The sequence below is a fragment of the Tachypleus tridentatus genome, chromosome 10, assembly GCF_004210375.1.
Source record: "Tachypleus tridentatus isolate NWPU-2018 chromosome 10, ASM421037v1, whole genome shotgun sequence".
NCBI classification, from domain to species: domain Eukaryota; kingdom Metazoa; phylum Arthropoda; class Merostomata; order Xiphosura; family Limulidae; genus Tachypleus; species Tachypleus tridentatus.
Window position 1 is genome coordinate 104741225 of NC_134834.1, and position 60948 is coordinate 104802172.

The following is a 60948-nucleotide window of genomic DNA, read 5'->3' on the forward strand; positions in this document are numbered from 1 at the left end:
TTGGGATCACAGATTGGCAAGCTTAAACTGTTGGAATACTGATCTTTTTACAAACTACAATTTTACAGATTGTACATAATATACAGGACATCACACTTTATTCAATACATTTATTAAATTTCACTTTTTTATCTGTGGAAATACTCCATTTGTAGTTATCTTTGACTTATCCTCGTTTTTTATTCCCAGAATTTGGATCTCATCATGAGTGTCAGAAAAGAGGGTACTGTGATTCATATATTCAACATGGATTCATATCCATCATCATCAATGGAGAAGAAAGGCCTTAATGTATTATTTGTAGCAAAGCTTTGTCAAATGATTGTGTGAAACCAACAAAGTTGAAGCAACATTTGCAGAATGTTCATCCTTAACATAAGGACAAGGACAAAAGCTTTTTTGAACGTCATGAGAATGTTCTCAAAAAGATGAAGCTGGGTTCAACAGGAGCATTCCAAGAAATGATCAAAAAGGTTATTGAAGCTTCTTATGGCGTAGCACTGGAGATAGCAAAGTAGAAAAAACATACAATTGGGGAAACTTTGATCAAACCTTGCACTCTCAAAATGGTAGAAATTGCCTTGGGAAATGGATTGGAGAAAAAATTACAGCAGTTTCACTATCAAACAGTACTGTTCAAAGGAGGATCAGCGACGTGGCCATTGACATCAAAGATCAAGTTGTGCAGGATAACATGTATGCAACATTTGGCTTATTTTCAATTTAACTTGATGAATCGACTGATGTAGCATCGTGTTCCTAGTTGCTGATATTTGCAAGATATGTTCACTCAGGTTCATTTAAAGAGGAGTTTCTTTTTAGTTCTCCTCTTGAAACAACTACCAAGGCCTCAGATATTTTGGAAAAGGTTTCATCTTTCTTTGAATTAGAAAATCTTTTGTGGGATAATGTCTGTAGGTGCTGTACTGATGGAGCACCAGTTATGTTAGGAACAAAAACTGGATTTCAAGTGTGTGAAAAAGCTAGCTCCAAAAGTAAAAGGCATTCATTGTATGATCTGCCGTCAGGCACTGGCCTCAAAACCACTCCCAGCTCTACTAGAGAAGGTTTTAGATCAAACAATTCAAATTGTGAATTTTGTAAAAAGAGGAGCTCTCAACTCATGACTTTTCAAGTAGTTATGTACTGACATGCTTCTTTTCTGCACAAATGTTCGATGGTTTCAAGAAGAAATATAACTGAGCGAGTACTTGAGCTTAGAGATGAGTTCAAGTTATTTTTTGAGGTTCAGAATAAGATGGAATTTTTTGCCTAGCAGGATGATGAGGAATGGATCGTGCACCTTGCCTATTTAGTTGACATTTTTGAGCAGCTGAATAAATTGAATCTTCAAATACAAGGAAGGAATACAAACATCATGAAATTCATGGATTCCTTGAAAGCTTTCATAAGCAAGCTGGGAAATTGGAAGAGAAAGGTCAAGATAAATATATTGCAGTGTTTGAGAATCTGCCATCAATTCTTATTCCTGGTGGTGAAGAGCAAGTTCTTCCAGAATTTTGCAAAATTTGACAGAACTAGATAATGAATTCAGCCGATATTTTCCTGAACTCAGTGATGAAGAGCTGGATTTCGTGCGAAACCCATTTAAATTGTCAGTTGAAAAGTTCCTAATGATTGTCAAGATGCATTTCTTGACAATAAAGACTGATTCGGAAGCAAGAGATATGTTCAATGAGAAATCAGTCACAGAATTTTGGTCCTTGATATGCGATTCCTATCCAAAAGTGGCAGAAAGCTATCCATGCATTGCTTCCACTTGTGTCGAGATATGTTTATGAGTCAGGCTTTTTAACTCTGTTGCGAATGAAAACTAAGCAACGAAATAGATTGGAGGCTGAAAATTACTTGAATTGTGCCCCTTCAAGCACTCCTCCACGCATCCAAGAATTGGCGAATAAAAAAAAAATACAGGTTTCTCATTGACTGTGATCTTCATCAGAAAAAAAAATGAATTACAATACCCTAGCATTCTATTGAACTCTTTATTAAAGTATGCTTCAGTAACTTTAGTCTGTTAAGTTATTAGTTATGAATATTAAATAAAAAACTATTTGTATTCACGCCCGGCATGACCAAGCGCCTTAAGGCGTTCGACTTGTAATCTGAGGGTCGCGGGTTTGCATCCCGGTCGCGCCAAACATGCTCGCCCTCCCAGCTGTGGGGGCGTTATAATGTGACGGTCAATCCCACTATTCGTTGGTAAAAGAGTAGCCCAAGAGTTGGCGGTGGGTGGTGATGACTAGCTGCCTTCCCTCTAGTCTTACACTGCTAAATTAGGGACGGCTAGCGCAGATAGCCCCCGAGTAGCTTTGTGCGAAATTCAAAAACAAGACAAACAAACTTGTATTCAAGTTTTAAAATCCATCACCATTTTCTGTCGCTATTAAATTTGTAAAACTACATTATAAAAATAATCCGAGTAAATATATATGTACTAATATAGAACAAAATAAAAGATTCTAATAATATATGCATATTATTTGAAATGCACCTTTTGAGTCAGACAATCTTGGAAAGAGGGGAATAACATTCTGACATATGGTGAAAAGAGTGCATGTGGTGAAAAAGGGTGAGAACCACTGTGCTAGGATGTTATTCATCTTATGTTATAGTTTTGGGCTTATCTTACAAATGTCAAAGAAGAAAAACGCAAATGAAAAATTTATATTTCACAGAGAGAATTGACGCCAACAAATTATATTTAAAGAAAGGAAGTACAAGGAAATAAGACCTGAGCATGTTGATGAAAAATGAAACAAGAGCAGTTCTACAACTACGTATTATCTCGCTTTCTCGGAAGTGTAAATAATAAATATAGATTCAGATGGACTCGAGGCTTGACGGATCACATGAATAATGTGTATACTTGGCAAAACTGGGCATGGTACAGGTTCTCAAGCGGTTTCAATTTTCATTTTTTCATAGGATGCGAAACTGGTCGTTGTGCTACCCTTACGTTTCTCATGAAATTGAATTTGAATTTCTTGTTTGAAAGCAGCAGTGTCAATAGTAAATACCTAAAGTCAGAGATAGACATTAAAACTGTGGTAAAGGTAGAGGGAAGAAGACCCTTAAGACACCCGACATATTGAAACTGAGATATTTGTTTCGAGTTTCGCGTAAAGCTGCACGAGCGCTATGTACGCTAGTCGTCCCTAATTTTGCAATATATGACTAGAGGAAAGGCAGCTAGTCATCACCATCCACGGCCAAGTCTTGGGCTACTCTTTAACCAACGAATAGTAAGATTGACCATCACATTATAATCTCCCCGTTTGAAAAAGCGAACATGTTTGGTGTGATGGGGATTTGAACCTGCGACCCTTAGATTACTAGACGAGTGCCATGCCGGGCCTCCTTAATGTAAGTCTCTTTTTTGATTGGAATTGCATTTCGAACACACTGTTGGAGGCATTGCTTCATACGAAAGGAGTTTCTATAGAGTTGGTTATGTGTCTTAACGTATTATATTTTATAGAACGTTGACAGAAGAATACTGTCGGAGAGTATAGCTTATATCATTGAAATACTGAGATTATATATATATATATATATGTAAATATTATTTTATGTTCATCTTTAACTTTTTTTTTAATATCACTTTTCATCACTGAAACAGAAAAAGTGTATTTTTACTTTGTGCGAAAAATCACATGGCGTTAAAAATCAATCTATAAAAACAGTCAATATTTCCAACATGTTTCACAACGTCGCATGCCATCCACTTGTCATAGGGTGGTCACGTGCCCTCTGGTCTCGAAAATCTCGCCCAATTACTGACCGGAAATGGTTGCTAAGCAACAACATAATTGACGTTATGTAAGAAAACGTGACCTTTTTGTCGTGTTGTGAGAATTGGACCTGTTGATAATTTCAATAGAAACTGCTATTTATCCAATACCGAAAGGTCTCATTGTTACACTTGGAAGAAATTAAATTAACAATGGTTTTACATTACGGTAAAAAAAAAATGCTGTATCTACGAGTGGATTAAGAAATGTATTTTTCATTGTTTGTTAAGATTTTTCAAAAGGAAATGTTAAAAACATAATATTTATTTGTTTCTCTTTTTATGAGGCCTTATTTTTATTTCGTTTTTTACCCATAATACGGTAGATATTTTATGTTCGCGTCATCTTCTTCACATAAATAACATATTTGATTGTAAAAGAACAAGAGAGATGTACAATGAAATGATTTGGACATTATTTACACGATGCTAGTATCTTTTAATGAAAAAAATCGTCATCGAAAACAAATAAGCATTCACTGTATATATAAATGACATTGTATTATTGGTATTAATTGTAATAATAATATCATTACGTCAACAACAAATAAAGTAAATACTAGCTATTTGTCACTACTATATAATTAAAGATAAAAGGTACGGGAGATAAGACAGCTAATTTAATAGAAGAGTGGCTGGGTAGAAGAAAGAAGAGGATACTGTGAAGAGGATGCTGCTGATTTACAAAAGGATTTGGATCATTTAGTGATTTGAGCAAATAAATGGTTGATAGGTTTTGATTGTGATAAAGACAAGATATCACATGTGGGTTATAATAACTTGAATTATAAGTATAATTTGGATGTGAATTACCTGAACAGAGTCATGAAATAAAAAGATCTTGGCGTAATGGTTCATCAGTCTTTAAAACAATCCAAGCAGTGTGCTGTTGCTAGTGGTAGAGCAAATAGGATGTCAGGTTGTATCTACAGAAATATTGAATACAAGTATTCTGTGATTTCTAGCTTGTTAAAATACAAATATACCCAGAGATCATTTCTTTTCTCACAGTCTTGGAGACTCATTCAGTTGTATACGCTTCTCTTTTTCCCCCCATCTTATCCAGACTTACATCTGTTTGGTGACCTCCAAGGCACAGAAGTAAGACTTTGAGATCTGTTTACTTACAAAAGTGAACTTCCACATCTGGTGTGAATGCAATATAGATTATACATTGAGTTACTCTGTACTTTACAAAAAATAATCCTTTCCACCAACGTCTCTGTTCAAGTGGTGTGAAGGTAGAAATGCCAAATTCATTTCTGGTATTTGGTCTTCTGAAGAATGATTTCTCTATCTCTATTACATCCTCAAGATGATGGCTGTTTCACAGGCTTACTATTATCTTTTGTCTCATATCTCTGGTCTTGTTATCAGGATTGATTCAAACATTTCCTCTATTTCTTCTATTCCTCATCAGGGAGGCACTCGTTCCTAGGATCCCTGAAATCTTGGCTTTAAACTTTCTCTTTTGGACCCATGACTGCCACATTCAGTTGTGTATTTATTTTGTCATGAAAGCTCAGGCCCTGATGACATATTCACCATCTTCCCTGTATCTGTACCCTTTTCACAAAGTGATTTCTCCATACTTTGGTGTTTTCAGTGGATATGATCCTGCTATGAAAGTCTTGTAATCACTGCCTTTACAAGTCCCCATCTATTTCTCACCCCTCTTCTGTGGTTCCATCCCCTGATTCTACAGTTCTGGAAGAAGGTACTTTATGACTGGTATGTTTCAACCTCCTTTTACATGCTGCAGGCATTTTTATTCCCTCTTCTTGCTGATTGAAGCTGGTGTTCTGAATTTTGTCTTAGCCTCATCTCACGATACTTACCATCAGGATGGGTTCGTCTTTTTTCCTTGACTCCTCGTTTCTCTGGAATTTAAATAGATTAGAAGAGTGTTTAGATGTTTTCTCTATTCACCACTCTTTTCCTTCCTCCCTGTATCACCATTCTGACCAAGATTATCTCCTTTGTTCTGTATGGACTATTAATTTGTATTGTCCCTTTTCAGGACATTTTCTAAATTTTTGTTGGTGGGATGGAAATTCCTCCTCACCTAATTACTCATATCTTTTAACATTACCCAGTTGGGTTATATACTCCATCTGACTATATTTCTAGGGGTGTAAAATCTTTTCATACTTTCCATGTCTTGACCCTTCATTTTTGCCATCATATGGATTTTATTGCCTCTGGTCCTCAGTTTCTCATATATAAAATCATACACATTGGGATACGAGTAATTCCACAGATCAATATCACATTCCTTATGTCACTAGGAAGTTTCACCTGCTTTGGGTCTCATTCTCTTCCATTCACTGTTCATGGTGACTTTCTGATAGGTTGTTTTTTTTCAGGTTTTGCAACATATTCATCTAATTATGTATACATATATCTGTGTGTGTGCACGTGTGTAATGACATAAATGAAGAAATGGTCAATCACTCACTTAAATGTTCAGATTATATGAAGGTGTTGGATATTGCTGTGAAGAGGATGCTGCTGCTTTACAAAAGGATTTGGATCATTTAGTAAGTTTTGGGAAGTAAATGACAGATGGGTTTTAATTATGTTAAAAGTAAGATATTACATGTGGGTTATCATACTTTGAATTACAAGTATGCTTTGGATGGGAATAAATCTAAACGTATCGTACATGAAAGAAAATGATCTGGGTACAATGGTTGATCAGACCAGACTCTTATGTCATACAAGCAGTTAGTCACCACCACCCACCGCCAACTCTTGTGCTACTCTTTTATCAACGAATAGTGGGATTGACTGATACATTATAACGCCCCCATGGCTGAAAGGGCGAGCATGTTTGGTGTGACGGGGATTTAAGAAACCCTTAGATTACAAGTCGAGCGTTGTAACCACCTGGCCATGCCGAGCCGTATATTAGAATATAAGAACTAACTTTTATTTCTTATATTTACATTAATTTGATGTGATTTGAAATTTAGTTTGGCTTCAAGAGCCAACATTATTTTTCGAGTGAAAATAAAAATGTCTAGTGCAGACATCGAATACACATATTAATATGTTTTCAATTACTGTACACGTCTGAGAACGTTTTATCACTTAACATCTACGGTCAAAATTAAATCTTCAAAACAGTACTAAATATTAGGCTTTAAACAATTTGCAAAACTTGGTAACTTGATCGAGATTTCGTCTTGTCGTTGTGCAGGATCTGGAAGGTTTCTTCTTCTTTGACAGTAACTGCCGATAGTCGGCGTACTAGTGAAAACCAATAGGCCTAATAATTACTATAACAGTTAACTACACATTCTTTTTCCGTTAAATACGAATATTTCTATTTACGTGTGTGCATTACACTTTACTTGTTTCCTTTATTTCTCTTCACAGTTTTGGTGTGCCTTCTGTCCGTAGAAATTGTTTAAATTATATCTTTAAATTAAACATGAAGCAATGATTCATCTAGGATTTTAAAACAATGTGAAGATTCATCATTCGTTATTTGTCTGTGGTTGTTTTTATAAAGTTTTAAATTGAAAAAGGTAGAAAAAGAAACTGAGAGAGAGAAAGAGAATGCAATAATATGCAACGTTCTAAACCTCGAATTTTCAATTTTACGTGTTCGCATGCAGAACTCTGATACATTATCCACTTGGTGGTCGTCTTTATAAGTCTTTTATAAACTAGTTATTTAAAAACTTCTATACGAATTAAACTCTGAGCTGTAGTAACCGCAAGTGGTTAGGTGACATTTCCTAGCAAGGGCTTACAAATAATAGTGTTTACATACCCTGGATATTCTAACAACTTTAATCTGTCTTTGTAGACAATGGTTACAAGAATATTTTAAGTTTATCGGTTTGTAACTCCATACTTTTTCAGTATAATGTCTTCCCTTGAAGTGGAACAGCGGACTTTTAACGCTAGAAACCGGGTTTCGATACCCGAGGTGGACAGAACACGGATAGCCATTATGTAGCTTTGTCTTTAACTTCAAACAAACAAACCTTTGAAGTGGAATATAATACATTCGGTTACTTTGGAAGCTTCGTTCGTAACTTGTTTCAGAATTTTCTCATAGTGTTACATAAGGTCTTCCGATGCATAGCTGCCCTAGTTTTCAACTGATGAACTGGAGGGAGGCCAGCTAGAAAAGTCCACTCGCTACCAATATTTGGGCTGTAATTCTTTGCTCGAATAATGAGATTTGACCGTTACTCTTGTAGCGCACCCATGGTCCCAAAATATGGAGCATGTTTTTACAGAAAAAGGCGTGAACTATGAATCTTCGGCCCTAAACTAGAAAAAGATGTGTATATATATATATATGTTATCATGGTTTCATAGTCCAGGCACACTAACAATAACGCTACGACCGGTTGCTGAAAGTATTGAATGTGCAGCTTAAAATAGAATCATGATTTCACAACTGTGTCAAGCTAGATATAGACAGATATCCGATCTATGTATAAGTTTAGACACTATCAGCAAATGTGTCTTTTACTTCTAACTTTGTTATTTCATTGAAAATAATATTGTACGTAACGTTTCTGTCCTATTATTAACAAGCTGGCTGTATTTACTGAAATCTATTAAGTGTTTTTTTTATTATTATTAGATAAGAATTAATTATTAACAATATGGTTATCGGATGATCATGGAATAAAATAATATTTCGTAATAAATGTTTTGAAAAAGTTACTAAAGACTCCTATGTAAGAACTGTTCAACTCTGGGCTATGGTGGTTCACGCGTTAGTTATTGCTTGTTTTTTGTTTGTTTTTTTAATTTCGCACAAAGCTACTCAAGGGCTATCTGTGCTAGCCGTCCCTAATTTAGCAGTGTAAGACTAGAGGGAAGGCAGCTAGTCATCACCATCCACCGCCAACTCTTGGGCTACTCTTTTACCAACGAATAGTGGGATTGACCGTACCATTACAACGCCCCCACGGCTGAAAAGGTGAGCATGTTTGATGTGACGGGGAATCGAAACTGCAACCCTCAGATTATGAGTCGAGCTCTCTAACCGCAGGTTTTATAGAATTAAACACCAGACTAATACAGTAATAAGCAAAGAACATTTAGCAACTAAGCCTAAAGCTCCAAGGAGCTAAAACAGACCCCATTTTCAGCTTTGGTTTGAACTGATTTATTTATAGTTTTGTCTTGATGGTTAGCTGGCTGCACGTAACTTACCGGCTAGCATTTATAATAGATTTTTAGCAACAGTTCGTAATATACGCTTTTTATATATAAGATGATGATATATAATAATGTGTCAAGGTACCCAGAAACCCAAAACTAACCTGTGACATAAAATGTCGTTGTTCAGTAATGATGGGAGATATTTGATAGTCTATAAAATTACAGGGTTTGCCTTTTTCTGTTATTGAGAAACGTCATCGTAAATAAATACCCACATCGAGGGTGATCTTCTAAATGGTGTCGAATTATTAAAATAAAGGCTTAAATATAGAATGTAATTGTTTTTGTCACATAAAAGAACGATAATATTATTGTGCTTTGAAAAAAGAAGAGATGTACAAAAATTAAGTGTTAGACAAAAAAAAACAGATCTGAACAACAATTTTTACATTTCTCTGATTTGAAATCTGTAACGAAAATAAGAAAAAAGTGACAAGCAAAAATACAGTTCTGAAATGCTCTTTTTAAGTGTTCTGCATTTTCAAACTTGTCATTAATCGGTCACGAAAACTAGGCCTAATATGATGTCGAGAAAACCCACTTGCAGAGAAATATATATGTAAAAACGGCTCGTTTGGGTTGAGAAAACGAGCCGTTTTTACATATATAGGCCTAATATGACTTTTATTATGAACGTCAGGCTTGTAGAATGCTACAATATTAAAGAATATTGGTGTATCTGTTGTCATAACACAAATAAATAATATTGTGTTATTAATCATTGCACTAAAAATGTGATTTGTAAGTAACTTACATGAAAATAGTGATAATTACAGTTCACTTACTTAATCTAGTTCACGGTCGTTGTTCATTAAAACTGATAGTGATATCTGTCGTGTCCCAACGCTCGAGTTCTGGTAACAACAAAAGACCTAGATGGCACTGTATATGCGAGATGTGTTGTGACTGATATATGAAAATATATTCTCCTTCGTTTTACTCATAATTTCTTGAAAAAAAAAAGGTGTTGATTAATATCTAGGCCCTCTCTTACGTATTTAATTGGGCCCGGTATGGCCTAGCGCGTTAAGGCGTGCGCTTCGTAATTTGAGGGTCGCGGAGTCGCGCCAAACATGCTCGCCCTTCCAGCCGTGGGGGCGTTATAAAGTAACACTCAATCTCACTATTCGTTGGTAAAAGAGTAGCCCAAGAGTTGGCGGTGGGTGATGATAACTAGCTTCCTTCCCTCTAGTCTTACACTGCTAAATTAGGGACGGCTAGCACAGATAATCCTCGAGTAGCTTTGTGCGAAATTCCAAAACAAACGTATTTAATTAATTTTACACTAAATTATAAAAACGGCTAGACCAGGGTTTATATTCGTTTCTCTCAGCAAATTAACCTAGATTATTTTAAACAAGTTGACCGTATAAACGGTGAACATATTTTTGTTGTTGAATGGTAGTTTTATTATCGTTGGATTTGTCGGAATTTTCTAATTCTATCATCAGAAAGAATTACTGGTGTACAACAAATTAATTATCACATTGACTTAGATATAATAGCGTATCGAACAAAGGACTATCGAATATTTTTATGCTTTTGGTTCCATGACTCAAAAGTTTAAATACGCCATGTTTGATAAAATAGTTTGGAGCAGACACATTTGAATTTTACTCTGTACGTCAATCGCGATGCTCGTATACTTTTGTCTCTGCAAGATAAGGGCTCTTTCAACAAGGATTTTTTTTTTTTTTTTTGAAGACTGGTTTCTTCAGTTTGGTAAACGGCTTCTGTTCAATAGTACTGGAACAGTAAGAGATGCTGTTCCACCATTCAGGATATATATATATATATACACTGTTCTTTCAAATGATTAGGTAGCTCTACAGCTGTTGCCAAACGTCGAATGAAAACGTTCACCCTTATATAGCGCGTGCCACGTGCACGGGGTGCAGTGAAATCGATCTGACATGCCGTTGCTTAGCAAGTGGGAATTGTAGTAGAATTCTAACTAGTAAAGGCTTTGGTAAATAATAATGCATGTTCTTTTTCCCTTAGACTGGTTTCTTTTTCCGATAAGGAAAAACTGCTCGAATAAACTACAGTTAACGGGGAAGAAAACTGGAGTTTTTTCTGAGACTGGGGCATTGTGATCTCTCTTTAGTCCCTTTGTTTTGAAACTATATGTAATAAACTGAATCATCTTCAAGTTTAGGAAGTATTTCAAGGACTTTGTAAAGGGAATCTTTTCAATGAATTAATGTAGATATTGATTTGTTCCTTATAAATCTTTTCACTTGTGAAAATTTAGAAACCACCCAAAATTTAATACTCAGCCATTATGGCTGTCACTGATATATAGTAATTAGAAGTTGACTCTGTTTAAAGATCGAACATCAGGTAACGATCTCAAATGGCATTTTTAATGTTGTTTTTTTTTTGTGTGTGTGAGGGAAAAATAGCGCGAACTTCGTTCCTGATTATAATCTAGTCCAATGTTTTAGCAGATACCGAAACCAACTCTTCTTCTGAGATGAAGTACAGTGCATGCTCAATTATGCAAACGAAACCCATCACCGACAGCAATGAATCGCATTTTTACACTGGAATTAAACGTAGGTTACTATTGTGTTGAAGTTAACAAAGAAATAGAGATGTATATATTACGGTTGTTATGACCTATTATTATCGCGAAATGATAAGCAAAAACAACAACAACAATTAAATCCTCTAAATATTTGAAATAAACAAATTTATTATCGCTCCAGTTAACTGAGCCCCCTAGTGGACCAACGATAAATTTGTGGACGTACATGATGGTAAAAATCGGCTTTCGAAGCCCGAAGTAGATAGAAAACAAATAGTCCATTGTGTAGCTTTGGGTTTAACAAAACATAGGTTGAGAAATACAGATGATACAAACAACTATGCTTGTATTCTCACTGTTGTTTTCGTGATTTATGGAACTGACCTAAATCTTATTTCAGTAGGAGCAAGAAACGTGATATGTTTTAACTGATTATAAATATTTATTTCATGAAGTTAGGTGGAAAGGAACATGGTTGACGTTAACAGAGGTGAGAGATCGGCTTGCCTTTGGTTAGTCTCTAAGGAATTATGAGATTATAGTACTCTAAATCATTAAAAAATGAACCCGGCACGGCCAGATGGTTAAGACACTCGACTTGTATTCTGAGTTTTTTAACAAGGTGGTATCTTGCAATGTTTTCTTTCCATATGCTAATTATTTAACTAGTGTTTTATTTCATGCTTATACTCCTCTTTGAGGTGGGGTGAATAAAGAGAAAAAAAAAAACTCGACTTGTAATATGAGGGTCGCGTCATACCAAACAGGAGTTCAGTAGAAGAAAGAAAAAACGAGAAATGTGAGAGAAAACGAATAAACTGAGAGAGGAGAATGAAGACAACAATGCTTCCGGTGAGAACCGCAAATGTTTTTATTATATGTACTATTGATTTCCAGTAGTAAGCAGCAATTGTTATGTAGGGGCGTTATAATGTTACAGTCAATCCCACATTATTCGTTAGTAAAATAATAGCTCAAGAGTTGATGGTAGGTGGTGATGACTAGCTGCCCTCCCTCTAGTCTTACACTACTTAATTGGGATAACTAGCACAGATAGCCCTCGTGTTGCTTTGCGCGAAATTCAAAACAAACCATAGCACTATAATATGATTTGAGTGAGCTGGTAGCGGCTGTCTTTCTAGCTCCAATTATTATGGACAATAAAAATCCCCTATGATTATGAGACGTTATAATCCAGCATACAGGAAACAGGTGCGAGATCAGAAACAAATGGATCAGTTCGATGTGGGGGGTGGAGAAAGAAATATAAAAAAGGAATTGAGCAGAAGAAAACGGAAGATGTGAGAGAGAACGAATAAACCGTGAGAGAAGAATGAAGAAAACAATGCTTCCAGTGAGAACCGAAACCTATTTCTATTATATATACTATTGATTTCCAGTAGTAAGCAGCAACTTGTTATGTCTACGTTGCTATGAGTTCCTGATAGGAATAAGTACAACCTAAACGAAACCGGTAAAAAGTTGAAGAGTGTGTGTTTTCTTATAGCAAAGCCACACCAAAGAAAATCGAACCGCTGATTTTAGCGTTGTAAGTCGGTAGACTTACCGCTGTACTAGTGCGGGCCAAGTTAAAGAGAAGTACGAGTATAGTACGGCTGTAACAGTTTTCGCTACTCATTCCCAAAATTAGGAATACGTAGATTTGTTAAGCCTAAAATTTCGGATGAAAACTATTGGCTTTAAAACGAATTTTTCTTAACTATTTATCGATGAAAATAGTTAATAATAAATTAGTCATATAAAAAAGATCAACAAGGATCACATAAACGTTTATTATTCTTAACGTCTGTTCACGTATTTTACATAAAAATAGTGATTTCGCCAAATGTTTTTGTCGGCACTTTATGAGTACTGTAAGAGGTAAAATATGTAAGATTACTCTGTTTCATGCAGTTTGAAGTTGATACTAGAAGTGGCTGATCTAAAGAGAAGTTAATAATTTAGAAAATTATATATTCATTATGATGAGAAACCCACTTAAATTAAAATGTATTCTCAAGACGGCTGTTATGGGTATTAAAACTTTAATTAAAATAAAGTACAGAACAATGTTTCGACCTTCTTAGGTCATCTTCAGGTTAAAGTTGAAACGTTGTTCTGTACTTTATTTTAATTAAAGTTTCAATACCCATACTAGCCGTCTTTAGAATGCAAAATTATATATTGTAGTGTAGAAGTGGTACCCCTAGGTAGCGCCACCATATTACGTCAAAATACTTTGAAAATGATATACATTTGGAGAATATAACATCCGTGAATACGTCACACAGAAAACGAAGTTGAAGTTGGAAACGTTTAGAGAACTACGACTTTCAACTGAGTCACCACGAGGGGAATCGTCACGTGAGCATCCAAAAGCGAGAAAAAAAGACTCTTCGTTTATATTAATTCCGCTATACACGTACTAAGGAACATTTGCTCAATGTAAATATTATAGAAAAATACTCTTTCTACAAAACTACCAGGCTCGTCAAACACTAGCGTTGTACCATAATACAAGGGACTATCTTGCCATAAAGATGGCACAGACATTGTGAAATTGTAACCCCAAACTGAACATACACATATGTTTGTAGTAGATTCGTCTTTTCCGTGTTTTATAAAGGTTCGTGTCTAGAGGAGCTATGTATATCACTTAAGTTGAAATAATATTGGTATTTCAAGCATTACCGCGGCCCGACATAGCCAGGTGGTTAAGGCACTCGACTGAGGGTCGAAGGTTCGAATCCCCGTTACACCAAACATGCTCGCCCTTTCAGCCGTGGGGGCGTTATAAAGTTATGGTCAGTCCCGCTATTCGTTAGTAAAAGAGTAGCCCAAGAGGTGATGGTGGGTGGCGATGTCTAGCTGCCTTCTCTCTAGTCTTACCCTGCTAAACTTGAGGCGGCTAGCGCAGATTGCCCTCGTGTAGCTCTGCGCGAAACTCAAAACTCAGACATGCCCACTATTTAGGAAGTGATCATATTAATGTGTCACGGCGCTGTATATACGTAATATAAACCAACAAACGCCCCTTTGAAAATATAATGATAGCGAAAAGAACTGATGGGTAGATAGTGTGTTATATGAAACACAAAAACAAATCAGTTAAAACATTAATGCACGGGCATCTTTTTTTAAAGGTTTTACAGCTAAATCAAATTATATTCAAATGTCATGACATGGTATTTTCATACTGTCATACAACTAATTCAAGTTTATTAATATGTCACATATTCATATGTCATGACATTGTATTTTCATACTGTCGTACAGCTAATTCAAACTGTATGCATATGGCAGGTATCCATGTTCATATGTCATGACATTGTATTTTCATACTGTCGTACAGCTAATTCAAACTGTATGCATATGGCAGGTATCCATGTTCATATGTCATGACATTGTATTTTCATACTGTCGTACAGCTAATTCAAACTGTATGCATATGACAGGTATCCATGTTCATATGTCATGACATTGTATTTTCATACTATCGTACAGCTAATTCAAACTGTTTGCATATGACAGGTATCCATGTTCATATGTCATGACATTGTATTTTCATACTGTCGTACAGCTAATTCAAACTGTTTGCACATGGCAGGTATCCATGTTCATATGTCATGACATTGTATTTACTTACTGTTTTAAACTGCAGTTCCGAAATATTAAGTTCTCCACTTGCGTACATTTATTTAATTGTTCCTGATTTTAAAGTACCGTCAACTCATGTTGAATTTAGGTTCATTTAAGAAAGTTTTTTCTTCTAACTATAAGAGGAATGTTTAGTACACAGTGATATAATTGTTACACGAGTATTATACCATATCAAAGTTTAGAAGAAAATATTGTGTTAACACAAAACACGCTTATTAAATCTCTTGTTATGAAAGTTAACAACGAAACGTGATTGTTAAATAACCACAGTAAGTGAGAATGATCTATTTATAAAAGAACCGCACTAATTTTTTTGATAAAGCCTAAAGCATGATATCTGTGATTAGACTAAAGTTATTATTTTAAGAAATCTTGAAAGTGTTTGTAAATCCAAAAACTTACCGCTAGACCAAGATGGAACTAACTAGGCATGTACTAATATAAGTCCCCGTCGCGCCAAACATGCTCGTCCTTTCAGCCATGGGGGCATTATAATGTGACGGTCAATCCCACTATTCGTTGGTAAAAGAGTAGCCCAAGAGTTGGCGGTGGGTGGTGATGACTAGCTGCCTTCCCTCTAGTCCTACACTGCTAAATTAGGGACGGCTAGCACAGATAGCCCTCGAGTGGCTTTGTGCGAAATTCAAAAACAAACAAACAAACTAATATAAGTGCATTTTTAAATAGCAGTGGAGTCATTTTGGTTTCATAACTGTGGGGTCAGTTTGTGCAGTTGGGGTATGCATGATTATACCTGTATAAAAAAAATGCATTGAAAAAGTGTGGAGGATATGCCCCCCTCCAAAGGAATTGCATTTATGTCAAAGAAAAAGAAGGCAAGCTCAGAATATTCACATGTTGTAGTTTAGGTCCATTACCTAAAACATAAATAGAGTATTTTGTTACAAGCTTTAAATAGAGTAACCATGATTTTTAAAAACAGAACAGAGGTTTCTGATGACAAACATATACCCTTGAATAAATATGATAAATTAGTTTGAACGAAAATAATAATAATAATTTGTTACAAATTTGAAATATATAATCACTGTGGTCTATGGATCTTAATGAAAAAATGAACATTTCAATGGAAACCAAAATTAATTGTCACTGTCCCTAATTTTAAACTTATCGTCTTTTTATTTATAGTTACGTGTCACTGTCCCTAATTTTAAACTTATCGTTTTTTTATTTATAGTTACGTGTCACTGTCCCTAATTTTAAACTTATCGTCTTTTTATTTATGGTTACGTGCCACTGTCCCTAATTTTAAACTTATCGTCATTTTATTTATGGTTATTTGCCACTGTCCCTAATTTTAAATTTATCGTCTTTTTATTTATGGTTATTTGCCACTGTCCCTAATTTTAAACTTATCGTCTTTTTATTTATGGCTATTTGCCACTGTCCCTAATTTTAAACTTATCGTCTTTTTATTTATAGTTACGTGTCACTGTCCCTAATTTTAAACTTATCGTCTTTTTATTTATGGCTATTTGCCACTGTCCCTAATTTTAAACTTATCGTCTTTTTATTTATGGTTACGTGCCACTGTCCCTAATTTTAAACTTATCGTCTTTTTATTTATGGTTATTTGCCACTGTCCCTAATTTTAAATTTATCGTCTTTTATTTATTTATTTGCCACTGTCCCTAATTTTAAACTTATCGTCTTTTTATTTATGGTTACGTGCCACTGTCCCTAATTTTAAACTTATCGTCTTTTTATTTATGGCTATTTGCCACTGTCCCTAATTTTAAACTTATCGTCTTTTTATTTATGGTTACGTGTCACTGTCCCTAATTTTAAACTTATCGTCTTTTTATTTATGGTTACGTGTCACTGTCCCTAATTTTAAACTTATCGTCTTTTTATTTATGGTTATTTGCCACTGTCCCTAATTTTAAATTTTCGTCTTTTTATTTATGGCTATTTGCCACTGTCCCTAATTTTAAACTTATCGTCTTATGCCACTGTCCCTAATTTTTATCGTCTTTTTTATTTATAGTTACGTGTCACTGTCCCTAATTTTAAACTTATCGTCTTTTTATTTATGGTTACGTGTCACTGTCCCTAATTTTAAACTTATCGTCTTTTTATTTATAGTTACGTGTCACTGTCCCTAATTTTAAACTTATCGTCTTTTTATTTATGGTTACGTGCCACTGTCCCTAATTTTAAACTTATCGTCTTTTTATTTATGGTTACGTGCCACTGTCCCTAATTTTAAACTTATCGTCTTTTTATTTATGGTTACGTGCCACTGTCCCTAATTTTAAACTTATCGTCTTTTTATTTATAGTTACGTGTCACTGTCCCTAATTTTAAACTTATCGTCTTTTTATTTATGGTTACGTGCCACTGTCCCTAATTTTAAACTTATCGTCTTTTTATTTATGGTTATTTGCCACTGTCCCTAATTTTAAACTTATCGTCGTTTTATTTATGGCTATTTGCCACTGTCCCTAATTTTAAACTTTTTTATTTATGGCTATTTGCCACTGTCCCTAATTTTAAACTTATCGTCTTTTTATTTATGGTTACGTGCCACTGTCCCTAATTTTAAACTTATCGTCTTTTTATTTATGGCTATTTGCCACTGTCCCTAATTTTAAACTTATCGTCTTTTTATTTATGGTTACGTGTCACTGTCCCTAATTTTAAACTTATCGTCTTTTTATTTATGGTTACGTGCCACTGTCCCTAATTTTAAACTTATCGTCTTTTTATTTATGGTTATTTGCCACTGTCCCTAATTTTAAACTTATCGTCTTTTTATTTATGGTTATTTGCCACTGTCCCTAATTTTAAACTTATCGTCTTTTTATTTATGGTTACGTGCCACTGTCCCTAATTTTAAACTTATCGTCTTTTTATTTATGGTTACGTGTCACTGTCCCTAATTTTAAACTTATCGTCTTTTTATTTATGGTTAAGTGTCACTGTCCCTAATTTTAAACTTATCGTCTTTTTATTTATAGTTACGTGTCACTGTCCCTAATTTTAAACTTATCGTCTTTTTATTTATAGTTACGTGTCACTGTCCCTAATTTTAAACTTATCGTTTTTTATTTATAGTTACGTGTCACTGTCCCTAATTTTAAACTTATCATCTTTTTATTTATGGTTACGTGTCACCGTCCCTAATTTTAAACTTATCATCTTTTTATTTATGGCTATTTGCCACTGTCCCTAATTTTAAACTTATCGTCTTTTTTATTTATGGTTACGTGTCACTGTCCCTAATTTTAAACTTATCGTCTTTTTTATTTATGGTTACGTGTCACTGTCCCTAATTTTAAACTTATCGTCTTTTTATTTATGGTTACGTGCCACTGTCCCTAATTTTAAACTTATCGTCTTTTTATTTATGGTTACGTGTCACTGTCCCTAATTTTAAACTTATCGTCTTTTTATTTATGGTTATTTGCCACTGTCCCTAATTTTAAACTTATCATCTTTTTATTTATGGTTATTTGCCACTGTCCCTAATTTTAAACTTATCGTCTTTTTATTTATGGTTACGTGTCACTGTCCCTAATTTTAAACTTATCGTCTTTTTATTTATGGTTACGTGTCACTGTCCCTAATTTTAAACTTATCGTCTTTTTATTTATGGTTATTTGCCACTGTCCCTAATTTTAAACTTATCGTCTTTTTATTTATGGCTATTTGCCACTGTCCCTAATTTTAAACTTATCGTCTTTTTATTTATGGTTACGTGCCACTGTCCCTAATTTTAAACTTATCGTCTAATTTTTTATTTTATGGTTACGTGTCACTGTCCCTAATTTTAAACTTATCGTCTTTTTTATTTATGGTTACGTGTCACTGTCCCTAATTTTAAACTTATCGTCTTTTTTATTTTAGTTACGTGTCACTGTCCCTAATTACTTATCGTCTTTTTTATTTATAGTTACGTGTCACTGTCCCTAATTTTAAACTTATCGTCTTTTTATTTATGGTTACGTGTCACTGTCCCTAATTTTAAACTTATCGTCTTTTTATTTATGGTTACGTGTCACTGTCCCTAATTTTAAACTTATCGTCTTTTTATTTATGGTTACGTGTCACTGTCCCTAATTTTAAACTTATCGTCTTTTTATTTATAGTTACGTGTCACTGTCCCTAATTTTAAACTTATCGTCTTTTTATTTATGGTTACGTGTCACTGTCCCTAATTTTAAACTTATCGTCTTTTTATTTATGGTTACGTGCCACTGTCCCTAATTTTAAACTTATCGTCTTTTTATTTATGGTTACGTGTCACTGTCCCTAATTTTAAACTTATCGTCTTTTTATTTATGGTTACGTGTCACTGTCCCTAATTTTAAACTTATCGTCTTTTTTATTTATGGTTACGTGTCACTGTCCCTAATTTTAAACTTATCGTCTTTTTTATTTATGGTTACGTGCCACTGTCCCTAATTTTAAACTTATCGTCTTTTTATTTATAGTTACGTGTCACTGTCCCTAATTTTAAACTTATCGTCTTTTTATTTATAGTTACGTGTCACTGTCCCTAATTTTAAACTTATCATCTTTTTATTTATGGTTACGTGTCACCGTCCCTAATTTTAAACTTATCATCTTTTTATTTATGGCTATTTGCCACTGTCCCTAATTTTAAACTTATCGTCTTTTTATTTATGGTTACGTGTCACTGTCCCTAATTTTAAACTTATCGTCTTTTTATTTATGGTTACGTGTCACTGTCCCTAATTTTAAACTTATCGTCTTTTTATTTATAGTTACGTGTCACTGTCCCTAATTTTAAACTTATCGTCTTTTTTATTTATGGTTATTTGCCACTGTCCCTAATTTTAAACTTATCATCTTTTTATTTATGGCTATTTGCCACTGTCCCTAATTTTAAACTTATCGTCTTTTTATTTATGGTTACGTGTCACTGTCCCTAATTTTAAACTTATCGTCTTGTATTTATAGCTGTGCGCCACTGTCCCTAATTTTGAACTACTGATTAGGGGAAGGCGGTCAGTCAGTAGCAACTTACTATCCATTACAAATGCTCAGTAATTGACTGTCATTCTTTTCGTGCGAAGAATATTTTGTATAATGGCATATATTCGAAGTGGTTCGCCAGTTCACAAAGAGAAAGTATTACTGTACGGTCATTTCTCACCTTCAAAGTATCAGAAATCGCAATGTTATATATATATTAAGCGTAGAACATATTGATTACAATAAAATGTGGTTAGTAAAGACTGTTTGTTTGCTTATTGTTACGCACAGAATTGCACGGTGGCTTATCTGTTCAACACGCACAGCGGGTATCGAAATCTGATTTTTAGCGCTACGAGCCCCCAGAGGGGGGGGCTAATAACTAAATACAATCATCTTGAGAATGAAACGTATTTGTTAAAAACACAAAATGTAATAATGTTATCTTAAAAAAAGATTAAAAGAATTAAAAGTATAATAATTGAAATCCGTTGTTTTAAATAAAAACACAAAACTGGTAAAAAAAACCTAAAAATAGTAACAGAGATCGTTACGTTTGTTAAGTGAACATAAAACAGCGTTTTGGTTCAAACAGAGAAGTATACAATTAAACGTGACTTAGTTCAACTTATTACATCAGGGGTTATTTTATTGTTTGAATGTGTATTTCACGACTTTATTGGTAGTTTCCCTCTACAGAACATGTAGTTTACGCCAAGAAAAGTAAATGTTTGTTCCAATAGCTTTGTTTTTTTCATTTTAACCATCGATTTTCAATGTAGCTGGTTTTTCTTTTAACGTAGTTAACCCTTTTCATTCTATGAGATGCATGTCATATATATGTATATATACAGTGCATGGGTACTGCTTTTGTTGGGTTTTTTTTACAATGTTAAACTGACGCCTCCTAAACAATGAGTACATTATAAAACAAATAGAGTAAAACTAGATCTATTGAAACAGAAATTTTTAACGAAATAAAAAAAGACGTTTACGTAACGTTCGCCCATAACACATCGACCAATCTGGAGAGATAAAAACACATTAAAAATAAAAGAAAGAAAGAATAGAATAAAAGTTACGTGATGCGACGAGACTTCCAGAGAGGGAAAACAATTCTGCCAATTCGGTAAGATTTGGCAGACATTTCAATGGAAGCAGCCAATCGGAAGGGAATTATTATTGTGCCAGGTTTACAGTTCGCTGCTACTACTTTCAAGTAATATTATCTGTACTTCCAAATAGCTCTAACTTACTTCTGGTTGCAGTTAACTTTATTTCGAAGTAAAATTCTCAGATGTTTTAAGAAAAGGGGATACTTGCCCTGAAAACAACAAAATACGTTTTATCTTTCTTACATATACTGAGTTTTTCCTGGCAGGATTATTTTCAGCACTAACTATAAGATAAGAGCTGTGACGTACTTTATTTAGGTTTGTTTGTTTGTAGTTAAGCAGGTATTAAAACGCGATTTTAAACGTCGTAAGCCCACTGACTTTCCGCTGAGCCACATACTCAGCTTTGTTATATACGGTGTTATAAATTGGAAAATAATTGAGATAATTCAAAATATAGTATTTTACGAATTACGCGCACAAAAAAAAATATACAATTTTATCTTTTCGTTTGTTTGTACTCAGTCATAAAGCTACAGGATAGACTATCTGTGTTCTGTCCACCACAGGTATCGGAACAGTCTACTATGTCACTGGGGAGATTCATGTTTTCGATTAACTCATAACTTCTGCTTGATTATATTATGAATATACACTCTTTGTTTCAGAGCATATATGAATATACACTCTTTGTTTGTGCACTTAGTTGGTTTTATAATAATTTAATTTTATCAAATGGTTCCCTTGAAATTAATTATTATTGATTTTATTTTAAGATATCATCAGTATATTTGTAGTTTTGTATGTCATGTTTTAAAATAAAGTTCATGTTATTTCTCATTTCAAAGTATATTTTCATAAGCTTCATAATTGAAAACTTTCGAATTTGTCGCTATCAGAATTGCCATAGTTATAATCAAACCAGAAATGTTATAACAAAAATTTTGCGCTGTTGTAACATTCTAAACACACGCCTCAGGAGTTTAGCATCTGTCAAAACACGGGTTCTTTACTCTCGTGTTGTGAACTTCTGTCGCAAAGGTTTGTCGGTATGAATCCCCTGTAGCCAGTAGCAAGCTTTCTGACTTTATAATTTCTTATTATTAACTAACTAACCTTCTCATACACATGGGAAAGACATGGGAGCTTCTCAGAACTGTGCGTGTTTTTACAGCAAAGCCACATGGGACTCTCTGCTGTGTCCACTGAAAGGAATCGAATTTATGATTTTAACATTGTAAATCCGAAGAATTACCACTGTTCCACCGGGGAACCCTCAGAAGTGCAATAGGAAGATCAGTTCCAAGTGCAATCCCTTATATGATTCCTCTTAGGGTACATGTAGGACCATTTAGAGGGGAGGGGTAGGAGGACCATTTGGCCCGGATCTCCAACTCAAAGGGAGCCTCAGACTTAAATACTTGTTGTTTCTTATTGTTATTTTGCATTTGTTAAGTTTCGTGACTTTTTCTATGCATAGAAAATGGCCACAAAAGCATTTCTAAAATGTTAAATAGTGTTAATAAGTGTGTTAAATAACAAATATTCAAATTACGTTTCACTTGCCTTTTGGGCTAATGATTGTCTTATTTAGTTTTCATGTGTCATCATTTTTTTAACTTTTTTATCGCCAGGGCCCTCGAAAGATAGAAGTGGCCCGGGTCTTTCTTACCTCTGAGAGGGCTTGAGTACGTACGAGAAAGATGTAAGGGCCCGGGAAATTAATTAATATTAATTATTAATATTAACTTCTAAGCAAAACAAGCTACTATATACATAAGATCGAAACAAGTATATACTGTAAAGGGCGAAACTCATTTAAAAAAGTTCAAACTATCTTACTTGTGATGATTAGAAACGTTGTGGCATCGAATAGGTATTCTTGCTACTAGCGACATTTTCGGCCATAAACCCAATACTAGCTCTCGAGGTTTTACCAGCACAAGAGACATAGGTTTTCTTGAATCTATATGCTTGGCTAATATTGTAGAAACATCATTACGATAAAATAATAAACAAAAACCAAATTACAAATAATATGAATAAATATGATATTTTATGCAGCGTAGCCAGCGATGTCTCTCCACACTGTGGTAAAACTTTCATTTGTTAGGTTTCGTGACAATTGGCCAGTGGTTTGCTAGTTATAAGCGGACAACATACACATGCATACAATTATTAAAATTATCACATATTATATTTTGTTAACACCAAGCACTCGGTGTAAATAAGATATTTATTTTACGCCTAAGGATTTTGAGACAGGAGAGGTTCTCTTTCATCCAACCTCTCTTTAAGGCTCTTATAGTGATAATGTCTAGTTCAGTTGGATTTATTTATAATTCTGCCCTTTTTGCATACTTTCGCTTTCGTTCTACACCCATTCTTGGATGGTAGTCAACATCTGACGATCTCTTTATTTATACAGATTTCATTAAAATGAACCAAACTGACCATCTTTCGCTTCAAACAGTTTACATACACTTTTCGTGTGATTATTTCTTTGTGCTTGATAAATCTATTCTATAGGCATCCTACCATTATATTTTTTTCTTCAAGGACCTCACTCGTGTCAATGCAATATTCGAGTAATTTTTTAAAATTTAACTTACAGGTATATATATTCTGATTGAGAAAGCTCAACTGAATGCTTTGCTTGTTTTTGTTTGCATGTTGTGATTAAGCAGAAATCTAGCAATGTATTACCTATACTCTGTCCTTGCGGGTATAGAATTCCAATTTTTAGTTATATGCTCTCAGACTTATCACTGAGCCAATGGGGGAAGGGGTTACTAAATGGCATAAAACATTGAAGTAAATTGTACTGAATTTTTATTTATTAAAATAATGAGCTTAGAAATTCTTCAAAAGCAATTTACTTGGTTAAAATTTATATTTGAAGTTGCTTTATACTGAAATCTTTGTTGGGTCGCAACGTTTCAGTCCTGTTGTTTAAATATTATTGTCTAATTGTAACATTTAAATATTTTTGTTGAGGCCTTTGTTTGGTTTCCGATTGAACTTTAGGCCTTCTTGTTGAGGCCTTTGTTTGATTTCTGATCGAAATTTTAGGTGTCCTTGTCGAAACCTTCATCTGATTTCTGATTGAACTTTTAGGCCATTTTGTTGAAATAGGCCCGGCATGGCCAAGTGTGTTAAGGCATTCGACTCGTAATCCGAGGGTCACGTGTTCGAATCCCGCTCGCACCAAACATGCTCGCCCTTTCAGCCGTGGGGACGTTATAATGTGACGGTCAATCCCGTCACTAGCTGCCTTCCCTCTAGTCTTACATTGCTAAATTAGGGACGGCTAGCTCAGATAGCCCTCGAGTAGCTTTGCGCGAAATTTAAAAAAACAAAAAAAACTTGTTGAAATACTTATTTAGTCGCAAGGTTTTAATCTTGTTATTGAGAAAATAATAATTTTAGTAATTTTCTTAAAACTCTTGTGTAATTTTCATAGTCTTTTGATTGACAAGTCTGACCAAGAATTACGACACCATTGTCCACCTACTTTATGTGACAGCTTTGAATAAAGCATTCCAAATGTAGTTCTTTTTAATCAAATTCCACAATATTTTACCAAATTTTATTGGAGAAAACCAATAACGAAGACTTTTGTAGGTCTCACTTTTCATTACAATCTAATTAAAATATCACATGTAAAACAATAATTTCAGTGTATATTTCAGAATATTAAATGCTATATTCTCTTACTGCTTTTTTCAGAGATAAATCTTTTACGATTTGTGGTACGTGTTTAAGTAGATTTTTTAATTTTTTTTTCTTTGCTATACAACATGTAATTTAACTGCAAGGTTACGGAACCCTTAATTCGTGACTACTCATCAAAGGGAAGATGATTGTCCATCAGCACTTATCGCCATAAGGGTTTTGCCGACAAGAAAATATAAAAAAAAAAAACAGTTTTAACAACATAATTTAAATATTATTATGACAAAATTTTCTTAAGGAGCAAAATTTCGCGAAAACATAAGAAAATAAAGAAATTTTGTGTAGAGTACGAGAACTTGGCAATTCAGTAAAACTGTTGTATTAGAGTGTACTACGAACTTAGCCTCTTCAGAGAACATTAGTTAAGTTGTAGAACTGGAGTCAGAGAAATAAAACCTTTTCATTAACATTAACTGAAGTGGATTTTTTTTTTTTACATTACTGTATTTTATTCGATTTTGCAGAACACTCCAAAAGATCCTGACCAATGATAGAAGTCGTTACAAAACTGATGTTAACAGTGGAATTATTTTGGAGAAAAAAAATCAAGGTCCAAATTGAAAATGGTAACACGTGCTCGAACGGAGGTCGAAAATCTGCTAGAAATAGAAAATGGTGGGAGTAAAATCAAAAAGAAATAAATGAGAAGTTAAGAAAGGGTGGTATAAAATGTTCGGAAGCAGAACTGACAGAATAATCTGATCAGCGTAGTAAGTATGACTCCGCAGCCGCTGTAATTTCGAAAGGGGGGAGGCGAATCAGCCAGAATCATAGCTATAATTAGAGGGAAATAAATGTACCAGCTCAGTTTTTTATAAAGGGTGGTGGAGGGCGTCTTCTGTGATTAAACTACTGAGTCTGATTGAATGTGAGGTTGAAAGAGATATAGAAAATGCACAGAATGAAGTTGAAAAAAACACACCAATAAAAGATGTGCAGAAAGACTATAAAGAACAATATAAAGAAAGGGCATCAATACTAGAATAAAACATCTGGAAACTGAATTTGCAAATGCAGAGACCAAACCAGTCACATCTTTCTCTCTGCATCTGCTTAAGAGTTCCGACCTGCAACGTTATCAATCATACAGTATGGAATGCAGGAACCTCATCAGGCCTCTATCTGTTACCACATAGGCCCGGCATGGCCAAGCGCGTTAAGGCTTGCGCTTCGTAATCTGAGGGTCGCGGGTTCGCATCCCCGTCGCGCCAAACATGCTCGCCCTTTCAGCCGTGGGGGCGTTATAATGTGACGGTCAATCCCACTATTCGTTGGTAAAAGAGTAGCCCAAGAGTTGGCGATGGGTGGTGATGACTAGCTGCCTTCCCTCTAGTCTTACACTGCTAAATTAGGGAAACGGCTAGCGCAGATAGCCCTCGAGTAGCTTTGTGCGAAATTCAAAAACAAACAAATCTGTTACCACTGTTGTTGTGTCAGCTATAAGTTCAAAACTTTTCTGCACTACTCCATCTAAGAAGTTTAAAAGGGCAGTTGAGCAACTAATCATAGGCAGATTTAATATTTTGTGGGCCTTATATCCCATGTAATTTTATATAATATGTAACATAATATAATTATATAATATATATAATATAAAATTACCAATGGGCCCCCATTAAGACCAAATTTAGGTAGCTCCTACCTAAATATGCCACTGTATGTAAAAAACCAAAACACTAAAGATACCCTGGGTTGCATATCGGATTCAGTTTAAAGTAATTTCACTTTATTGAACTGATATGTATTCAAAGTACTAGTATTAACAACATTAACCAACCTTCTAGCAGAAAACCATATGAACTACAGCCATTAGTGGCCACTTTACGAAAGTCTAGGAGAATGTAAGACGAAGAATAGGCCTCAACCAAACATCCTGAATGTTTAAAAAAGATTTGGCCGATTATCTCATCAATATGTTCCACGTAAAGTGATGGATTTATTTGCGCACGACCAATTTATAGCTGTCATAATGGATGAGAATATGTAAGTCACGTTACAGCAAGATAAGTGTAATCTCAAGGGTGTAAGGGTAATCTCAAGGTCACTGGTTCGAATCGCCAAACATGCTCGCCCTTTCAGCCGTGGGAGCGTTATAAGGTGATGGTCAATCCCACTGTTCGTTGGTAAAAGAGTAGCTCAAGAGTTGGCGGTGGGTGGTGATGACTAGCTGCCTTCCCTCTAGTCTTACACTGCTAAATTAGGGACGGCTAGCACAGATAGCCCTCGAGCAGCTTTGCGCAAAATTCACAAAAACAAAAACAAACATTATATATGCAAAAACGGCTCGTTTGAGTTGAGAAAATGTTTTACGTAGAAGAGCGAACAACCCAAACTTTCTCAACCCAAACGAGCCGTTTTTGCATATATATTTCTCTGCAAGTGGGTTTTCTCGACATCACTGATAAACAAACATTTTTAAAGTAAGCTGATCAGTTGTAAATGAAACTTGAATCAATTCGACTCGCACGTAAAATAACTACTGTTTGTTTGTTTGTTTTTAATTTCGTGCAAAGATACACGAGGGTTATCTGCGCTAGGCGTCCCTAATTTAGCAGTGTAAGACTAGAGGGAAGACAGCTAGTCATCACCACCAACCACCAATATTAGGCTACTCTTTTAGCAACGAATAGTGGGATTGACCACACATTATAACGCCTCCCCAAATGAAAGGACGAACATGTTTGGTACGATGAGGATTCGAAACCACGACCCTCAAATTATGATTTTAGCGCCCTAACCACCTGACAATGTAAAACAACAAAAAATAGTAACTAAGATTTGCGAATTTACCAGATCAGCTAGTGTCGAAACATTAACTCTGACTGAGCTCGATAAGAACTCAAACGGTTAGTTTCAAAAGTGTTTACTGAAAATGGAAAGCATAAACCACAAGATATAAAGCGTTTCAACTGCAGTTAAAAACGATATATTACCAAGAAACGCTGACAAACGTCTCTAGAAAACAGAAATTCACCCAAAAGACACCCTTTTTGAGGGTGTAGTATAGTCATCCATTGACAATAGACAAAGGATATGATAATCTGAAAATTAAACTAGTTTTTCGACTCCAAATTAGATAGAAATGCATTATTTACAGAATCCATTTACGAGTAAGTGGCTTCATTACTGGGAAACCTTGTATCATATGGATTAAAAATTATGTCTGATTTTATAACAACACATAATCGACCTGACTTGGACTGATGGCGTGAAAAGTAAGTGGTCATAAAGTTCCAGCAGTAGAAATATTAGAAGTCATCCACGTTGTGGGAGCCTTCTTTGCACAACTTGATATATGGATAATTGACTTTGAAGAATAGTGCATACTAGAAATAAAATTCGCACATAAGAAAAGACATGAAGTTTAATTTACTCCAAATACTTTCACAGTCTATGACCACGAAATCCCCGCGCACTACATGGCAATTACAAAACCAAGTGATAAACTTTCCCTGAATAAACAAGTGTTTATGTTTTTTTGTATAGCAAAGCCACAAAGGGCTATCTGCTCAGCCCACCGAGGGGAATCGAACCCCTGATTTTAGTGTTGTAAATCCGGAGACATACCGCTGTACTAGCGGGGGGGCCATTGAATAAACAAGAATGAAACAACAATGAAAGTACAAGATAATAAAAACAATAAACCTAAAGTACAATGGAGAAGAATAAAAACAAAGCAAGTAATTCACACGAAAGTTCACCCACCGTCATTATTTTTGGAGGTACGTTAGCACAATAATGAGAAAGCTTCAAAGAATACATCGCCATGAATAAATACGTCAACATGCTTTGGATCTCGAATTTTCCGTCGAGACCACTTCCAGAATATTTCCAAAGATGGGATTATCAGTGTATTTTCTTGACCATCTACCTGAAAAGAACTTAGACTTGTGAAAAGTAGTAAGTACTGATAAACGACAAAATGTAACTCCATTTCTATACTGTAATTCACAGAAAAGAAACCAGAAAAAAAACAACAGATGTTTGAATAATTTAGGGATGTTAATTCAAAAAAATTATATTTTGTTGTTGTTTTCTTCAATTTTTAGTGTGGTTTTACACATTCAGTAATGTATTTTTATTGCCATTTATATATTTATAAGAATGGTTCAATTAACTATCAAAAGTTAATTTATTCATAGTTACTAAATTTTACGTTTAATGTAGTATTGTTTTGTTTATGAAAAAGATTTGTTAAAAGGACTGTATAATTATAATCAAGGGACGAGCAGTGTTGTAGGCTATATTTCTAACTTAGATGTTTGTATTGTTATTTGGCCATGGGTAAGTTTGATGTCACGTGATGAGTACATGGTCTAATGTTTGAAATTTTGTCCCTAATCGTAAACGTGAGTTGAAGTAGAGTAGATTATTATTGATTTTTAAGTTTGTAAGTTACTTTAATTCTAAGAAAGTAGCGAGTTATTATTTTATTGAGTTTGTTAATCAGTTAGTTAGTTCGGTTTGGGAATATTAAAGTTGTGTTCTCAATTAAATGAAAAGATATTAGTCGTAACGTTGTGCACAGCGCTAAAAGTTAACAAATGAGTGAAACTGTTGTATTGGTGATTACATACTCTGAACTTAACCTTATCAGTAAACATTTCCTCTTGTGTTTGTTTGTTTTTTGAATTTCGCACAAAGCTACTCGAGGGCTATCTGTGCTAGCCGTCCCTAATTTAGCAGTGTGAGACTGGAGGGAAAGCAGCTAGTCATCACCACCAACTCTTGGGCTACTCTTTTACCAACGAATAGTGGGATTGACCGTCACATTATAACGCCCCCACGGCTGAAAGGGCGAGCATGTTTGGCGCGACAGGGATGCGAACCCGCGACCCTCAAATTACGAGTCGCACGCCTTAACACGCTTGGCCATGCCGGACCTCCTCTTGTGATATCAATCTTATGTGTCTATACGCAGATATTGTGTTTGAAAATTCACAACCGTCTTTATTTTAGTGTTTGAAATTCATGTCATAATCTTGTGTTTGGCTGCCAAACTCACCAGTCCACTGTAGATGTTTGCGAAAGAGACACCATGTTAAGACTAATAACAGTAGACACTGAAGTCCCCTTTACAATATTGTGCAATTAATATTCTATATTTACTTACGAAAATATTATAAAGAAACGATAACTTTTACTCATCACGACCCTATAACACTGTCATAAAACGATGGCAGGTACCATATATATAATTACAAGTTCGAGAAATAAAGAAAAACTTATATACCTCAAGCTAAGTAACAACAATATAAAACATGATAACTTCCACATATCACGTTAACGTAATAAAGCTATAAAACATGGTAACTTCCATGTATTACGTCTATATAAATATTGTATAAAATACTGTAACTTCCTCACTTCATGGTTACAAAATAATGTCACAGAAGTTGATGACGTTGATACATCATGTAGTTAATAATTACAGATAACACGATAACTTCCGTACATAACATTTACATAAAACATCTGTATAATTTGCTATATAACAATGGTATAAACCACAATACGTTTCACGCGTCGTTATTACATAGCAAAGGCATAGTGCAGTGATCACAAGGTTTATTGTATTGTTCTATGTAGATATATATTTAAATATGATTACAGAAAACAGTACATTTAAAACACTAAATAAAGATTCGTAAACTTTCGTTTTCAGGAAAATATGACACAATTATAATATGGGTGCATATACAACATAAAACCACGTGTACTTCAATCTCATAGAGATGTGAGAAGCAGTGAAAACAGACACCAAGAATTAAATGCTATGAAATATGATAAATGTAGGTGTTTCCACCGTACAACTTCATCATATGGCCAAACCTCATTCTAGCTTGATTACCAACAAAACGTCATTCCGTTCTAACAGGTCAGGGAGGCAAGCAACTGTATGTTACCATGGCAACTGCCATGTATCAGACATCAGCAATTCCGTAGGGCTAATCCTAATGGGCTGATAGAGTAGACCCAGAAATGAGGTACCGTCATGAATTACGACTAGTTATTTAACAACCCGACTCTTGGGACACTGTTTGTATTTTAGTGTCTAAATTCATTATGTTTGGTTGGTTTCATCTTGAACTTCGTGAAATATCAGTGTCTCATCTTGTACTTGCTGTCTCGACTGCTGTGGAACGAAAAAAAAATTTATGTTCTTCTCGTTGGTTGGTTCATGATGAAAATAACTTACACAATTGTTATTTTTCTTTTGAGCTTTGTTATGTTAGAAATGTCATTCAAACCTTTGTTGTTGATTTGTTTCTTTGGTTTTGGTTCTCTGGTCATGTTAAACCTGGTAATCACTTTCATTTCTCTTTCCTGGAAAGTTAGGCCATGTCAAAAATGTTCCCCGAATGTTTGTTTCCTATAAATTTGGGTCTTTTTTCCTTTTTTCAAATCAGTTGGGTCATGTTAGAACTGTTCTAGGGTTGTTTGTTACTTTCTTGGAAGTTGTTTACTTTATAGTGAGCTGGGTCATGTTACAGCTGTTTCTTGGATGTTTATTTGTTTTCTGACGTTCTGGATCATGTTAGAGCTATTCCTGAAAAGTATATTCGTTTTTAGTGAGATGGGTTGTGTTAGAGCTGGCTCTGGAATGTTTGTTACTTTTCTGTGAAGATGGGTCAAGCACTAAAGATGGACAAGTTGTCGATATGATCGATTATTGATAACCTAATGATTCATGATGGATATTCTAGATTAAAGGAAAAATCAACTTGGTAGAACAACAAAGGCTAAAAAATAAGACAAAAACTGAAACTCTCTTGGGAAGATTAGAAACGAAATGAAATATATATTTTTGTGTCAACAGGAACGGTTGAAAAGAAAGGATTGTTTGTTTGTTTGTTTTTTGAATTTCGCCCAAAGTTACACGAGGGCTAACTGCGCTAGTCGTTCCTAATTTAGCAGTTTACGACTAGAGGGAAGGTAGATAGTCATCACCACCCACCGCCAACTCTTGGGCTATTCTTTACCAACGAATAGTGGGATTGACCGTCACATTATAACGTCCCCACGGCTGAAAGGGGCGAGCATGTTTGGTGTGATAGGAACTCAAACCTGCGACTCTATGAATACGAGTCGAACGCCCTAATCACCTGGCCATGTCGGGCTGTAAAAAGAAAGGAATCAGGTCTCTTTGTGCAACAGGAAAGATCAGAAAATAAAGAGAAAAAGACAACTAAATGCAACAGAAAGATTATTGAAGAAAGGAAGCAGATATGCTCTAAGACATGTCGTTGAGCTACCAGGGAGAAGCAACAGTAAATGATGGAAAATAAAAAAAAATGATCGTTTAGCACAACAGGAAACAGATATTTTAGTACAATAGGAAAGGTTTAGAAAATAAAAAACGATCTTTTAATACAACAAAAAATGTTTCGAAAATTAAAAAATGATTCTTTAGTGCAAAGGAAAGGTTTAGAAAATTAAATACAGCATGGTCAGGTGGATTAAGGCGTTCGACTAGCTACTATATTACTTTTTTGATCCTTTAGGGTTTTAAAGAAGAATTAGTTGTGTGTTTTTGTGGCTCGGCAGGTTAAGGCGTTTGCCTCGTAATCTGAGGGTCGCATCAAACATGCTCACCCTTTCAGCTGTAGGTTCGTTATTATGTTTGGTCAATCCCACTGTTCATTGGTAAAAGAATAGCCCAAGCGTTGGGGTGGGTGGTGATTGACTAGATGCCTTCCCTGTAGTCTTAAACTGTTAAACTAGGGATGGCTAGCATAGATAACTCTCGAGTATTTCCCTCGATAACCAACGAATTTCAAAAAATAACCAATCAGATAAATTAAAAAAATGACTCTTCAGTAGAGAGGAAAGGTTTAGAAAATAAAGAAAAATTATCTTTTAATACAATAGGAAAAGTTTAGAAAATAAAGAAAAATAATCTTTTAATACAATAGGAAAAGTTTAGAAAATAAAGAAAAATAATCTTTTAATACAATAGGAAAAGTTTAGAAAATAAAGAAAAATAATCTATTAATACAATAAGAAAAGTTTAGAAAATAAAGAAAAATAATCTTTTAATACAATAAGAAAAGTTTAGAAAATAAAGAAAAATAATATTTTAATACAATAAGAAAAGTTTAGAAAATAAAGAAAAATAATATTTTAATACAATAAGAAAAGTTTAGAAAATAAAGAAAAATAATATTTTAATACAATAAGAAAAGTTTAGAAAATAAAGAAAAATAATCTTTTAATACAATAAGAAAAGTTTAGAAAATAAAGAAAAATAATCTTTTAATACAATAAGAAAAGTTTAGAAAATAAAGAAAAATAATCTTTTAATACAATAAGAAAAGTTTAGAAAATAAAGAAAAATAATCTTTTAATACAATAAGAAAAGTTTAGAAAATAAAGAAAAATAATCTTTTAATACAATAAGAAAAGTTTAGAAAATAAAGAAAAATAATATTTTAATACAGTGAGAAAAGTTTAGAAAATAAAGAAAAATAATATTTTAATACAATAAGAAAAGTTTAGAAAATAAAGAAAAATAATATTTTAATACAATAAGAAAAGTTTAGAAAATAAAGAAAAATAATCTTTTAATACAATAGGAAAAGTTTAGAAAATAAAGAAAAATAATATTTTAATACAATAAGAAAAGTTTAGAAAATAAAGAAAAATAATCTTTTAATACAATAAGAAAAGTTTAGAAAATAAAGAAAAACGGTTCGGTAGCAATTGGGAGATAACCAATTCGGCGACAAGAGTATTGGGTCGTTTACTGTACAAGTTATTGAAATACATCTTGAAAAATTAGTTTGTTGACAGCAGATTGTCGACAATTGTGTCATGAGATGGATTTATTATAATACTTACGTTTACTTAGCGGAATGCATGCATGTTCACATGTACATGAATCAGGTTCATAACGTATATGAGTAATTTGGAATAGATAAATACAAAATATAATGATTTAATACAGACGAAACACTTTATTAAGCCAACGGAACAAAATTATACTTCACACTCTTGATGAAAATTCGAAAAATAAACTTTTTACTGAGTTAAATCTTATGAAATGCGATAAAATAATGTAGAATGAAAGTCATGTTTGCGAAGTGTTAAATGTATACTCCGAAAACGAACCGAATAGGAAAATAATATAAAAATATTGAAATTTAATGTATTATGAATGTCTTATAGCAAAACCTAAAAATAATATAATAATGATTTATACAGTAAAACAGCTACAGTCTTGACAAAAGTTGAGCAAAATATTTTACTTCGATAGTCATAAGCACTCGCCCAGCCTACTATCAGCAATTAGAAATATTGTTATGTTAACGAGTCTGTCGACAAGTGGGTTGTCGCCAAATTGTCTGTCGAGTTGTAATATTGTCAATGAACTGCTTGTCGCCGAGTTGGCCATCGCCCAGGTGACCCTGAACCAGAAAAACGATCTTTTGGTACAACAAGAAACTATTTACAATAAAAAATATTTTAATTCCCCATCCACAGTAAGAACGAGTATAAGCCATTAAACAAACTGAAAACAACTAAAGACAAAATGAAAGACTGTAAGTCAAATGAAAACAACTAAAGACAAAATGAAAAACTGTAAGTCAAACTGAAAACAACTAAAGACAAAATGAAAGACTGTAAGTCAAACCGAAAACAACTAAAGACAAAATGAAAGACTGTAAGTCAAAATGAAAACAACTAAAGACAAAATAAAAGACTGTAAGTCAAACTGAAAACAACTAAAGACAAAATGAAAGACTGTGAGACAAAATGAAAACAACTAAAGACAAAATGAAAGACTGTAAGTCAAACTGAAAACAACTAAAGACAAAATGAAAGACTGTGAGTCAAATGAAAACAACTAAAGACAAAATGAAAAACTGTAAGTCAAACTGAAAACAACTAAAGACAAAATGAAAGACTGTAAGTCAAACCGAAAACAACTAAAGACAAAATGAAAGACTGTAAGTCAAACTGAAAACAACTAAAGACAAAATGAAAGACTGTGAGACAAAATGAAAACAACTAAAGACAAAATGAAAGACTGTGAGTCAAATGAAAACAACTAAAGACAAAATGAAAGACTGTGAGTCAAAATGAAAACAACTAAAGACAAAATGAAATACTGTAAGTCAAAATGAAAACAACTAAAGACAAAATGAAAGACTGTAACTCAAACCGAAAACAACTAAAGACAAAATGAAAGACTGTGAGTCAAATGAAAACAACTAAAGACAAAATGAAAGACTGTAAGTCAAACTGAAAACAACTAAAGACAAAATGAAAGACTGTAACTCAAACCGAAAACAACTAAAGACAAAATGAAAGACTGTGAGTCAAATGAAAACAACTAAAGACAAAATGAAAGACTGTAAGTCAAACTGAAAACAACTAAAGACAAAATGAAAGACTGTAAGTCAAACTGAAAACAACTAAAGACAAAATGAAAGACTGTGAGCCAAATGAAAACAACTAAAGACAAAATGAAAGACTGTAAGTCAAACTGAAAACAACTAAAGACAAAATGAAAGACTGTAAGTTAAACTGAAAACAACTAAAGACAAAATGAATAACTGTGAGTCAAAATGAAAACAACTAAAGACAAAATGAAAGACTGTAAGTCAAACTGAAAACAACTAAAGACAAAATGTAAGACTGTGAGTCAAATGAAAACAACTAAAGACAAAATGAAAGACTGTAAGTCAAACTGAAAACAACTAAAGACAAAATGAAAGACTGTGAGTCAAAATGAAAACAACTAAAGACAAAATGAAAGACTGTAAGTCAAACTGAAAACAACTAAAGACAAAATGAAAGACTGTGAGTCAAAATGAAAACAACTAAAGACAAAATGAAAGACTGTAAGTCAAACTGAAAACAACTAAAGACAAAATGAAAGACTGTGAGTCAAATGAAAACAACTAAAGACAAAATGAAAGACTGTGAGTCAAAATGAAAACAACTAAAGACAAAATGAAATACTGTAAGTCAAAATGAAAACAACTAAAGACAAAATGAAAGACTGTAACTCAAACCGAAAACAACTAAAGACAAAATGAAAGACTGTGAGTCAAATGAAAACAACTAAAGACAAAATGAAAGACTGTAAGTCAAACTGAAAACAACTAAAGACAAAATGAAAGACTGTAACTCAAACCGAAAACAACTAAAGACAAAATGAAAGACTGTGAGTCAAATGAAAACAACTAAAGACAAAATGAAAGACTGTAAGTCAAACTGAAAACAACTAAAGACAAAATGAAAGACTGTAAGTCAAACTGAAAACAACTAAAGACAAAATGAAAGACTGTGAGCCAAATGAAAACAACTAAAGACAAAATGAAAGACTGTAAGTTAAACTGAAAACAACTAAAGACAAAATGAAAGACTGTAAGTTAAACTGAAAACAACTAAAGACAAAATGAATAACTGTGAGTCAAAATGAAAACAACTAAAGACAAAATGAAAGACTGTAAGTCAAACTGAAAACAACTAAAGACAAAATGAAAGACTGTGAGTCAAATGAAAACAACTAAAGACAAAATGAAAGACTGTAAGTCAAACTGAAAACAACTAAAGACAAAATGAAAGACTGTGAGTCAAAATGAAAACAACTAAAGACAAAATGAAAGACTGTAAGTCAAACTGAAAACAACTAAAGACAAAATGAAAGACTGTGAGTCAAAATGAAAACAACTAAAGACAAAATGAAAGACTGTAAGTCAAACTGAAAACAACTAAAGACAAAATGAAAGACTGTGAGCCAAATGAAAACAACTAAAGACAAAATGAAAGACTGTAAGTCAAACTGAAAACAACTAAAGACAAAATGAAAGACTGTAAGTTAAACTGAAAACAACTAAAGACAAAATGAAAGACTGTGAGACAAAATGAAAACAACTAAAGACAAAATGAAAGACTGTAAGTCAAACTGAAAACAACTAAAGACAAAATGAAAGACTGTGAGTCAAATGAAAACAACTAAAGACAAAATGAAAGACTGTGAGTCAAAATGAAAACAACTAAAGACAAAATGAAATACTGTAAGTCAAAATGAAAACAACTAAAGACAAAATGAAAGACTGTAACTCAAACCGAAAACAACTAAAGACAAAATGAAAGACTGTGAGTCAAATGAAAACAACTAAAGACAAAATGAAAGACTGTAAGTCAAACTGAAAACAACTAAAGACAAAATGAAAGACTGTAAGTCAAACCGAAAACAACTAAAGACAAAATGAAAGACTGTGAGTCAAATGAAAACAACTAAAGACAAAATGAAAGACTGTAAGTCAAACTGAAAACAACTAAAGACAAAATGAAAGACTGTAAGTCAAACTGAAAACAACTAAAGACAAAATGAAAGACTGTGAGCCAAATGAAAACAACTAAAGACAAAATGAAAGACTGTAAGTCAAACTGAAAACAACTAAAGACAAAATGAAAGACTGTAAGTTAAACTGAAAACAACTAAAGACAAAATGAATAACTGTGAGTCAAAATGAAAACAACTAAAGACAAAATGAAAGACTGTAAGTCAAACTGAAAACAACTAAAGACAAAATGAAAGACTGTGAGTCAAATGAAAACAACTAAAGACAAAATGAAAGACTGTAAGTCAAACTGAAAACAACTAAAGACAAAATGAAAGACTGTGAGTCAAAATGAAAACAACTAAAGACAAAATGAAAGACTGTAAGTCAAACTGAAAACAACTAAAGACAAAATGAAAGACTGTGAGTCAAAATGAAAACAACTAAAGACAAAATGAAAGACTGTAAGTCAAACTGAAAACAACTAAAGACAAAATGAAAGACTGTGAGTCAAATGAAAACAACTAAAGACAAAATGAAAGACTGTAAGTCAAACTGAAAACAACTAAAGACAAAATGAAAGACTGTGAGTCAAAATGAAAACAACTAAAGACAAAATGAAAGACTGTAAGTCAAACTGAAAACAACTAAAGACAAAATGAAAGACTGTGAGTCAAAATGAAAACAACTAAAGACAAAATGAAAGACTGTAAGTCAAACTGAAAACAACTAAAGACAAAATGAAAGACTGTGAGCCAAATGAAAACAACTAAAGACAAAATGAAAGACTGTAAGTCAAACTGAAAACAACTAAAGACAAAATGAAAGACTGTGAGTCAAAATGAAAACAACTAAAGACAAAATGAAAGACTGTAAGTCAAACTGAAAACAACTAAAGACAAAATGAAAGACTGTGAGTCAAAATGAAAACAACTAAAGACAAAATGAAAGACTGTGAGTCAAAATGAAAACAACTAAAGACAAAATGAAAGACTGTAAGTCAAAAGTAATGTAAAAAAAAAAAAAGATTTCTATAACTGAACAGAATGTTAGAAAGTTGTGGATAAACAATCCCGGTGTTAGATATGTTTCTGGAGTATTTGTTCGTTTTCCAGTGAGCTGGATCATGTTAAAGAAATTACTTGAATACCTGAAGATGACCTAAGAAGTTCAAAACTTTGTTCTGTACTTTAATTTAATTAAAGTGCTAATACCCACACCTGCCGTCTTGAGAATACATTTTTACTTGAATATTTGTTCATTTTCTAGGTAGCTAGTCATATTGAGATGTTTCATGGATGTTTGTTCTTTGTATAGTGAGGTGGGTCATGTTGAGACGTTCCTTGAATGTTTGTTCTTTGTATTGTGAGATGGATAATGTTGAAATGCTCCTTGAATGTTTGTTCGTTTTCTATTGGGCTGGGTCATGTTAAGATGTTCTTGAAATGATTGTTATTTTTCTGGTAAGCTGGGTGATGCTAGAGTTGTTACTTGATTGTTATTTTTCTTTCTTAGTGAGCTGGGTTATGTCAGAGCTCTTCCTTGAATGTAAAATGGGTTTCGATCTGTAGTGGGCATAGTATAGATAGCCCATTGTGCATTTAGCGCTTAACAACAAACAAACAAACCTGGTGGTCATTAAGAAACATTTTTGAGATGTTTTAATAACAGTTGCAATAAATAGGTCTGATTTATAACTTACTGAAATGAAAAACATCACTCGTTATATGCTTGAAAATATAGTAGCCCCATATCATTGCCTTTGGACAACGGACATCTTATTTACTTATTGTTATTAATACTTACATTAAAAAAACAATACTTTTATATGTAGAGTGACTGTAAGGAATGTTTTGCAATACCTCACGTACAATATTGCTCAGGAAGGTGAAATTGCGCTAGGATGTAAATACTGCAGTTATCTCAAGTTGCCACCAGTGATCTCATTGTGGTTTCTGGCGCAACTTTCCTATGGCCATAAATGGGTTTGTCAGTCGTAATACAGCTCATCCAAGCAACATGAAGCTAGTAAGAGCACTAGTAAAATGCTATTACAACAATGACTGTAATGCCGGGGTACCTCTCAAGGAATGTCGTACAATTCGTGACTGATACAGGGGTCCTTATTTTAGTCCTGCTGTGTAGAACTCTCTCATTAAGGTCAGCAGAACATGGCAGTACACGGGCACATGAGTGCAGCAGTACAGGTAATGTCGACCAATGGCTAGAATTGCCTATTTCAGCTATTTATAAGGCCCTTCGATTCACTTTACAATTGTTTCCTTTCACACTTTACCATTTTTCAAAATTTCAACATGAGTAATTGTATTATCTTGTGAATAGTTACTCAAAATGCAACATTTTCTACACATCTGTATGATGTTAAGGTGACATGTTAATGTGTTTTCACAGCTGACTTTTTTATTGAACCGTAGATGTTTAAAGAACCACCTATGCTAAGACTGCAAATGTGCACAGTGCACGATACTATGTCTATGTTCACACCAGGACCAAGGGTTAGATATACAAACGTGTTCAGTTTAATAGTTGTTACTTTATTTAGAGGTTTAATGATTATTTATGTTTCATAACAAAAATGTTGAAGTTGATCATTTTAAGCGATAGTTGTGACAAGTTTCGTTAACTCCGTAAGAAACGTATATTATGTACGCAGTTTAATTGTATCACTAGGCTTTCTTTCCGAGTTTTCTCGTTGTGTATAATATTATTGTCACTAGAGGGCTAAAACGTTCTAGGCATCAATCAAAATTTTTAAAACAAGCGTCCAACAATGTACAAAACAGCTTAAAATAAGTTGGTGAAAGTGAAGTTTGACTGTGTGATTGTTAATTTAACCCTAAGAGTGAGTTTCGCAATGGTAGTGTAATAACAGAGATTAAAGAACAATAATTTGTCTTGACAGAGGGTGTTCTAAAACAGTTGAGCCCACTTGACGAAGAGGAGACAATTACTTAAATCTCTGGATACATGATATTCCTGGTAAATAATATTTATAAGTATGTTGTTAAATAAAAAATCGAATTATACTTAGCTTTTCTTTAGAGCTAATGACTTATTACTTTTATTTCATGTGTCATCATTTTCTTTTTTTTAACGTAGCCAGGGTTCTCAAAGGATAGAAGTGGACTGGGCCTTCATGAATCTCTGAGAGGGAGTATTTCATGCTAAAGCACAAAATGTGATCGATACCATGGTTTTCATGAAGGATGTTACCCCTCCGTATATTGGTAACCATGTGAAACGAGTTTTGGGGACCACTTTTGGGACAGAATCGTTTCAGATAGCTTTCTTCGTGAATGGCCTTCTCATTCATCGGACCTCACACTAACCATTTTCTAGTTGTGGGTACACCTGAAATCCTGCGTGTACCGCAAAGGGTTCCTGAAGTCTCGTGTGTATTGTGGGTAGGGGTAACCTGAAGTCTAGCGACTACGTGAGAAGCATCGTACAATTCCAGGCCTCAAGGATGCAATAATCCGGTAAGCATAATGCACACTAGATGAAATACACGTTGTTGCTGTAATACTCATTGTCACAGGTATGCAATGAATTTTGAACGTTGGAGTATTACATGTAGAATAGTTACTGTGATTGATCAAAAATTAAATTATAGTAGTGTCCCTAGTGGCGTGTGAGAACTGAGGCATTTGTATCCACACGATACCCTTAATCACACTGCACAATTTGTATCCACACGATACCCTTAATCATACTGCACAATTTGTATCCACACGATACCCTTAATCATACTGCACAATTTGTATCCACACGATACCCTTAATCATACTGCACAATTTGTATCCACACGATACCCTTAATCACACTGCACAATTTGTATTCACACGATACCCTTAATCATACTGCACAATTTGTATCCACACGATACCCTTAATCATACTGCACAATTTGTATCCACACGATACCCTTAATCACACTGCACAATTTGTATCCACACGATACCCTTAATCACACTGCACAATTTGTATTCACACGATACCCTTAATCATACTGTACAATTTGTATCCACACGATACCCTTAATCACACTGCACAATTTGTATCCACACGATACCCTTAATCATACTGCACAATTTGTATCCACACGATACCCTTAATCACACTGCACAATTTGTATTCACACGATACCCTTAATCATACTGCACAATTTGTATCCACACGATACCCTTAATCATACTGCACAATTTGTATCCACACGATACCCTTAATCATACTGCACAATTTGTATCCACACGATACCCTTAATCATACTGCACAATTTCACTTTGTTACGTTATTTCTTTTTTGAGGTATGACATGTTGAGCTGCAAATTGTTTTGTTCTATAAAAACCTTGATAACATCACTTACATATTTCTTAATACTTATGTTATGCTCATGTTGAAATAATATTGATTTGCAATTGGTTCATGTAAGTGATTGTTTCAATCTTATACACGATGTTAATATTAAACGTTCTACGATTGATGACTCTTTTATCAGATCTTTCATTCTAGTGGTTAAAGTTTAAACTAACCAGGTGTCCCTTCCCAAAGTGTTTATAAAATTATTTGTTAATCATTTAATGTGTGTGTTTTTTTCAATTTTTGTTGTACACATATGTTTCACATTTGTATTTCGATTCAACCCTAGGACTAAGATTTGCAGTAAAAACATCTGCGCATCATTTAACATTTGATTATAGTATAACTATTTTCCTCTTTTTAAGTTTGATTTCACTGTAACACAGTAATCTGCATTAAACACATGTTTGTCCCTTAGACTTTGTCTGTAGTATAATTTCTTTTTCTTTTTAATTTAGATTTAGTTGTAGCACTGTGGTCTCTGTGCAGCTTATTTATGAATTGTTAGCTGCATAATCTAATAGTAGGCTTGAAACATCAGGCTTGGTTAAGAACTGCATTGAAAAGACAAATCAGTGAGTCACCGAGTCAAGTTTATTAAAACTGAATAATGTTAACTAAACCTAGTAAACACTGTAAATCTAACAGCGCAGTTCCAATGGAATAAGTACTTGTAAAAAATAAAATAATGATAGGCACAAGAATATATTCTCCTTCATTCTTAAAAATAACCATTTCACTCTGTTAAGATTTTCTTAAACAATGCTAAAAAGTTGAAGGTTTATTAATTGGCTCAGAAACAAGAGGAAGAAAAACAACAGTTATTAGAAGCTGGGAATACAACCGCAACATGTCCACTATCTGAAACAACATCGAAGCAAGAAATAACAATGTTCATAATTATTACATAAATAATTTATACTATATATTACAGTCACTATAGCAGATTAGAAATATTCATTATATATACAGTCACTATAATGGTATGTTGTTGACGAAGTGTTTCACACAGTTCCAGAGTTAATCATACCGAGTGGGACATTTACCATATGTTTTAATGTGATTGTTCATATACTCATTTCGAACTATTTTATTTGCTATTTTAGGAATTTCGCACAACACTATTTAAGAGTTATCTGTGCTAGTCGGCTCTAATTTATAAATGATAAACTAAATGAAAGGTAGCTGATCAACACCATCCAACCCTCAGGCTACAACTTTATCAAAGGGCGAACACGTTTGGTGACTGGATTCGACCTCGCGACCCATAGATTGTAAGTCAAATGTCCTAACCACCCAGCCATATCTGATCCCTGTGAACTCTTCTAACAATTTATTTTGTATAGTAAGTCCAACAAATACTTTTATTTGAAAGAATTTCACAACTGTGCTTTTCCCAGAGATTATGAATTTTAAGTATGGGAATGTTATATTTGATGCTACTGTTTGAAAGAATTTCACAACTGTGCTTTTCCCAGAGATTATGAATTTTAAGTATGGGAATATTATGTTTGATGCTACTGTTTTATTGCCCCAATACGTTATTTAAATTTATATTCTTTGTCATCATTGTTGTATAATAATCTACATAATTTATGTTGGTCATACGACAGATTAGCAAGATAGTGTTCCTAGCAACTATGTTATTTTTTCGATCCTTTAGGGTTTTTCCGAGAAGAATTTATTGTTTTTATGGCTCGGCGGGTTAAGGCGTTCGCCTCGTAATCTTAGGGTCGCGGGTTCGATTCCCCATCGCACCAAACATGCTCGCCCTTTCAGCCGTGGGGTGTTGTAATATTATGGTCAATCCCACTATTCACTGGTAAAAGAGTAGCATAGGAGTTGGCGGTGGGTGGTGATGACTAGCTGCCTTTCCTGTAGTCTTACACTGCTAAATTAGGAACAGCTACCCTTGAATAACTTTGCGCGAAATTCAAAACAAAAGGTAGCTAGTCATCAACACCTACCGCCAACTCTTTGGCTTACTCTTTTTACCAACGAATAGTGGAACTGGCCGTCACATTATAACACCCCCACAGCTGAAAGAGCGATCATGTTTGGTGTGACGGAGATTCGAACTCGTTATCTTCAGATTAGGAGTCGAGCGCCTTAACTACTTAGCCATGCTGGGCCTTTCTAAAAAGAAGTATATACACTAACATTTCATTACAGTACATCCACCATATCCACTGCCAACTGATGCGTTTCGCTCAATAATAAATTTCATTAGACCCACTAAATTACAATAAATAAAGTGGTGGTCAGGTCGATAATTATAATTCATGATATTTATTATGAAACTGTAGAATTATGCTTACCGTGTTTTTAACCACAACATTCTTTATTCCGTCACTGAAAGTTTCTCCTAAACAAAACGAGTGTCTATCATACATCAACAACATGTCCATCATATTTGCTGTTGACGACGCATTTCACTCAGTTCCAGAGTTAATCAAACCGACTGGAGTATAATAAACATGATGAAGTTTCCTTCGCACATCTCTTCAGCTCTGTCGTTCAAGCACTTAAAGCATCTGCGACGAAAAATCCATTAAAGCCGAACGCCAACACATAATGCAGCGTTTTAAACAGAACGGATTCCTTTATAGTTACTTCACAAATAGCTTAAATAATGATAAAATATCATTTAATTCAACAGATAAGGAAAGAAAGAAAGTGCAGCATTATTTTCCTCCCGTATCTGAGTAACCTAGACAATGAAATCAGACGTTGAGCCAAAATAGTTCATCTATGATATATTCTAGAAATATTTAAGAACATCCAATTTCAAACTAAAGAAAGAAGAACTGACAACAAACACAAAAACAGCGTTTATGAAATGTCATTCTCTTGTACACAGGCTGAAAGAATTACAAACATAGTGACTCAAAAAAGCAAAAAATAAAAAAATATTCTACATGAATACAATAAATCCACTGATAAACATATAGTGAGGCGTCTATATCAGCTGTTTTTTTGGCTGCCATTGGTCAAAACTTTATTCGTTCTACAAATCCTGTTACAAGAACTGCAAACAAGCATGTCACATTCACTTCAATCGTCATGATATAAATCCCTGCGACTCCCCACAAGGTAACTTTGAAATGAAAGATGGGTGGCTTTCGAAACGTCTTCCTTTTCACCTGAGTTTCTTTTATAGACTAATCATCCACGATTTTCTCTACACTGTAATTCTGCACTTGGCAGTTTGCACTTTTTTTCTGTTGTTGTTGTTTATCATAATCACGTTTAACCAACAAAAACAAAAAACCTTCACAGTTGTTGATTATACCATTGCTGTATTTGTAATATATTCTCATATAATTCTATATGTATGATATGTATCTTATCCAACAGCTAAGCCTTACGAAGAGTGTTCTCACCAAATGTGGCGAAAATAGCTTGTTACAATTATACTGAACATAAGACTTATAACAAGAATTAGAAGAATGTATAGTAATAGTATTTCACCCACGCTATATTTTTCATATCTACTGCCGTGACGCGTTTCGCTCAATCCAGAGCTCTCCAGGCCAATTGGGATAAAATAAATATTGTAGTGATCGGAAGATAAATGATAAAGTCATCTGGTACAACACCTGAAGAGTTCTGGATTGAAGTAAACGCATCATTTGCAATGGATATGGTAAACATTGTATGGGTGGAATATTATTACTCTATACTATTGTAATTCTTGAAAATCCCTAAGACTAGACTAATTATGCAGCGTTTAAAAATGTGATTGGCCTCGTACAAGCATATTTGTAAAATACGTTATTTTCTAGGATCTTTGGTAAATTATTATATGTTCTACGTGTGTAAACACTACTAAACATCCAACTGTATTATGTTACTGCCACGCATTTTATGTTTGTGTATTGTTTGTATTCCATTATTTAGTAATAACTTACTTTAATTCAAGTTCGATTCAGTTGTGTCTGATGTGAGAAACGTAATTACAGCAAATGAAATAAGGAAGAGTGTAATGTGTTTTATTTTTTCCAAGCAATTATGAATGTATTTCCCGATAATTACAATTCTAACGTAAATAGAAATTAACTACCTCGAAACGTAGGCCTAACTTGTTAACACAAGTGGCGATTTTTCATATATGTCAATTCAGTCGTGTCACTCAGAATATGGCGAACTCCAGTGAACTCGGATATTTACTGTTCTGGTGCTTAGTTTTAACTTTTTTTTTAGATGTGTATAGAAACTGAAACAATTCCATTCAACCTCTTTTGTTCCTTGACAATCAAGTATAAGACAATATTTAAGCCTAATGTGGTAAGTTAAAAGTTGTTAGTCTACTTCCGTATGAATTATGGTAAAATAAATCCTGATAATGATACTGCAATATTAACGAGCAGAAGAAAACAATCCGACAGTAAATTAAAATTATTAGTTATGCATACCAGCTATTTTCTTATTATTTTCGGCTTAATGAGTGCCAACTTAATTAATCTCGTTATTCTATTTCGCTGCTATCCGGCTGTTTGAATGCATCATTGTGCCTTTAAATTCCTCAAATCAAAAACGATAGGTGTCGCTATGAATTATGGTGGATTTCGACAAAAAATAACTAAGGAAGATCTATCGTCATGTTTAGAAACTTTTACATATAGGTCAAGTGGAGCATGTAGTTATCATCGATAAATATTTATATTATACACACACACACGTATGTTTCAGTTGTTTTTTTTCGACAAATTTTATACCTTCAACAACGAGTTGTCCACTTTGTAAGAAAACATATCAAACTCAGCTGTGCCTGCAGCTCTGATTGGATCAGATGTGAATCAGACCGCAACGAGTACTAGCAATGAATCAATCGATGAGAGCAGGGTTATCGGAGTTAACTAAATGCAGGTATTGTTTCTAAAAACAATTTAACTCTTATTGGTTATCTTAGCTCAGTTCTAGTAGATATATCTTATCATACATTGCAGAATTTAAGAAATATTAATCTGCAGTTCTCAGTTCCTTTGTTTTTGACACTGCGTACTACTGAGAATGAAAATATATTTTTCGATTAACTTTTCGTCAACGATTATTTTTCTTAGGAAAAAATTCCGCTGTGTAAAGATGTTAAAGAGAAAAACATATTAAACTATGTGTTTAAGATTAAGAAATATAAAAATTGTAACTAAAAACAGAGCTGTAAAAGAGGATGATTATAGAGGTCGATGCTTATGGATGATAATAAGACACGTTTTACATACTCGAATTAATTTATACAAATGATTATTATGTGCATTTACTAAGATTTTGTTTAAACACTGGGTGGTCGTAACGTGCTTATATAAAAGGTGTAACGTATCGTAAAGCCACAATACGACTGTATCAGTACATCGTCCGATACAATTTATGTATCTTTATGAAATATGGAAAGCTTTCAGTAAAACATTACAATACATTTGTAAAGAAAAAAATCATAATATCTTTTAAAGTATTTTGCTAAAAACTAAGGATTCAATAAATTCAGATGAGTATTGAGTGCATGTTATATTCATTTCTTGTATCAAAAACATTATAGGTAAAGTAGCATGACAAATTAGCAATAACATAAGAGACAGATATTAATTTTTTATATTCTACTAGTCTTAAATTATATCTTTTCAAGTTCAGATAGCTTTGATGCAACAATACTAATTATAAGGTGCGAAATGTAACACTCACCATAATAATGTTTCTAAATAATGTTCACAGTTTAAGATTAAAAGATAATGTTACAACAACTTTCAGTACCTTTATACAAGCTTATTTTTTAGTGTTTAATGAATAAAACGTTTCCATCGCTAAAAATCTACCGTAACAGTCGTAATGTGAAGATACATACACAGTTTAATTATTTCACGAGAATAATATCTACTTAATTTGTTTATCGTGGCTCCCTCTGTTATTGCAAATAGCAAAGTCTTCTTTAAAATGTCTGCTTTAATATTGCACAATGTAGTAAAATAATTTTTATGTGATGATTATAATGTTTCAGTTTTTCGTCATTATATTACATTACATGCAACATTGTACAGACAAAAATGTTATCTATTTGTTAATACATTTGCGTACATTTTGTGATGAAAATAGTTTACTGAAAATTTACTTTATCAAAACAAGTGAGAATACGTCATATTAATAACGTATTCATTAATTTATTTTAGAACACATTCACAATTACCTATTTGCAGTGTTCTCTCCGGAGAATTGAACCCTGGATCTTAACGTCGTAAATCTGTAGACTTACTGCTATTTTAGCAGTGGACGCATGATTTTTTATTTGTTAAGCACAAATATGGTTTTTCTTGATGTTTTTATATATTTCTCGATGTTTTTAAAGCTAAGCTATGTGTTGAAGAAATATTTTATGTCCACTGATCTACAGAGAAAAATAATTCAGTTGCATAAAATTTTATTAATTCAACTATTTTTGTACAGCTTTCGAACACAAAACGTTATTAATTTAATACTGTTCAATTCTACTTGGACACGCCATTTTTATCATATTCTCGATTGATAAGTATACTTTCCACATAGACATAGGGTATATAAATACAAATGGGAAACATTAAAAACGAAATATCCAAAAATATTTAAAACAAACATTTTGAAGAGGCTATGTGAATGTTTTGGACATACAAATAATAATAGTTTGGGTATACTTTAGCAAGTGTAATCGTGCTTTAAGGTTATCTATATCAGCAAATGTTTTGCAGTAAGAAAATGGAAACTACTAAAATATAAAATTGACAAGCCTTTTTTAATTAATAAGCCTAGTCAATTTTGAGAGTTACCAGCTTCTATTTGTCACTTGAGTTATAATTTATTCGCGTTTTGTCTGTGTGCAAATTTCTAATCATAGAAGGAGTTTAACCGAATACTTTGCACTGTAATTTACAAACAAAAACCTAATTGATTTAGGTTAAACAGTTTGAGATAATACTAATGAAATTCCTAGGCTGATGACATAAAATGTGAAATAAATATTAATATAAACACATTTATAACTTGTTACAGTGAGTCATGTTGATTAATATATTGGTTGATGGTCATTACCACAAAAATACTGGTAAGCGTGCTTACACTAGGCAGCTTTATTACTATAAAAGGCTTCAACTTCGTGGTATCCGTTCTTATAAGGTTTGTCTAAGTTCGTAGTATTATTTCTTATTAAATTTGTTTACCTTCTTAGTATTAGCTCTTCTTAGACTTTTAAATTCTTAGTATCAGTTTTTAACAGACTTGGGTAACTTGTTTAAGTGTTAATTCTTTTCAGACTTCTTTAATTTCTTAGTATCAGTTCTTCTCAAACTTGTGTAACGTCTTAGTATTGGTTCCAATAAGACCTGCCTACTTTTGTACTGTCAGTTCTTCTCAGGCTTGGGTTACACGATGTAATATTGATTATTATATTAACATTAAATAATTTTATTGTAAACATAGTTAGTTGTGTAGTTTATATTTAAAGTTAGACAAAGCCATATTTCCAAAACTCATCAGCCATATTTGTTAGACCAATGTCTCAGAAACTTATAGTTATCTAGAACACTATTTATATGCAGTACGATTACTAAGTTTTAATAAAGGCTTTAGGATTCCATAGTTCCTCTCTCAAGTTCTCCTTAATAACTATGTAAGGCAGACAAGAAACTTAGATCTGAAATATTTACGTATCCCACGCTTAAACTCCGTAACTTGGAATTAAGTATCTAAGAAGAATGAGAGAAAAATATATTTCATGAAACGTTTACGTTTCATAATCATTTTAGGCCTTTCTACGTTTGATGTATCGTCAGTTTATAAGCCTAACATCATAAACTTACCAAATAATTGTAGCGTTTTGAACAATTACGTTGTCGCTGTTTCTTCTGTTCTCCTCTGTAACAACCGCAACGAAACTTTAACTCATGTTTATATTTTATAAACATACTATTTCCTTCTTTTTTTAACAGGACAGTTGTGTTGAAACCATGAGTAAACTAAAGGCATTTTCTTCGGTGAGTTAAACCTGTATGATCATTATAGTAAAACTGTCTACACTATTTTTAGTTTTAATACTTCCGATTATTGACATTGTAGAGGGACAAAGAACACGTAACATGTCTGCTATTTAGTACTGTTTGATATGAAAATGAATAGATATATTATCACTTATTTTGAAGCGTAAATTCTCTGTCATTTCTTAAGTATGTTCACCAAGATGAAATACAATCGTAATTATGTGTAATTTCAGCTTTCCGTAGTTTAAAGAATATCACATACTTTGTTATGGTAAATATGTAAATTTACTAACCCAACACATCTTTATATGTTGAGTAAATCAAGTTATGAAATACTAGAAGCAATAAATATAATTTTGCACGTTTTATACGGCTACCTCTAACCCTAGAATTATGAGATACATTAGTAGTTTGTTGTTTTTATCTGTTAGCACCTTTCTCAACATATACCTCGTTGTTGATGTTAGTCGCCTGTTGTGATTGAACCGATTTACAAAAGTTTCTTCTCAGTTTTCACTGTTCACATGAAATACTTGATGTAGATAACACACATATAAATTTTGTTCAGAAGGAGAAACTTATAATTACAAATAACAAAATGCTTACTTTACATGTAGGAAAAAACTAAAACAGTTCTTTCTAAACGAGTTTTGAGCAGCTTAGTAACATTCAATCACATTGTAAATATAAACAAAAACATAACTATTCTTATTAAAGTAGCACGTGAGGTGTATGTTCTCAGTGTTTAGATTGCATTATTCTCTTATTAAGAGATTATGTTCCGTTAAGCGTATGAAGGAATGTTGACCTTGATCAATGAAAGCAACTTTTATTTTATTATAGCTTCAGAGTCACGTGAGTAACACAGTTCTTCGAATAAAACCCGATCTGTTATACAAGAGTAGAGCTAAAACCATAGAGTATATCGTTTCTTCAGTTTGTGAGATTCATTTCATTCTGAAGGAAAGAAAATTACTTTCTTTTAGCTCCTTTTTTTAACATTATCCTCAATATTATTGAGGTAATCATGGGAAATAAACACTATACTTTTTACTTGTTTCATTTTTGAATCTTAGGTAAAAAAATCAAGAAGAATTATCACTACAGTTTTGATGGATAAATTAAAAATGGCTACTTTTTTCTTACGTCATCTTGCTAAACTTCACTGACGTTGGAAGGCTCCTCCAGGGCGCCATACTTCTTTACATTCCATACAGCACAATGCCACATATGGGAAGTAAGGAAGTACGGGACTCAAAAGGAGGTAACAGTGACCAAAGTGACCATTTCTTATAAGACAACAATCCGCTTCGTGGAGTTTTCAATCCAAATCCTTACTCCATTTTAACCGCTTTCTCTTCCGGGTTCTTATGCATTTATGTTTTATTTTCTTTGTGAGGTCGCTGCTATATCGCGATAATGGTTTCTTTCTCTTTTTTTTTAATTCCATTTTGATCGGTTTCTTTTCCAGCTTCATTGTTTTTCATTGCGCTTTGCATTTCTGGAATTATCTCCTTCTTGGTTTTTCGCTTTAGGCTTTGTGTGTGTGTGTGAATTTTGTGTTGCATTTATTGAACAGTTCACTCTGAACTAGTTCATGTTACAGATCTTCACTGTTTGGTTTTGTAATTATTTTACTTGTTTACTGTAAATCTGGATATATAAACAAATGAAAATTAAATTAGAGCAATGAACTCATTTGTAGATTAGAAACGTTTCATACAGTGGGTATCACAGTATTCCTCGTGGCAAACACGTGTTCCTGTGGCATCCGCAGTTCTAGCAGTAGTTATTTTGTACAAGAACGCTTTCTTTTGTGTGAATTCGTTTTATCATTAACCCCAAGGTGGGAGAAACTCGCTGTGAATAACACAGAAAGAGTGAAATATACGTAAAGGCCTAACCACACACACATACGAGAGAGAAAGACACGATGTGTGGTACATACAAAAATAACAAATGAAGTTTTACAAAAAGAAAAATCTAATACTAGAAAGTGTAGATAATAGCAAGATAATTAAGATAATATAATTAGTTTATTTGTATGTATACGTAACAAACATTGTACTGCACATGTAAAATGATACGCCGAAAATAATTCACCTGTCAAACAACAGCCTTCAATGCTATAAACCTAGGTTCGAAATATTTTTACATGAAATTTACAGAGCTTGACAAGATATTTAATTGCATAAAACAAGTCATATTAGCTAAAAACAAATAAAGCGCCATCTTTTGAAATATATTTGCTCTCATTCTTAGTAAAATGCTTCCATTTCAAAATGCCCAAAGGAAATGGTTTTATCTTATGTTTATTACCACGTGATGACTTACGTGAAAACATAAACATTCTTCGCACATAACTCTTGGATAGCAACATTTTATACTGTTTGTAGTGAGTTAAATAACACATTTTCTCATCGTAATCCCGTTACTCAACTTATTATCGTAGGAACATTTGAAATGCTTTAAACACTACCGAATCTTAGCAGTGTTAACGTTTTTACAAATAGAGCCTCTTATTTTGACAGTGCAAAAATTTTGTATCAAATCTTTACGTCAAGAAGATAAATACAAGCAGGGAAATACTTGAAACAAAAACGTCACTGAGCTACAGTTACTTTTACCAAATTTAAACCTTAAGACTACTGAGTGACAAAACTCTTTAATTGTATAAGATTCTACCAAATAACGACAGCAAAAGAAAAAAAAAATAAAAATATTAGAAGAGAATGGATTTGTTACACTTAACTCGTTAAGACTTTTAACTCTTACGTCATTATTCTCTTTACTTGCCTCGTACTCGTCAGCTCAATTACAAAACTGGACATCAAAAATTGAACGTTGTTCGCCAACATTAGCATGGTCATTAGATAGAGCCTAGTGACCAGCGGCTTTGAAAGGACTTGACCATCTCTCTGAAGCTTCCAAGTTCTTCAGTAACAGTGTCTCTAGTTCGTGGTAGAAAAGATGTAGAGATTTCGAGAATTCTCCGTTGAGTAATACACATCTTGTTTGATTCTTGTCCTTATATGGGTACGGGAAGCATGGGGAGATAGCAGTGTACCTACTTTTGGCTACTTGATATTGAAAGTCTGCTATAAATACCTACAACAGTGCAGGGTCTGTGTTGCTGATTCTCTGCTCGTACATACGGCATAGCAAGGTCGGTAAATTCACTGTAACAGGACAGGGTCGACTATAGTGACGCTCTAGCGGGTGTGGTACTGAGCTTTAATTCACGCTGTCTCGTGGGGGTCATCCTGTAACTTGCTGTCTCCCGCACCGTGCTCGCTGTGACTAGAAATAGACGTGCTCTTAAAATATTCCTTCATGTTCTGAACATAATTTTATGTGCTAGCTTTTCCTGCCCTCTGTTTCTACTGACAGAGGTTTGGGTGTTCTGTTCATTCGCCCCTATTCTTTAGCTCTCCTTCTGCTACTGTTTCACAGTTATGTCTCGTGACCCTTGACCTCGTGGGCCGCGTTACTCGACAACCACTTTCTGGTAGACCGCTTACTTGTTTAGCATGTGGAGTCCATCTGACATAAACGTATAGACGTTTTCGTAAAAGTTGAGAACATTTGTGTGAAGTACTACATATAATTGTACAATGACGTCATGTACAGGAAGTATACTTCGTTTGTAAGCCTTATTTAAAGACTTGTTATTTTCAAATAGGTCGTTCTTTATAAAGACTGAAATACTACGTTGACTTATTTCAAGAAATATAATAATTCGAAGCAATCATCATAAAAAAAAATTAATGACGTTTAGCGGAGAATTTCGTTACATCGACCTAAAACTAACTCAATTTGAAAACCTGGTAACTGAAACTGACAAGTGCCACCAAAAATAACTATTCATGAACGTAGAATATGCTTGAGAAATTGACAAATACAAAATCAAACACCAATGAAATAATAAATGTTGTTGCTTTTAATACGAATCTTGTTTTCTAGGGGTTTATGCCACAAGTGAGTGTGAAATATTCCCCAAAGTATTCTGTACAGAGTTAGAATAATCAACAATCTACCAGGTTACAGTATGACCCCCACCAAAAAAAAAATCTGGTTATTAATGGCTACGATTGGTGTTCATAATTCATAATTTCAGTTTTCTGGTGCTTTCTTAAACAGAAAAATTTGAAGTTACTATTTATAAGTAAGCAGATCAAATTTAAAGTAGTTCTTTGAATTAAAAGAAAAATATATTGTATGTGAATAAAGATATATATTGTTTGTACTGAGAGCTTAATCCAGTCCTACTATTGTGTATACCGAGAGCTTAATCCAGTCCTACTATTGTGTATATACCGAGAGCATAATCCAGTCCTACTATTGTGTATATACCGAGAGCTTAATCCAGTCCTACTATTGTGTATATACCGAGAGCTTAATCCAGTCCCACTATTGTGTATATACCGAGAGCTTAATCCAGTCCCACTATTGTATATACCGAGAGCTTAATCCAGTCCTACTATTGTGTATATACCGAGAGCTTAATCCAGTCCAACTATTGTGTATATACCGAGAGCTTAATCCAGTCCTACTATTGTGTATATACCGAGAGCTTAATCCAGTCCAACTATTGTGTATATACCGAGAGCTCAATCCAGTCCAACTATTGTGTATATACCGAGAGCTTAATCCAGTCCAACTATTGTGTATATACCGAGAGCTTAATCCAGTCCTACTATTGTGTATATACCGAGAGCTTAATCCAGTCCTACTATTGTCCAACTATTGTGTATATACCGAGAGCTTAATCCAGTCCAACTATTGTGTATATACCGAGAGCTTAATCCAGTCCAACTATTGTGTATATACCGAGAGCTTAATCCAGTCCTACTATTGTGTATATACCGAGAGCTCAATCCAGTCCAACTATTGTGCATATACCGAGAGCTTAATCCAGTCCTACTATTGTGTATATACCGAGAGCTTAATCCAGTCCAACTATTGTGTATATACCGAGAGCTTAATCCAGTCCAACTATTGTGTATATACCGAGAGCTTAATCCAGTCCTACTATTGTGTATATACCGACAGCTTAATCCAGTCCTACTATTGTGTATAAACTCATTTAATCAATATTTTCGTTGTTGTTTAACTAACAATAGCGATAGTCTAATGATGGATTTTTAACATTTGTCTGGTACATATCTATATATACATATATATATGCTGCAACATGTTACCCCTTTTGACCACAAAATATAACAATAAAACATAATTAATATATCATAATATAAGATCACTCTTGAACCTTCTATCGAAAATAAATCAAGAAGATAAATAACACAATAGACATTTATAGATATATGACAGTAGCAACAGGGATTGACCATGTTAAATATTTTGTAGCATACAACCAGTTAGAAGTAAACAGCTTTTAAGTTCTGCTAACCCTATTAATATATGGAATCAAGAATCTGTTTTCGACTACTTTTTTAATCTATGGGTGGAAACTATGTAGTTATTTTTTAAGTTACCTTAGTAGCGAATTGATATTTAGCTGTTATACACAAAGTGGGCCTTAATATTTAACTACCGTATAAAAATTACACTATAATATTTCGCTGTCATATGTAAAATTATACCTGATATTTAACTGTCAAATGCAAAACAAACCTTGATATTCAGTTGTCATATGTAAAGTTAAACCTACTATTTAACTGTCAAATGCAAAACAAACCTTGATATTCAGTTGTCATATGTAAAGTTAAACCTACTATTTAACTGTCAAATGCAAAACAAACCTTGATATTCAGTTGTCATATGTAAAATTAAACCTGATATTTAACTGTCAAATACAAAACAAACCTTGATGTTCAGTTGTCATATATCAAGTTAATCCTACTATTTAACTGTCAAATACAAAACAAACCTTAATATTCAGTTGTCATATATAAAGTTAATCCTACTATTTAATTGTCAAATACAAAACAAACCTTGATATTCAGTTGTCATATGTAAAGTTAAACCTACTATTTAACTGTCAAATACAAAACAAACCTTGATATTCAGTTGTCATATGTAAAATTATACCTGATATTTAACTGTCAAATGCAAAACAAACCTTGATATTCAGTTGTCATATGTAAAGTTAAACCTACTATTTAACTGTCAAATGCAAAACAAACCTTGATATTCAGTTGTCATATGTAAAGTTAAACCTACTATTTAACTGTCAAATGCAAAACAAACCTTGATATTCAGTTGTCATATGTAAAATTAAACCTGATATTTAACTGTCAAATACAAAACAAACCTTGATGTTCAGTTGTCATATATCAAGTTAATCCTACTATTTAACTGTCAAATACAAAACAAACCTTGATGTTCAGTTGTCATATATAAAGTTAAACCTACTATTTAACTGTCAAATACAAAACAAACCTTGATATTCAGTTGTCATATGTAAAGTTGATCCTACTATTTAACTGTCAAATACAAAATAAACCTTGATGTTCAGTTGTCATATGTAAAGTTAATCCTACTATTTAACTGTCAAATACAAAATAAACCTTGATGTTCAGTTGTCATATGTAAAGTTGATCCTACTATTTAACTCTCATATATAATATTAATCACATAATCTCACCCTAATCTCATTCTAAATAATTTTCTCACTAATGTTTAGAATGTTGTTTTCAAAAACTCAAAACCACACGTACACGCCTAACAACAGAGCCCACACCATATAAATTACGAGGTATTTCGAATTTAACATATTCTGTCCCAAGCTTAACCTCCTCTCCACTAAACTGGCATGACTTTAGTCAAAAAAACCTTTATGTATAAGAGAATAGATATTCTGAATGTGATTGGTGTTTAATGTTTTTTTAAAGAAATTACATGGATGTAATTCATATGTTTCAGTTTCGCTTTTTTTGTTGTTCTTTTTTCTTTTGAATAAATTACGTTTCAGCAAATAATAACGGTGACGGTGAGGTTCGAAAGTTCGGTGGTTGACATAGTTATTTTATATTTAACCAGTACGTGTCATATAAACATGCATAACCAAAAAGTAAGTTAAATTTCATCAATGAACGTTTGTGCTTGCATTTGTATAGAGTAAATGAAGAAGTTATGAAGTCAATTAAGATGTTTTAAAAATCTATTTCTGTTTGATTACAGATAAGCACAGAACTACAGAACGGGCTGCCCACCACGAGTATAGAAACCCAATTTTTAGCACTATAGGTCCGATGACATGCCGCTGAACCACTGGGGAGCATTTATTTCTGAAGCTACATATTTGCAGATCACGTCATACTATAAGAAATAGATATCGGCCTATTGTTTGTGCATTTCTTTGCAATAGTGACATACAATGTTCATTTTTTTTTTTCTTTTGAAAGGTTAAACAAAACAAGCCAAAGAATAAATATTTGTGGGTTATATCAGTCAGTATATCGAACTGGGTAAGTAGCTCTGACGGAAGATTTATCTATTCAAGAAGGGCTTTTGTAAGGTCCTTTCAATACTGAAAACAGTCGATAATTTACTTGAAATGTTAGGATTTGTTTTTTTAATTTCGCACAAAGCTACTCGAGAGCTATCTGCGCTAGCCGTCCCTAATTTAGCAGTGTAAGAATAGAAGGAAGGCAGCTAGTCATCACCACCTACCGCCAACTCTTGGGCTACTCTTTTACCAACGAATAGTGGGATTGACCATTACATTATAACGCCTCCACGGCTGAAAGGGCGAGCATATTTCGTGCGACGGGGATGTGAACCCGTGTCCCTCAGATTACGAGTCTCACGTCTTAACACGCTGTTTGGATTTACCAACCTGAAGCAGAAAATGTGGTTTCTTAAATAGTGGGGCTATCTGTACTGTGCCCACTAAGGGTATCAAAATTCCTGTTTTCTTTAAGTGTTATAAGCCTTGAGAATTATAGCTGAGTCACTAGGAGGCCTTATACATGAAAGTGTTTAAATAAGAGTATTACCACAAAAGTGTGTAACTCGGGTAGGCTTTAAAACGGTGTGTATAGATATCTGGGGCAATTGTCCATCCAGTTTTCTGAATTTGCCCCATTGCTAAACAAACATTTTGCGGAACAAACTTATGGATGGACTAGAGCGTCTGAAGAATCATTAACAAAGACTCCAAATCGTTTAGCGGATTTACAACGCTAAAATCAGGGGTTTGATTCCCCTCGGTGGGCTGAGCAGATAGCCTTTGTGGCTTTGCTATACGAAAAACACACACACCAAATTGTTTAGTTACAAAACGTAACTAAACGTAGTGAGTTTGAAATCTAATCAGTGGCATAGCTGCTAAAGATCCCCCCCCCTCCCGCACGAAAATCATTTATTTCCTTATAATTATAGTTACGATTCCTGCTCATTGTTATCACTAACGTAACTGAAAATTGAATCTAGTGTTTGTTTTTCAAATTACATATGTATCATATGGTAGAATTACTGCACTTCCAGCGTTAGAATAGTCCGCTAACTGAAGCAGTCAGTGTGTTATGGACTCAGTCTGCTCTGTCCTTTCTCTAAATGTGTTTACTGTAGCCTGATAGTGGAACCACCCTTTAGTCCAAACAAATTAAATTGTATGTCTTCCCCCTTGTCAGAAATTCTTAAGTCCGTCAGGCCCTTTTTGGGTCTCCACTCCACCCCGCATTGCTGGGGTATACGTGCTCACCACTGAATTTAACTCAAATTTTGAAATCGTAAAATGTGTTTTGTTGTTTATTCAGATGTTTTAATAAAACTATGGTTTTGGATGCAAAAATGTGGTTAACTTAACACTGTAGTCAATATGAAACACGTTCCGACAAAGTACTGCACGTTACATTGAAATTTACAATTTGATCTGTCAATGAAAGTGCCTTAATTTAAACTTTGTACACAATATATATATATATATATAGAAAATAGTTTGTACAGGGCGTTATTACCAAACCAGATGTGTTTTTAGTAAAATACATATCCAAGGGTACGATAAATACTGTAATAAAGTAACTATCACGTATTACTTAAATAAAGCATGGGGCATAATATTAGAAGAATAAATCGTATTTCATGGTGTTCTAAACGTAGTTAACGTATTCTAATTAAAGGCTTGTTGAGTTTAAACGGTCGTACACTGTAGAATGTTTACTAGGACACAGTTAACCAGTTCAAAAACTGCGCTTCGTAATAACGAAACGAACTATAGTTGGTTGAGATTTATATAAGTTAACATTGTGTGACATACTGTAACCCAACACGTGCGTTTTTTTTAATAGTTGTAGAGAGCTCGCGTCGTGCTGTAATGTTTGATAATTTGGACTTAACCATTGATGGGTGGAGGTGGAGAAGAGATAGGATGGGCTGTGTAACAGAGCGGAAACAAGACAGCAGTAACAGTATTTATTTTTCTTTAAGTTTTTCCTCGAAAGACGTTAGTACTTGGTAGTACACATGTTTTGCGTTTACTATTTTTAAATCATTTTAGGTTTTATTTGTTTTGTAAAGGTTTTAGCAGACCTTAGACTCATGTTGTAGAACGCAAAGTAAGATGTATACTGAAACCCATTCTAACTTGTTTTCTCTAAATTTTGTTTTAGTTTTTTATAATTTCTTTCCAAGCACACAGTACTTCTACATTAAAAAAAACACAAACAACAACGATATTTTATATGACACAGTAGAAGGTAAAGTTTTTATTATTAGTTACAGACGATAAGTTTCGGTAATACAGTTACCTTAAGATATTAGTCACAAACGGCACAGTGGTATGTCTGTGGAGTTACAATACTAGAAACCGTATTTCGATACCCGTGGTATGAAGACCACAAATAGCCCATTGTGTAGTTTTGTGCTTAACTTCAAGCGAACAGTTAACCTTGATAATTTTAACTGCGTTACTGAAACTAATGGGCTGTAACTAATAAAAACCAATACCAAACGTGGGACTCGCGTGAACCTGACTCGATTTTATTACTAATCAGCTTACCCTCAAATTGAAATTATTTTAGGCACGACTAAAATACATTTAATCTCTGAGATGTTGGGTATGGTGAAATCTCAGTCGAAAAAGTCAGATTTCCTTAGTCCAAAACTGTAATTAGATCTCAAATCGATCGTGAGATGACGGAGATATGACCTAAATATTTCTACTTGGGAAAACTCGGAACTATTCTACGAGCCACTATGTCGCTTCTAATAAAGACTTTATCTTTCATTGTGTCACAAAATGTCGTTTTTTTGTGATTTTTACTCATAATAAATTTTGTTTTGTTGAAAATTATGCTAAACTATTCGAGGGCTCTCTGTGCTAGCAATCCCCACGTTTGCACGCGATAGACTACAAGGAAGATAGTTTTTCAACACCATCAGTTCCAACTTTTAAGCTGCTCTTTTACCAACTAATAGTAAGATTGACTCTGACATCCTAATGTCCCCGTGGGCGAGCATGTTTAGCGACAGGTTGAAATCCCACAACATGCAGATTGTAAGTCAAGCGTCCTAACCACCAGGCCATGGCAGGGTCCCTTCAACTAATTAAATACTTATTTGGCTGTGTTATGAATGCTATTCTCGTTAGCGCTTCATAGAGATGTAATACGTTGGTGTCAGTCCCATAACATGTAAAAAAGGAGTACATTATTATACGTAAACAACCTGCAATTTATGATTTTTAGATTTGTGAATATTTTAAAAAACTGCCCAGTGGTACAGCGGTATGTCTCTGGACTTAAACCGCTATAAACCGGGTTTCGATACCCATGGTGAGCAGAGCATAGATAGCTCTTTGTGTACTTTTGTGCTTAACTACAAACAAACAAATACACGTGCATTCAACATGTTATTGAAAATATCCAATTCTTCAATTCATCTTTTGGAAAAGAGAACCCCAAAATTTGGCGGTGGGTGATAATGATTAACTGTCTTCCCTCTAGTCCTTCACTACTAAACTAGTAAGCGCAAATAGTTCCCATGTAGCTTTGCGCGAAATTAAAACAAAACAAATAAACAGAAAATTTTAGGACAGGTAATGTATCGGTGAAAAATCCCATAAGGACCGGACCACCTCTGAGTACTGTGGAATACTCTGGCCCAAAAGCACTACAACGACAACAAATTCTTACTAGTAGCCGACATGAAAGCTAGGGATGGAGGAAGAGATCTTATGCACCTGACCCTCCTGGGTATTTAAAAAAATTAAACATACCCAAATACCCACAAAGAAGAAGCAAGCGAAAAGTTTAGGAAGAGGAGGTTGAAAAAGGTTCCTTATCCTTCCAGGTCT

General features: G+C 33.7%; 2 long non-coding RNA genes across 4 annotated transcripts; one reads left to right on the forward strand and one right to left on the reverse strand.

Annotated features, from left to right (window-relative positions):
- Positions 1–30562: 30562 nt before the first annotated feature.
- On the reverse strand, positions 30563–53334 carry LOC143230025 (uncharacterized). 3 transcript variants are annotated; one of them, XR_013016190.1, is made up of 3 exons: positions 52464–53334; positions 44010–44225; positions 30563–31148 (listed from the first exon to the last, which is right to left on the reverse strand). It is a non-coding gene; the product is annotated as an uncharacterized LOC143230025 (long non-coding RNA). The 3 variants fall into 3 exon arrangements; XR_013016192.1 differs by lacking the exon at positions 44010–44225; XR_013016191.1 differs by lacking the exons at positions 30563–31148; positions 44010–44225 and adding an exon at positions 48084–50645.
- LOC143230024 (uncharacterized) lies at positions 39324–58446 on the forward strand. Its single transcript, XR_013016189.1, has 4 exons — positions 39324–39518; positions 40235–40311; positions 40432–40811; positions 56832–58446. It is a non-coding gene; the product is annotated as an uncharacterized LOC143230024 (long non-coding RNA).
- The last annotated feature ends 2502 nt before the right edge of the window (positions 58447–60948 follow it).